At 38.3% G+C, this 72,089-nt stretch overlaps 1 protein-coding gene across 2 annotated transcripts; it reads right to left on the bottom strand.

Moving 5' to 3' along the window:
* Window positions 1-31,728: 31,728 nt before the first annotated feature.
* LOC107790996 (nuclear pore complex protein NUP88) lies at window positions 31,729-49,529 on the bottom strand. 2 transcript variants are annotated; one of them, XM_075240580.1, is made up of 10 exons: window positions 49,091-49,529; window positions 47,260-47,411; window positions 45,609-45,731; window positions 42,068-42,212; window positions 40,626-40,687; window positions 39,964-40,180; window positions 37,851-38,033; window positions 37,122-37,547; window positions 33,802-34,051; window positions 31,729-32,354 (listed from the first exon to the last, which is right to left on the bottom strand). In XM_075240580.1, exons 1-10 carry the CDS (start codon window positions 49,403-49,405, stop codon window positions 32,086-32,088), a joined length of 2,142 nt encoding a protein of 713 aa, XP_075096681.1. In that variant the 5' UTR covers window positions 49,406-49,529; the 3' UTR covers window positions 31,729-32,085. The 2 variants fall into 2 exon arrangements, with proteins under 2 accessions (XP_075096681.1, XP_075096680.1); XM_075240579.1 differs by having other exon boundaries at window positions 37,122-38,033.
* Window positions 49,530-72,089: the final 22,560 nt, after the last annotated feature.

Genomic DNA, 72,089 nt, shown 5'->3' with positions numbered 1-72,089 from the left:
CATATTGCTCAGATGCCCCGGGGCATGACATAGAGAAGTGTTGGAATCTGAAGAATGCGATTAAGAAGCTTATTGATGCAGGCGACATTATCGTGCAAAATCCAGATGCAGCAGACACCAGCCAAAGTTCATCGCCTCTGCATAATGAGACGCATATGGTGGGTATGATTTATTTTGAAAAGGAATGTGAGAATTCTTCTGGGAGCCTCGGAGGCTCACATGCTACTAAGCTTTCAGCGCTGTCAGAAGTTGATCTTAAGAATGAGTCGGCGGAAGGAACCCAAAAGCAATTTGTTAAGAACAATGTGATGAAGATGTGTGAAGTTCCTAGTATTGTTGATGCAGAAGTCAGTGGCTAAGATGTTGAGTTTGAGGATTGGAAAGATGCTCTTTTCTTGGTGAGCCGGGGAGGAGCTTTAGTGGCTTAGTTTGTTGTCATTTCTGTTGTTCGGGTTATTTCAGGGTTGTAATCTGGATATTGTCTTGTGACTCAAACCATTCTATCCTTTTATTTTGTTTAGTTCCTTTAGTCGTAATATCTCATTTAGTGCTGTCTAGGTTTGTTCCAGGGTTGTATCTCAGTTTGTTTTACTTGTTTTGTTATTCAAACCGTTTCACCGTCTGTCTAATGCAATGTCCTGTCTTTTGTTATTTCTAGTCATTTTCTTTGTTTAGTTCTTTTCTATCCTTTCATGTTGTCTTTTGTCTAATGCTGGTTCTAGTGACATGACATGCATGCAAAATTCTAGGCCTGGTCTTAAAGTCAGTTTAGTTATGAAGTAATGGAACAATTTTGAAGATGATATGGACATTTGAGGGAAATAAGTAAAGGCATTTTGAGATCACTTCCAGCCCGAATTGTGTGAAACTGGGGCAGGTAGAACGTAAAGAAAACCCTACTAAAATGCATCATGCCGCATCGGGTTGAAGCTAAAGGCAAGTTTGCCCAAATTGACAGGAGTCGTTCGTGGTAATGAGGGTGAGAGTGTTGTCCAATGGTGCTTTATATTTAACAGATGTAGAAGGCGAATGTGTAGATATGGTTATCAAGTCTGGTACAATTAAAAGATGTTACGATTGTTTTCCTTGGTTTGTTTAATTGTGTTGTTTGTACTTGGCATGTTTTGAAGATTGGAATGACGAAGGCATTTTGTTTTGCTATCTAAACATCTTATCCTTAGTTACCCCTTTGAGCCTCATTTATTTTCTTTCATACCCCTCTTTCAGAATCAGTAGCAAAGATCAGAAACACAAGCGTGAAAGATAAGTAAAGGAAAAGGAGAAAAGAATAGAATGAAAAGGGAGAGAAGAAAAATGAAAATTGAACACACAAAAAAGAAGAGAAAAGAAGAAAAAGAAAAAAAAAGAGGAAAAAGAAAGAAAGAAAAAAACAACAAAACAACAAAAAAAAGAAAAAGGAAGAAAGAAAAGAAAAGAAAAGAGAAAGTGAAAAGAAAAATCACAACAACAGAGCAATTCCTATGTCATGAACTATGTTCGACCTGATTCCTTTTAAGGATACGTAGGCAGCCTCACGATTCGGTCCCATCAAAATAAAAATCCAAAAGTCCCTAAGCAAAGAAACTGGGGCAGAAGTTGTGTTTGCTGTAAGAAATCTGATTCCAAAAGTTGTAATTTTAAACTCATGTCAAACTGTTTTGAGCCTTTGATACCCTTTCTTTCTAACCCCATCCAAAATCCCACATTACAGTCCAAATAAAGACCTTCCGATCAGTCTTAGAGAGATTCCAAGTCGAGCAAATAGAGGTGATTCATATCAGGGTAACACTCTGGTCCAAGCAGGAAAAGTAATGAAAATGAGAGAGTCTTATCGGTGAAAACCCTCACAGGCACCGTAAGGCTATGAGAGTTGAGAGAAATAAAAATGAGAGAGTCTTATTGGTGAAAACCTTCACGGGCACCTTGAGGCGACGAAATTTGATAGAAAGAATCAAATGAGAGAGGCTTGATGGTGAAAACCCTTTGGGCACTACAAGTCGAATAAGGATTGTAAATCAGATTGGATAATTGGAGCATTGAAGCCCAATTTCACGGCTTAGAGGGTACAACAATAGTTGAACATCAGACTTGCTTGACAGAATAGGCCACAAGTGCATGTCATGATCGTTAAAGTTGGTATCCAATCTGATAGGTTTCTCATTTGTAGTTTTCTTGTTAGGAATCATCTCTTTCCCTTGTCCTATACTCTGTTTCTTTTGTCGTGTTTACTTCCTTTTTCTGAGTCTGTTTGGTCCAAACAAGTGAGAAATGACTTCAAATTTGCCACCAGCTTTCCAAGTGCACAAAATGAGATCTGGCTAGCACATCAAAGCATCATAAGTCAGTAAAGAACAACAAGCGCACTGAACTGGTAACAATCAACTTGCTTTGGGATCCTTGTGAAATACAAAGCTTTGGTACATATCAATCCATAGACAATGCAACAAATAGAGGGTGTTAGGTGAACGGATCAAATGTATCTTCTGTGTTAAGATTGACAAAAGTGGTTAACTAGTGGCAAGTGAGGTCTTCCAAGCAGAAATCAAAGTTATCATGGCAAGCGAGGGAGTAGTAGACCTTAAGGCCAGGGCCAGTGGTTTAAGTCAAGGAAGAACAGCATATACACTGAGTTGGTAACAATCAACATGCGTTGGGATCCATGTGAAATACAAGGGAAAAAAAGGTGGTAAACCAGTGACAAACAAGATCTTCCATGCAGAAATCAAAGCTATCATGGCAAGCAATGGAGCAATAGACCTCAAGACCAAGGCCAGTGATTTAAATCGGGAAAGAACAATGTGTGCATTGAAGTTGGTAATAATCAATATACCGTGTGGATCATGTGAAACACAAAGGTTTGGTAGATGCCGGTTCATGAGCAATGCAACAGATAGAAGGTATTGGGTTTGAACGGATCAGAGGTATTTTCTGTGATAAGGGTGACAGAGAAAGTGGTCAGTCAATAAACAAGCAAGGTCTTTCAAGTTAAAACCAAAGTTATCATGGGAAGTGAAGGAGCAATCGCCTTCAAAGTCAATGCCACAAAGCAACCACCATATTTATAAACTCACAAGTTTTCTTTGTTTGAAACATGGACAAATATTGTGTCCAAATCAAAGCTTGGAAGATTGATTTTTTTTTCAAATGTCATGCCCAAATTTTGTCAGCACAAAGGCGGTTTGAGAAGGGGAAAGGAAAATTTGTTCGATCTATAGGAACCCTCCATGAGGAAAATCATGGTTCAGAGGCAAGGAATTTTGTTCGTCATGCAGAGATCCTCCAGAAAGAAAGCATGGCTCAGGTAAGTTCAATCTCGACTCTTCAGGACCCTCCTGGATAATGGAATTTAGTTTTAAGTGTTCAGGACCCTCCTGGACAATGGGATTTAGTTCTAAGACCTTCATAGAAAATAAGATTTAGCGTAAGTTTTACCTTTAGGAAATATGATTTAGCTTTGAAGTTGTCACTCTTAAGGTGAGATTTAATTTGAAATTTTCAGGACCCTCATGGAAAATGGGACTTAGTTTAAAATTCAAAACAATCATGAGTAGTAACATCTAGCATAAATGTACCCCAAAAGAATATAAGTTGGTTTCAAATTTTTTTTTTCTGTTGATAGAATTCAGCTAGGAGTTGTCAGGACCCTCCTAGAAAATCGGACCTAGTTTAAAAAAATAAAATAATCATAAATAGAAAAATTTAGCATAAATGTACCCCAAAAGAATATAAGTTGGTTTCAAAGATTGCATGTTTAAGATAGGATTCAAGGAGTTTTCAGGACCCTCCTGAATAATGGGACTTAGCTTTAAGATTTCCATTAGATAACAAGATTTAGCATAAGTTTTGTTGTAGGGTAATATAGTTTAGCCGTAAAATTGTCACTCTTAAGATAAGACTTGATTTTTGATTGTCAGGACCCTCCTAGATAATGGGACGTAGTTTAAAACTGGCTTGGATAACAAGATTTAGCATAAGACATACCCTCAGTAGATATAATTCAGCTTTAAAATTGTCGTTTAATTAAGAGTTGTCAGGACCCTCCTGGATAATGGGGAATAGTTTAAGACCGACCCTTTTAGATAACAAGATTTAGCGGAAGTAACACCTTTAGAAGATATAACTTAGATTTAAAATTGTCGTTTAGTTAAGAGTTGTCAGGACCCTCCTGGATAATGGGGAGTAGTTTAAGACCCTCTTAGATAACAATATTTAGCGGAAGTCATACCTTTACAAGATATAGCTTAGATTTAAAATTGTCGTTTAGTTAAGAGTTGTCCGGACCCCCTGGATAATGGGACATAAGTTTCAAATTCTTAGTAATATTTGGTAATATGATTCAGTTTAACACTCACATATGCGCCCAGCTACCAAATTGGGGCAGAAAATTTTCTTTGTTTTGTCTATTTTTGTTGAAATCAGGGACCCACTTGGAGAACAGGGAGAAGCAAGTCAATTTTCAGCAATCAGGCGCCCACCTGGAGAGCAAGGGAATACAATTCAAGTTTCAGCAGTCAGGAGCCCGCCTGGAGAGTATGGGAATACATTTCAAGTTTAGCAATCAGGAGCCCGCCTGGAAAGCATGGGAACACATTCAAGTTTAGCAATCAGGAGCCCGCCTGGAAAGCATGGGAACACATTCAAGTTTAGCAATCAGGAGCCCGCCCGGAGAACAAAGGAGTATAATGTAAGTTTTAGCTTTCAAATTCTTGGTTTGTCTATTTTGAAGTCAGGAGCCCGCCTGGAGAGCAGGGAATACTTTCAAGCGCAGCAGTCAGGAGCCCACCTGGAGAACAAGGGAATACCATTCAAATTTCAAGTAATCAGGAACCCGCCGAAAAACGAAGGGAAGAAGCAATTCAAGTTCAAGCAATCAGGCGTCCACCTGGAAAACAAGGAAAGGCAGTGGAAGATTCAGCAATCAGGCATCCACCTGGAGAACAAGGGAATACAATTCAAGTTCAGCAGCCAGGCACCCAAATGGAGAACGAAGGGAACAAGCAATTCAGGTTCGAGTAATCAGGAGCCCGCCTGTAGAATAGAGGATAGGCAGCGATAGTCAAAGAAAGACGTTTAAAGGTTCAGCAATCAGGTACCCTCCTGAAGGGGAGGGAAAGCATCTTAAGAGTACAATTCGAGTTAGCAGCAAAGGAACAACTGAGGGAAATACAAATCAACAAGGCAACAACAGTCACAAGACCAAGTTTGAAAATAAATCATTGTAAAGCATAGATTATAGCTTAGTCTAGCTTCTTCATTTTTGTCATGGTGTAATAAGGAGGTCAGTAAGCAGTATCAGCAGCAGCAGCAGTAACAGTGAAACCACAGCTCATGGTAGTCCCAGCTACCGAAACTTCCCGAACTACATTGACCTGATTCCTTTATAGCCAAGGATATGTAGGAAACCTTTAAAGCAGAGCTTCGGTCAAATCTTTTAAAAAATGCTTCCCACGGAGTGTTCAAACATGCAAAAATCGCTCGTATCCGCTCACTTTATCTTTGCACGAAAACTCTTCGTGTTTTCAGACAAAGAGGGGCAGCTGTGAGCACGTGATTTTTGCCCTATATGAGAATTACTCCCAAGATTCAAAATAAAATAGTTTTGTGTTATTTGCAATTTTTGTGAATTTTGTGTTATTTTTCTTGTATTGTTTGCATTTGTCTGAGCATGTTTTATCCGTTAAATTAATAAAAATACAAAAATATTTTGCATTTGCATTTAGGATTTAATTTTACAATTAGAAGTAATCAAGTTTGTTTTACAAAAATGAAAAAATCACAAAAAAATAATTTACTTTGCATTTTTAGCATTTAATGTCAAATTGTGTGATTTTATTTTTAATTGATATTTAATTTTGTGTGATAATTATTATTAAGGGTTAATTAGTATTTTTAAGTTTATTTTGGTTTTACAATTTAATTTAGAATTTTTGGTAATTAGGAATTAAAAAAAAGGAAATAAAAGAAAAAAAATGAAAGAAAGAGAGGAGGAATCGGAACCAGGCCAAATTTCTTTAGGCCCAAACCAGAACACACCGAATCTAGCCCAATCCCGTCCCTGTACCCGATCCATCCCAAACCTGCCCCAGCACTTAAACAAAACGACCCTATTTCGCTTGGGCTTGATCACAGCCGTTGGATTTTTTGTAATCCAATGGCTCACATTAATCCCTTCAATCTAATATACCAAAATACCACAAACCCATTACCCCCTCTCATTTCCAAACCCCCCCCCCACGTTCAGTCGTCTCTTTTAGAGAGACCAAACAACCAAAAACCCTAATAGCTGCCACCATACTCCACCGCCTGAAACCGGGCGGCCAGTGCTCCATTCACCACCAAATTCACACCCCAGCCTCCCCAAGACCTCCTAAACCTAACCCCTCTAACCATTCCCCTCGAATACTGATTAGGGCCTTCGAATCTTCAATCAAATATCGACCAAAAAACCCTAACTAATCCAATCGATTCCAGGCTAACACCCAATGTCCACCTGACTTCCCTCATCCCTAAACCACCCCTAGTTTCCCTCGAATCAAACCGGAGTTTATCGAATCTCAATTCGAATGAACGAACGCTGAGTTTTCAAATCAAGAGCCTGTATTGAAGATTTGAGGCCGAAATAGGTTTTATTCGTGTGTTCTCGTTTGAGAACTCGTGACTAAGACCTATTCCGACCAAAATCAAAAGATGCCGGATTTTGTTCAAGTCGAGCTGCTCGTTCATCTTAGGTATTTCCCATTTACATTTGGAGTTTGTCATTTAGCTTTCATTTTACTCATTTTCTCTTTTTTCTCTATTCTCTGTTTCATCTCATTTTTTAGGCTTCATTCGATATTTGTCTTTTCGGATTAATTTCATGTCACGTCAATTTGTTTTGGTTTGGTAATTGGTGTTGACTCGTTAATTTTAGTCAATTGTTGAAGCTAGTCAGTTTGTCGATTTGTTAGAACATTTCCGATTTTGCAATTGATAAACTAAGTTTGTTCGTTTGCTAAAATTAAGGATTAGTTCATCACAATGTTTGAATCGCTTAGTCGGTCATCACATTGTTTTGAATTGCGTGGTCAGTTGAAATGCTTTGAAAATACATGAACTGTTGTTTTGGTTGTCACCTGAACCTATTGTGTCATTCCCTGTAAGGGTGTTCTGAATCATTAAAATCCTTGGCCTTTATTTTGTTGCTATTTGACTCAACCTGGTTCAAGCTTAAGCTGTTGTTGAGTTTGATGAATTGAATCCTAATGTTTAGGGTCTGAAATGGATCTGACATTGGTTTGAATTTAGTGTTGGTATAATAATTTTAATTAGATAGTAGTGAGTTATAAGGTTGCATTCAGAACTTAGGAGAATTGGTTATAGCTGCAGTCACAGGGTCTTCAGGGGTATTTTGGGGGTTTAAAAGTTTGGCAAATAGTCTTGCTAAGTAGGTTGTCAGTAAAGTACTTAATTAACCATTAATCTAATGTGTTAGTGGGGAACAAAATATAATGGTATGGGGAGGCTTAAAAGGAATTGATTAAAATATGTTGTCCATACCTGCTTGAACTTTAAATAAAGAAAAGACAAGGGTTAATGAGAAACAAAAGATACTCTAGTGGAGTTCTAAAGAATATCACGGGCAGAATTAGTTTCTTAATTCTGCATGAGTGCTCTTACGAGCTGGCAAGGTCAGTGTTTGGGTATAAATGGAGGGACTTAGAACAGAGTTAGGGGCTGATTTTGGGAGGAGGGAGATCAGTCTTTGATCAGTTTTTTTAGAGAGTTAAAAGAGTTCAAAAGGTTCTCAATTTTGAGACCTTAGGAGTTTGAGAGAGGTTCTGCTTTTGGTTCCTCTCTAATCAGTCTTAGAGAGCAGTTTTGAGGGTCCAAAAGATCAGTTTTATTTGAGGGCTTTTAGGATCAGTTTTTAGAGGTTAAATTTAAAAGAATCGTTGAGGATAGTTGAGGCCAGTTTTTGAGAGTTGTATACAATCAGTTTCTTTTAGGGAGTGCTGAAGAGTTTAAGAATAGAAAACCAAAAGAAAGATATTGTTTCATTCCATCCGTAGGTGTAATTCGAATTCTGGACAGTGATTCTCATTCCTTTTGATTGCTTAAGTGGTTCAGTGGTTTACTGGTTCAGTTTTGGGTTTAATACAAGCTTGGTTGAGTCTGTTTGTCTTGATATTTATTGTTGCTATTGGTTTACAACCTTTCTGGGTTTTTCTGGAGTATTGATTGAGTCGTTGCTGCTGGTGTATGGTGTGTTGCTGTTGTATTGACTGCTACTAGCCTGTTGCTGACCTCCTTCTCTTCTCATTGTATTGCCATTTCCAGGTAATCCTTGAATCCATAGAAGATGAGATACAGAAATATGTAAAGTTGTAATTACATGAAGCTTGATGAATGAATAATCTTTGGCCTTCAGTCTTCAATAACAACTTGTTTGGAATCCAGTAGCATAATGTGAAAGTAGTTAGTTTAGTCTGTTTCATCCTAGTACAAGTAGTGTATTCTGGGAACCATGTTGCTCTTTCTTTCTTATCTGAATATTTGTGGTATGTAAAGTTAATTGAATACTTGAGATACTGTGTATATGGACTATTAACCTATGCCTATTCTCTTCAATAGAATCGACTTTAGTGTGGTTCAATTTTAGTATAGTCCAAGTATGGCACCCTATTCTATAAAGTATTAAAACTAGAATATGATAGAGCCTAAAAGGTTGGGCTCCTAGGGAAGATTAAAAGAACGTTGGGCTCTAGAACTGATCCACGACTTTGAGCCCAAACGCTGGTAGTTGAAATGTCGGGTTGCTGCAATCATGCACAAGTAAATTCATTATTTGGACTTGGTTGGAAGAATTCAATTCATAGTTCAACGTATTATAATTCAATACATAATTAACTAGGACTCTTTCTTTTATTTTAGAGACAAATAAAGTAGAGAATCATAGTTACTCTTAGGTTTGTCCTTTAACTAATGAACGAGATGAGCCTCGCCAAATAAAGCACCTAGATTGCGGGGCCCTCGATAATTGTATATATTAAAATACTTAGATTTCGGGACGGGCCGTTTAGCGAATTTCACGGCCTTCCCCAAAATAATAATGCGTTAGTCTCTTTAGGCGCGTATTTTAATAACATTACCTCTATAAACTCGGGTGCGTATTTATGTGACCCAAATCCAAATCCCAACGATGTTAAAGTATGTCCAAAAACCACGGGTGCATTTATGTGACGTGGTTCAAGACTTGTTTTAATGACGTTGCAATTTTCTTTAAAAATGAATAAAAGCGGTTAAGGTTAAAATTTGCACATTGGTTCATAATTGTTAAAATCAGATAATTTAAGCCAAATATAACAGTTGAACGACCGTGCTAGAACCACGGAACTCGAAAATGCCTAACACCTTCTCCTAGGTTAACAGAATTCCTTACTCAGATTTCTGGTTCGCGGACTGTAATACAGAGTCAATCTTTTCCTCGATTCGGAATTCAACCGGTGACTTGGGACACCATAAATCTCCCAAGTGGCGACTCTAAATGTTTAATAATAAATCCCGTTTTGATTGTCCTTTAATTGGAAAAACTTCCTTATATCACCTTCGGGTGTGAAAAAGGAGGTGTGACAGTACTTTCACTGAAGCTATATCCTTTGATCTAAACTTTCGAACCTGACGACCAAAAATAGCTACTGGCTCCACATCATAAGTCAAATCATCATCCAACTGAACCGTGCTGAAATCTAAGACAGACGGATCCCCAATATACTTCCGGAGCATAAAAATATGAAATACCGGATGCACACTCGACAAGCTAGGCAGCAAAGCAAGCTCATAAGCCACCTCCCCAATCCTCCGAAGCACCTCAAAAGGACCAATGAACCGAGGACTCTATTTCCCTTTCTTCCCAAATCTCATAACACCCTTCATGGGTGAAACCTTTAACAGAACCTTCTCGCCAACCATGTAGGACACATCTCGAACCTTCCTATCAGCATAACTCTTTTGCCTCGACTGCGCTGTACGAAGCCTCTCCTGAATCACTTTCACCTTCTCCAAAGCATCCTGTACCAAATCAGTCCTTAATAGCCTAGCCTTACCGAGCTCGAACCAACCATATTTCAGCTATTGTGTTATTTTAGCTACTGTTGCAGATTTTAGAATGAAATTAAAAGTTGATGGAACTGATTTTAACTCCATATTTCAGCAGAAAATATTTCATACTAGCTTAGCAATGGAATCCGTCCAATGCTAATTCTTATTATATGAAGGGGAGCCTAGGAGCAACGGTAAAGTTGTTTTTGTGTGACCTATAGGTCGCGGATTCGAGCCGTAAAATTAGCCACTCGTACTTGCATCATAGTAGACTGCCTACATCATGCACCCTTGGGGTACGTGCGGCCCTTCCCCGAACCCAGCGTGAACAAGAGATACTTCATGCACCGGCAGAGGCGGAACCAAGATTTGAAGTTTATGGGTTCAGGATTTTAGCATCTTTTAAGGTATTGGATTCTAAATTAATAATTTATACATATATATATATATATATATATATATTTCTTAAGACAAATAATTTGCACCAAAGTCACTGAGTTCGTCCGAACCCGCAGCTCGTACTCTCCCTCCACCCCTGTGCGCCAAACTAATTTTTTTTAATTTTTCACCCAATGTCCGGTACCTGCATTGGAGCCCGACTATATTCGGATTCACGCCACATAAGGCCCCACTCGGGGGAAGCGCTCCCTATCAAGGATTTTTCCATACCCAAGGCTCGAACTCAAGAATTCTGATTAAGGGAAGAGCAGTGTCATCCATTACACCACAACCTTTGATGGTGCACCAGACTAATTCTTGTTATATAGCCATTTGATATTTTGGTTGAGAGATAATGCCATATATAAAATAGGGGTTTTAACAAATATATTGTTCAAGATAAAGATTAATAATAATCCCTTTATTAATTTGTCCATATAAGCTGCCATATCAGCAGGTCCCACCAGAATATTCTAGTAGCGACATCCCCAAACAAATCGTCATAGCTAATAGCCCCATTTTCGACCAACGAAAAGCATCAGTAGTACAATTTTCGGTAAAATTTTAGGGATGAAGAAAATAAAGAAAATAAAAAAAATAAAAATAGAAGAACTGAGGTTTGAAAATTTAGAGTTTGGGTTTGAAATCTTTTTGATTTGAGGTTGCCTTCCTTGAAATCAGATCTGGGTTTTGAGAAAGTAGGGAAAGAAATGGCTTTCCTTTGAGAATTTTGGTCGCCGGAGAAGAACATGAAAACGTGAAGAAATAGAAAAAGAGGGGGAAAATGTGAAAGAAAGAGTAAAAAATATTTTTCTGTGACTTTTACTGTGTGGGACCTGTTGATATGGCCGCTAACATGGACAAATTAATAGAGGGATTGGGTGCCATGGTGCAGGGCCGTTAGGGTTAAGGCAATTCTAGAAAATTTGTTATCGACAGGGGCTGGATCTGAACGAAAAGTATAACGGGGGACAAACTTAAACTATATACCATAGTAGATGGGTAATTTTGGACCATTTCCTTAGAGAAAATGACAATTTTTTCTCAACGCCATGAACCAGAGCCCCAACCCATGGCTTGTGTCCTTCTCATATGCTCGTGCACTCCAGAACACCATGCTTAAGACATGGCACAAAAGGCAATCCTTGGCTCAGCAGCTGCAGGTGAAAGCGAGGAAGCTAAGAAAGGAATGTTTGAATGCTGAAGAGGACTTAGTGTACTAATTGCTCTTTCTTCTTTTTTGATCTCAAATTAGTGTACTTGATTAATAAGCTGCAAGGGGTGATTCGTCGAAACACAATCCTAGAAATGCTACAAGTAAGGCTTGCTCAGTTGGTAAAAGCACCTCCACCTACTATCATTAGGTCCTCGGTTTGAGTCACCATGGAGGGGAAGTGTGGAAACACTATATATCCTCCTAATTTGGGAGGGGTTAAAAAAAAAAAGAAAAAAAAATCCTAGAAATGATCAGGTTTATATCTATCTATATCTATCTATATTATTATAAAAGTATGAATAAAATGTTGGATTACAAAAATAACCTTTTAATATTAAGCATAATAACTCATAATAAGGACATAATCGGAATTCTAGACATTAGCTTTGTAATCCTATTAGTTTTAGGACATAATACTACACAATAGGAATCCTGCATGATTGCCTTTACGAATCCTATTAGTATAATTATTTTTAGGAATATATATTTGCCTTGTAATCCTATTACTTTTAGGATATACTTCCTAAAAGATTCCTATTACTAATTCAATTTGAAAGTATATTATATTGTCCAAAATCATTTAAAAATATGAGAGTCTATATTATTATAAAAGCACGAATATAATATTGACATACCAAAATAGCTCTAAAATATTAAACAGAAGAACTCATAGGGAAAGGACATAGTTGTATTAACTTATTTTTTTGAACTACAATAACTTCTATGTTAATTTTTTTAATATTTAAGATTTTAAAATTAATACAATCTTGTATATTAAATTCTTATTAAAATATGTAGAAAGGTTTAATAAAATCTATTTCATAAAAATCCTCCATATCGGTAATATATTACCACTCTATAATATTCAATACCAAAAAAAATGAAAGTAATGCTAAACGAACTGCATAAAGCGTTGATATTGAGAAAAAAATTCCACAATAATATATTATTATATTATATTTAAATTGCTTCCTCAAATAATATTTTTTATTATTAATTTTTCGTGTAATATAGAAAAATATACCCAATTATTAAAGAACAACTAAGAAATTTTTTAAGAATATAAATGTGTGAGAAAAGAAAGAAAAAGATTGGTAAGAGCCAATACCACTAATGATTTTGCAAATATAAAGGTCTAAAAGTGGAATGTCATTGATCTTTTTACTCTTTAAAAAATAATTATGGTGGAAAAAATTATAATCACGGTTAAATATTCAAACATGAGATGAACTAATATTAAGTATCTAAATCAACAGAAAATAAATTATATTTTATGTAAAAATCAAATAATCAAATCTTTCAATTAATTATTTGCAAGAGAATCCAATTAAATTATTTTTTAAATTCATCATATGAGTAAAATTATTTTTCAAGTTAAAACAAATCTTAGGGTACATAAATTTATTCTATAAAAAGAGTGTTAGATTTTTTTTTAAAAAAAAATAGATCACAAAGTAAAAAAGATTAATATAATATTAAAAAGGCCATACAAGTGTTTGAGGAGGCACAGTCAAAGCTAAATCCTGAACAAGAATAAGTTTTCAAGACTATATTATAAATAATCGACTCTGGTCTAGCGGGATTATCCTTTGTGGATGCCTCCGACGGAATCGAAACAATATTCTTATGTCATGAATTACTTGCAAATGTCATATCAAGAGGCATGATATTGTTAACAATAAGAACAAGTGGTGTACTGGCAACAATTTTAGTATGAGGACGTACAACTCAATTCAAATTTGATTGCCTCTTCAAATAACTGAAATAACCATCACAAATATATCAAATCAGAGCAACAGTGCTAAATTTATAAGGAAAGTAAAAGTGATAATATGAGATTAAGCGCTTTTGGCTAAGCATCAAATGATCGAAACAATCGCCTAGAGTTTTAGTGATATATTGCATATCGATGAACCGTTTGGTGAAAAAGTGATAGTTTGGGTGTCATGAGCCTAACCCCGAACCCGATCGTGGTGGCGCCTCTCGTGAAGACAACACCAGCCAGTTAAATCCAATTCATCTTTTAAAGTAGTTAATTAACACAAATATAGTCTAAACATGGTTTAAATAATACTAAATAGCAGAAATATAGATAACAATGCAGGAATCCAGCCCGACACAACCCTAACCGAGGTGTCACAAGTCATGAGCATTTACGAGTCATAATACAAGTCTGCTAGACCCAATAATTAGTACAAATGTTCTAAAGGAATAGAAATGACAAGATAATAGAGACACGAGGCTACGGACGTCAACAACTACTTCGTAATCCTTGAAAGCCGCCTGGAACTGGAGGAATCAGCACTTATGAGCGGAACCAGTAATGCCTGAATCTGCACACATGGTGCAGGGAGTAATGTGAGTACTCCGACCCAGTGAGTAATAAATATAAATAATGACTGAAAGTAAGAAATCACGTAAAACACAAGGCATTCCATACTGAAGCAGTAAAATCACTTAAAACAGTAAAACAATGAAAAGTCAAGTGAAGATCCCTTTTTCAACAAGTAAAACAAGTAATTATCAGGTAAGTAATCAAATAGAAGTTTGCCCCTCGGGCACAGTATCAACAAATCCGCCCCTCGGGCAACATAGTAACAGTCCCTCGGGCTCAATATCACATCACAATGGGTACCCGCGCTCACTGGGGGTGTACAGACTCCGAGAGGGGCCCCTTACGGCCCCAAGCGCAATATCAAGCCATCTCGTGGCATCAAATCTAGGCTCTCGGCCTCATATCAATCTAGCCACCTCATGACATATATATGTATCTCAGGCCCTCGGCTTCATATCAGTACCATGTATCCTCACAACTAGGACCTCGGCCTTACTCAGTTTGAAGATCATCACAAGCCCCTCGGGCAATAGTAAAACAGTATTTCTCAGCCCAAAATATCATTTAAAATATTATATAAGTCTCAAAACTGAGTAAAAATGGCTGAGTAGTAAAACAGTGAAAAATAACGAGACTGAGTTCAAGTAATAATTCAAAACAGTGAGGAAATGGTAATAAAAATCCCCGAAGGATTCAAATAGTTGGCACGAAGCCCAAATATGGCAATTAGCCTAAAGCATGACGATAGCAAATAAGTTTCAATCAAATATGCGATAAAATCATCAATCGGGATGGACCAAGTCACAGTCCCCAATAGTATACGACCACATGCTCATCATCAAACGTGTGTCTCACATCAAAATAGCACTACGATGTGCAGTCTGGGGTTTCAAACCCTCAGAGCATCATTTACAATCATTACTCACCTCAAACCGGCTAAAACTCTAGCTCGCGACGCCTTTGCCCCTCGAATTGGCCTCCACGCGCGTCGAATCGATCCAAAATCAGAACGAATACATCACAATATGCTAAGGGAACAAAGCCCAAGCGAAAACAATCGCAAAAATACCAAAAATCCCGAAATTAGCAAAACCTGAGCCCCAGGCCCACTTCTCGAAACTCAAAACTTTTTACAACAACGGGTTCCTTATCTCCCCACGAGTTTATACATATCAAAAGTTCTCAAATCCGACCTCAAATGGTCCTCCAAATCACCAATTAGATTTTCAAAATCCAAGCCCTATTTCTTCTATTTTTAGCAATAATTCAATGATTTTCTAGGTGGATTTCACAATATAAATGAGTTTTAGATCCGAAATTCTTAATTCCAATCGTTTCCCCTCTTAGAGCGCTCTTGAAGATTCTAGCAATTTCTTGGTAGTTCAACTATAGTAGTGGTTGTGCCTTCCACCAAATGCATATTTGTTTCCCTTTCTCGTTCCGCAATGAGTTTTGGAGCAGCTGGCCAAATCTTTTTGAAGCTATTTAGATGAATGAACAACAGACCACTTAATTCCTTGACCTTTAATAAGGAATCAAACAAATAAGATCCTTGGGGAAACCATCCGAATTCCCATCTTCACTTTACTATAATGGAGAGAGCATCTTTGTGTCCTTTTGCTGCTATACATAGCCATCATGACTTGTTTCACAATAGTGGGGGACCCACTAACTTTTATAAATATACTTCTCTTGTGCACTTCTCAAAATGCAGCCCAAAATCTCACTTTAAGACTTTTAAGCTCTCACTTTAAGACTTTTAAATTCTCACTTTAAGATTTTTAAACGTGGTTGTCCATTTACCACTATATTAATCAATATTCTGGACACTTTTCAGTCACCTATGCAAGGTCTAGTTTTAAAGTCTTTATTGCATCTACTATAGACAATATAATGAAAGTCCTCAGTGCGCTTCCCATAATTAGCCATGAACTAATTTACAAGACCTCAATTAACAGCTCCCTAAACTATAAAATATATAGATAGCTTCTTATCTCTTCAATTTATCGTCTAAAACCTTTTTTTCTTGAAGCGCCAAATATCAACTTCGCCAATTCAAGCATAAATCTTCTCTAAAACTCTAAAACCTATTCTGTTCGCGCTCCTAAGTCACAAATCACCTCCCGAAGCTAACCGAACCATCGGAACTCACATCCAAGCCCTCTAACACATAAGTCAACGTCCGGTTGACTTTTCCAACTTAAGCCTTCCTAAAAGAGACTAAGTGTCTTATTTCTTCCCAAATCCTCTTCGAACTCAAACTAATCAAACCGATCACATAAAACACAGATAACGAAGCATAACAAAGCTGGAATGGGGAAAATGAAGCGGTAACTCATGAGACGACTGCCCGGGTCGTCACATCCTCCCCAACTTAAACAAATGTTCGTCCTCGAATGAGTCAAGAAACATACCTGAAGCCTCAAACAGGTGAGGATATCTGCTTCACATCTCCCGCTTGGTCTCCCATCTAGCCACCTCCATGGGCCGACCTCTCCATTGCACTTTCACTGAAGCTATATCTTTTGATCTCAACTTTCGAACTTGACGAACCAAAATAGCTACTGGCTCCACATCATAGGTCAAATCATCATCCAACTGAACCGTGCTGAAATCCAAGACATGAGACGGATCCCCAATATACTTCCGGAGCATAGAAACATGAAATACCGAATGCACACTCGACAATCTAGGCAGTAAAGCAAGCTCATAAGCCACCTCTCCAATCCTCCGAAGTACCTCAAAAGGCCCAATGTACTGAGGACTCAATTTCCCTTTCTTCCCAAATCTCATAACACCCTTCATGGGTGAAACCTTCAACATAACCTTCTCGCCAACCATGTAGGACACATCTCGAACATTCCTATCAGCATAACTCTTTTGCCTCGACTGCACTGTACGAAGCCTCTCCTGAATCACCTTCACCTTCTCCAAAGCATCTTGTACCAAATCAGTCCCCAATAGCCTAGCCTCACCGGGCTCGAACCAACCAACTGGAGATTTACACCGCCTCCCATACAAAGTCTTATATGGAGCCATCTGAATACTCGACTGGTAGCTGTTGTTATAAGCAAACTCTGCAAGCGGTAGAAACTCATCCCATGATCCTCTAAAATCAATGACACAAGCACGCAACATGTCCTCCAATATCTGAATAGGACGCTCGGACTGCCCGTCAGTCCGAGGATGAAAAGTTGTGCTCAACTTCACTTGAGTACCCAACTCTCTCTGCACAGCTCTCCAAAATTGCGAAGTAAACTGAGTACCTCTATCTGCAATGATGGAAACCGGAATACCATGCAAATGAACAATCTCCCGGATATAAATCCTTGCCAACTGATGAGAAGCATAAGCGATAACTCTACCCTCCTGCATCAACACACAACCAATCCTAACTCTCGAAGCATTACAATACACGGTATACGGACCTGAAGCTGATGGCAAAACCAACACTGGAACTGTGGTCAAAGCTATCTTGAGCTTCTGAAAGCTCCATTCACACTCGTCCGACCATACAAATAGAGCACCCTTCTAAGTCAACTTGGTCAAGGGCGATGCAATAGATGAGAATCCTTGAACAAACCGGCGATAATATCCTACTAAACTAAGAAAGCTACGAATCTCTGTGGCTGAGGACAGTCTAGGCCAACTCTGAATTGCCTCTATCTTCTTTGGATCAACCTGAATACCCTCGCTGGACACCACGTGCCCCAAGAAAGCCATTGAACTGAGCCAAAACTCACACTTGGAAAATTTTGCATAAAGTTTCTCCTCTCTCAATCTCTGCAACATAACTCTCAAATGCTCTGCGTGCTCCTCCTGACTACATGAGTACACCAGAATATCATCAATGAAGACTATGACAGATGAATCGAGATAAGGCCGGAACACGCTATTCATCAAATGCATGAACGCTGTTGGGGCATTGGTCAGCCCAAAAGACATCACCGAGAACTCATAGTGACCATATCGGGTCCTAAAAGTTGTCTTAAGAATATCCGAATCCCTGATCTTTAACTGGTGATAGCCTGAACGGAGATCAATCTTGGAGAACATTCTCGCTCTTGAAGCTGATCAAATAAATCATCAATGCGAGGCAAGGGATACTTATTCTTAATTTTTACCTTGTTCAGTTGCCTATAATCAATGCACATTCTCATTGTGTCATCCTTCTTCTTCACAAACAGAACCGGCGCACCCCAAGGTGACATACTAGGCCAAATGAACCCCTTATCTAGGAGTTCCTGAAGCTGCTTCTTCAATTCCTTCAACTCCGCTGGTGCTATATGATACATTGGAATAGAAATGGGTTGAGTGCTCGGCACCAGGTCAATGCCAAAATCAATATCCCTGTCCGGTGGCATGCCCGACAGGTCTGCAGGAAACACGTTAGAAAAATCCCTCACAACTGGAACAGAGTCAATACTGGGAGTCTCAGCTCCGACATCCCTCACAAACGCTAGATATGACAGACAACCCTTCCCAACCATATGCTAGGCCTACAAGAAATAGATCACTTTACTAGGAACATAATCAGTCACACCACGCCACTCGATCCACGGTACACCGGCATAGCCAAAGTGACTGTCTTAGCATGATAGTCCAGAATAGCACGACACGAAGATAACCAGTCCATGCCCAAAATAATATCAAAATCCACCATGCTTAATAGCAATAAATCCACTCGGGTCTCCAGATCCCCAATAGTCACCACACATGACTGGTACACACGGTCCATAATAACAATATCGCCCATCGGGGTAGATACATGAACATGTAAAGCAAGAAACTCATGGTGGTACCCAAATAACGAGCAAAGTATGATGACACATAAGATATGGTGGAACTAGGATCAAATAATACAGAGGCATCTCTATGACAAACTAAAACAATACCTGTGATAACAGCATCTGAAACAATGGCATCGGGTCTGCCGGGGAGTGCATAGAAACGGGCCTGACCGCCCCCTGATTGACCTCCCCCTCTGGGGTGGCCCCTGGCTGACTGACCCCCACCCCTAGCTAGCTGAGCGGGTGGTGGTGAAGAAACTGGCGCTGAAGCCGAAGACTGACCCCTTTGCTGGGACGAACTAGCAACACAACGAGGACACTGCCTCCATATGTGCCCAAACTCGCCACACTCATAACAACTCCCAGGTGCTGGAGAAGGGGACTGAAGGGAACTCTTCACATCGGAGTGACTAGCAGATGCACCCGACATAGAAGAACCCTGAGCTGATGGAGCACAAGATGAACTCTGAGCTGGAAGGGCGCTGAGTGATGACTGGCCCTACTGAGATCCATGATAACCATGACCTGAAGATGTCCCACGATAACCTGGGCGAGCTGACTGAGCAGGCCTGAATGAACGGCCTCTACCATGCTGAAAATGGCCCCTTGAATGAGCACCACTATAACTGCCCGATCTTCAAGGCCTCTTGACCTTCCTCTCCTCTCGCTCCTGACGGTGAACGTACTTAATCTCACAAGCGATATCAACCACCTTCTCGAACGTAGCACCCATCACTCTCTCTCTCTCCGGTCGTAAGAATACGAAGATGATAATTAAGGCCGTCAACAAATCTTCTGATCCTTTCTTGATCTGTCGGAACCATCTAGATGGCATGACGAACCAACTCAGAAAACCTTAACTCATACTGTGACACAGTCATATCCCCCTGTCACAACCATCAAACTGTCTACGCAGCTCCTCTCTGCAGGACTGCGGCACATACTTCTCTAGGAAAAGAACGGAGAACTGCTGCCAAGTGAGGGGCGTTGCACCAACAGGCCTACGCCTCCCACCAAGTGAAGGCAGCCCCAGAAAACTGAAAGGTAGTAAATGTCACACCACTGGTCTCAAGAATCCCTGCTGTACGAAGCATCCGCTGGCACTTATCCAAGAACCTTGGGCATCTTCACCCTCTGCACCACTAAATGTCGGAGGCTGGAGTCTACCAAACCTCTCAAGGCGACGCTGCTCATCATCCGGCATAACTGGTATCACAAACTCCTGAGCTGGTGCAACCGGCTGGGCTGGAGGTGCCTCCGGCATCTGAAGTCCCTGCATTACCTGCTCAGGTGTGCGAGCAATAGGAGTCTGGGAGCCTCCCTAGCCTGTGAAGTAGTTGCGGCTGTAGTGGCTGAAACCGCCTGAGCCAAGCCAGTGCAAACTGATAAGATCTGTGCCAAAGGCCTCCTAAATACCCGGAATCACGATGGGCACAGCTGGTTCCTGAACTGGTGCTGCTGGAGCATCCATAGCTGGAGCCTGATCCTGAGCTGGGGCAGCTGGTGGATCAATAGGTGCTGCCCTCGCTGCCCTGCCTCTACCACGACCACGACCGCATCCTCATCCCCTGGTGGCCGCAGCTGGTGGTACTGGTGGCCGTCCACCTCATCCGGTAGCTCAAGTCCTCACCATCTGTAAGAGAATAGAATATCAGTAGTTTAGTACTCGGATCAACATGTTTGCATGACAAGAGTTTCAAGAATATGAAGTTTTTCCTAAAGGTTCTGCAGCCTCTCGAGGATAAATATAGACGTCTCTGTGTCGATCCGCGAGACTCTACTAAACCTGCTCATGACTCGTGAGACCTATGTAACCTAGGCTCTGATACCATTTTGTCACGACCCTAACCCCGAACCTGGTCATGGTGGCGCCTCTCGTGAAGACAAGACCAGCCAGTTAAATCCAATTCATCTTTTAAAGCAGTTAATTAACACAAATATAGTCTAAACATGGTTTAAAAAATACTAAATAACAGAAATATAGATAACAATGCGGGAATCCATCCCAACACAGCCCTAACCGGGTGTCACAAGTCATGAGCATTTACGAGTCATAATACAAGTCTACTAGACCCAATAACTAGTACAAATGTTCTAAAGGAATAGAAATGACAAGATAATAGAGACACGGGGCTGCGGACGTCAACAACTACTTCGTAATCCCTGAAAGCCTCCTGGAACTGGAGGAATCAACACTCAGGAGCGGAACCAATAATGCCTGAATCTGCACACATGGTACAGGGAGTAATGTGAGTAATCTGACCCAGTGAGTAATAAGCATAAATAATGACTAAAAGTAAGAAATCACGTAAAACACAAGACATTCCATACTGAAGCAGTAAAATCACTTAAAACAGTAAAACAATGAAAAGTCAAGTGAAGATCCTTTTTTCAACAAGTAAAACAAGTAATTATCAGGTAAGTAATCAAATAGAAGTTTGCCTTCGGGTACAATATCAACACATCCCCCCCGCCCCCCGGACAACATCTCAGAACAGTAACAGCCCCTCGGGCTCAATATTAGAACAGTACCAGCCCCTCAGGCTTAATATCACATCACAATGGCTACCCACGCTCACTGGGGTGTACAAACTCCGAGAAGGGCCCCTTACGGCCCAAGCGCAATATCAAGCCATCTCGTGGCATCAAATCTAGGCCCTCGGCCTCATATCAATCAAGCCACCTCATGGCGTATATATGTATCTCAGGCCCTCGGCCTCATATCAATACCAGTGTATCCTCACAACTACGCCCTCGGCCTTACTCAGTTCGAAAATCATCACAAGCCCCTCGGGCAATAGTAAAATAGTATTTCTCAGCACAAAATATCATTTAAAATATTATTTAAGTCTCAAAACTGAGTAAAAATGGCTGAGTAGTAAAACAGTGGAAAATAACGGGACTGAGTTCAAGTAATAATTCAAAATAGTAAGGAAATGGTAATAAAAATTCCCGAAGGGTTCAAATAGTTGGCACGAAGCCCAAATATAGCAATTAGCCCAAAGTATGATGATAGCAAATAAGTTTCAGTCAAATACGCGGTAAAAATCATCAATCGGGATGGACCAAGTACAATCCCCAATAGTAAACGACCTCGCGCTCATCATCAAGTGCGTGTCTAAACTCAATATAGCACTACGATGTGCAATCTAGGGTTTCAAACCCTCAGGACATCATTTACAATCATTACTCACCTCAAACCGGCTAAAACTCTAGCTCGCGACGCCTTTGCCCCTCGAATTGGCCTCCACGTGCATTGAATCTATCCAAAATTAGAACGAATACGTCACAATATGCTAAGGGAACATAGCCCAAGCGAAAACAATCAAAAAATACCAAAAATCCCGAAATTAGCAAAACTCGAGCCCCGGGCCCACTTCTCGAAACTCAGAAATTTTTACATCAACGGGTTCCTTATCTCCCCACAAGTTCATACATATCAAAAGTTCTCAAATCCGACCCCAAATGGTCCTCCAAATCACCAATTAGAATTTCACAATTCCAAGCCCTATTTCTTCCATTTTTAGCAATAATTCAATGATTTTCTAGGTGGATTTCACAATATAAACGAGTTTTAGGTCCGAAATTCTTACCTCCAATCGTTTTCCCTCTTATAGCACTCTTGAAGATTCTAGCAATTTCTTGGTAGTTCAACTATAGTAGTGGTTGTGCCTTCCACCAAATGCATATTTGTTTTCCTTTCTCGTTCCGCAATGAGTTTTGGAGCAGCTGGCCAAATCTTTTTGAAGCTATTTAGATGAATGAACAGCAGACCACTTAATTCCTTGACCTTTAATGAGGAATCAAACAAATAAGATCCTTGGGGAAACCATCTGAATTCCCATCTTCACTTTACTATAATGGAAAGAGCATCTTTATGTCCTTTTGTTGCTATACATAGCCATCATGACTTGTTTCACAATAGTGGGGTACCCACTAACTTTTATAAATATACTACTCTTGTGCACTTCTCAAAATGCAGCCCAAAATCTCACTTTAAGACTTTTAAGCTCTCACTTTAAGACTTTTAAGCTCTCCCTTTAAGACTTTTAAATTTTCACTTTAAGACTTTTAAACGTGGTTGTCCATTTACCACTATATTAATCAATATTCTGGACACTTTTCAGTCACCTATGCAAGGTCTAGTTTTAAAGTCTTTATTGCAGCTACTATAGACAATATAATGAAAGTCCTCAGTTCGCTTCCCATAATTAGCAATGAACTAATTTACAAGACCTTAATTAACAGCTCCCTAAACTGTGGCGTATAGATAATTTTTATCTCTTCAATTTGTCATCTAAAACTTTTTTTTTTCCTGAAGCGCCAAAAATCAAATTTGCCAATTCAAGCCTAAATCTTCTCTAAAACTCCAAAACTTATTCAGTTCGCGCTCCTAAGTCACAAATCACCTCCCGAAGCTAACCGAACCATCGAAACTCACATCCGAGCCTTCTAACACATAAGTCAACGTCCGGTTGACTTTCCAACTTAAGCCTTTCTAAAAGAGACTAAGTGTCTCATTTCTTACCAAATCCTCTCCGAACTCAAACTAATCAACCCGATCACATAAAACACGGATAACGAAGCATAAAGAAGCTGGAATAGGGGAAACATAGTGATAACTCATGAGATGACTGGCCAGGTCGTCACATCCTCCCCAACTTAAACAAATGTTCGTCCTCGAAAGAGTCAAGAAACATACCTGAAGCCTCAAACAGGTGAGGATATCTGCTCCACATCTCCCGCTCGGTCTCCCAGGTAGCCTCCTCCACGGGCTGACCTTTCCATTGCACTTTCACTGAAGTTATATCCTTTGATCTCAACTTTCGAACATGACGACCCAAAATAGCTTCTGGCTCCACATCATAGGTCAAATCATCATCCAACTGAACCGTGCTGAAATCCAAGACATAAGACGGATCCCCAATATACTTTCGAAGCATAAAAACATGAAATACCGGATGCACACTCGACAAGCTAGGCAGCAAAGCAAGCTCATAAGCCACCTCCTCAATCCTCCGAAGCACCTCAAAAGGCCCAATGAACCGAGGACTCAATTTCCCTTTCTTCCCAAATCTCATAACACCCTTCATGGGTGAAACCTTCAACAAAACCTTCTCGCCAACCATGTAGGACACATCTCGAACCTTCCTATCAGCAAAACTCTTTTGCCTCGACTGCGCTGTACGAAGCCTCTCTTGAATCACCTTCACCTTCTCCAAAGCATCCTGTACCAAATCAGTCCCCAATAGCCTAGCCTCACCGGGCTCGAACCAACCAACTAGAGATCTACACCGCCTCCCATACAAAGCCTCATATGGAGCCATCTGAATACTCAACTGGTAGTTGTTGTTATAAGCAAACTCTGCAAGCGGTAGAAACTCATCCCATGATCCTCTAAAATCAATGACACAAGCTTGCAACATGTCCTCCAATATCTGAATAGTGCGCTCGGACTGCCCGTCCGTCTGAGGATGAAAAGTTGTGCTCAACTCCACCTGAGTACCCAACTCTATTTGCACAGCTCTCCAAAACTGCGAAGTAAACTGAGTACCTCTATCTGCAATGATGGAAACTGGAACACCATGCAAACGAACAATCTCCCGGATATAAATCCCTGCCAACCGCTCTGAAGAGTAGTTAAATATTTTAATACCAAATGGCCTTCTACCGTACTTGTTTGTTTTCAAATTCATTATTTATTATGTATGTTAGTGTCACCATATATATAATAGACTAAGTTAAAATTAATCTTTCATTGCATATAGGTTGATTTTGAAGAAAAATATGTCTGTCATGCTACTAAAAACTTAGATCCGTTGAATAGTTTATGTAATAGTACACATATGGTATATAGAAGTTTTGACAATAACGTCATACATGCAGAACTTATGATACTGGTCAATATGCTTCTAAGTATAAATTTATCTCCGAATTCAATTTTCGTCTTCCGAAACTAAAGAATATCCTTTTAAATTTGTGCGAAAATAAGTTTCAGTTTGTTTATATTTTGTAGTTGTAATAAATAAAGCACAAGGACAAACATCCTAAATATTGAACTATATTTACCACAATATATTTTCTTACACGAATAACTATATGTTGTGCTTTCAAGAGAGAGATCAATATCAACAACAAGAGTTCTGGTTATGGCAGAGTAATCAAAGCATGAAGGAAATATATACAAAACAAACACCGTTTATAAAGAAGTATTTGGTAAGATATCATCGCATTAAATACATTTAAACTACAATACATAATTATCTACTTAATATGACTAAAAATGATCATTTATGTAAGTTCTGATGATATCCTTTCATTTTGAATTCACATATTATGGTAATGTAATAATATTTTTCGCCATTTAGATGATTGTTATAGTATGATATATAAAATTTCTCTCATTAATTAAATTTATTATTCCTTCATATAAATAAATATTTAAACTATCATGTGTCATTATTAACGTGCAACGCACGTTTATAGATACTAGTTTATATTAAAAGCACGAAGGCCCTTAGCGAAATATCGTTCGCCTTTTATACCCCTTTTGAAATATATTTTATATTGGATAAAATAGTAATTTTATTTTCCTAATATGTAGGAAAATTCATCAATTATTTTTCTAATATTAGAAATAGCTATTTTAATTATTTGCCTAATATTTAGGACTTTACTTTGAAAAATCATAATACTCATTTAATTATATATCTAATATTCAGGACTTTGACTTGAAAAATCATATTATTTCGTTCAATTCCTTTTCAAGGGTACTTCACTATCAACTCTATTTATAGGACTATATTTAGGACCACGAATATTATTTTTTGTTATAAAATTTTTGCTTTAGGAGTTCCTATTTTTCTTTTCTTCTTCAGTTTTAGTTCCTTTTCTAGGTTATGAGTACTTTTTTGGTTATAAAATTTTACGTTTAATAGTCCTTATTTTTCTTTTTTTTAGAACTTATTTTCTTTGTTTACGGGAACTATACACAATTTTATTAAACATAAATACTTTCCTTTATTAATTATATAGGAAAATACTTCTATTAAAAAGTTAGTATTTCACGGTCTTCATCATCATAGGTTAGCTTTCGCTATTGGATCTCAAGCTTTGTGAATTTTCAGTTTTTGTTTCTTTAGAAAATCTTTTTGTATTTATTCATGCTTGAATTTTTGGCGTTCTAATCGTGATGATTATTATGTAGGTTATGTTTAACTCTCGGTATATGATGAATAAGTATTTCTACTATATTAGCATGTATGACTCTTCTTCCAGTAGTTTTATTTGTAAGATTTGTATGTTAAGCTGAATAAAAGAAGTCTTTACATTCTTATACAAATTTTGTTGTAATTTGTTGATTCATTGATGGAAGGTCTGATTGGGTGGTGAGTCGAGTTTACTTCTGATTTAACGTTAGTTGTTTTTACTAATTATATTTATTTTACGTGCTTGACATATTGTACAGATTCATTGGTTACAAATAACTATCTTTTTTTTGTGTGTGTATGGTTAATATGACTCTTTTTTTTATTTCAAAAAAGGACTTCAAGTACCATTAGTACAAAAAAGGGTGATCATTAATAATTAAAATTGCTTCTTCCCTATATTTTTGGAGTCTTATTTTAGACAATAATTGTCCGCTATATTTTATCATACTTATTTCGTTAATTATTTTGTTTGTCATATATTAGGTAAGCTTTCTACCAAAGGCTATGCACAATATTTAGAATTACATGCAATAAAAATATTTAGACAATATTTATGACATTAACATTAAAAAAAAAAAGGAGTTGTTGCTTTGTCTACCATACACTAGAAAAGCTTTTGAAAGCCACCGCATGACTTACATAAGTCATTTGGTTTAATAAAACTATGAAAAGATTATGATTTGAACCCACTGAATCACTAAATAACATCTTGAATTATTTCTTTATTAGTTTATAATTCAAATATATTTGTTAATAATATTTATTAATTTTCTAAAAATATATGTGTGTGTATATTATATATATATATATATATATATATATATATATATATATATATATATATATATATACTAAAAAAACAAAAACCCTTAGCAAATTGTCATTTGTGTTTTTACCCTTAGACTTCCATTAGACAAAATCATAATTTTGCTAGATATCTATATCTATCTATATACTATATTAAAAGCATGAACACTTTTAGTAAAATATTGTTCATCTTTTCACCCTTTAAAACATATTTCACATCGAATAAAATTATAACTTCAATTATTTTTCTAATATTTAGAACTTTAAAATCTACTAAATTTTGGTTATTAAATCTTTTCTTATTGAATTAGATCCTAATATTTAGGAGTTTAAATCCAACGGAGATTTTACCTCAAATAGGAAAGGATCCTTGTTCTTTTGAACTAATACTATTTCATATTATTCTAGAACTCTAAAGAAATAATACACAAGGTTCTTTATAATAAAAATAATTTTATATAATACAAATAGAATATATAAACAGAAATATAATACGCAGAAGTTTTTCATGGACAGGAGAAGGCAATGTGTCAAAAAAGGCTCTATTGGCATGGGATAAAGTCTGTCTCCCCAAATCAGCAGAGGGATTTAATATCATGAACATAACTATCCGGAACAAAGCTGCCATATGTAAACAGTACTGGAACCTTTGCAAAGAAAAGAAGAAGTTCTGGATACAATAGATGCATACCTACTACATCAAAGATAGGAACATATGGGAAGTCCAACTGAAGCAAACATCATGGATGGTGAGCAAGATCATGAAAGCAAAGAAGACATTTATGGATGCAGGATTCAGCTATGATGATATCACAAGGATGAACAAATGTTTGGTTAAACACATATATCACAGACTGCGAGAAAGATTTGACAAAGTAAGCTGGAGAAGAGTTGTTTGTCATAATACAGGATGCCCCAGCTGGATTTTTGTATTAACTATGACAACACATGGCAAACTGTACACAAGAGACAGACTACAGAGATGGGGAATACAAGTTGATCAAGAATGTGTCTTATGCAAATGAGCTAGTGAAACCATTCATCATCTCTTTTTCGAATGTCCATGTGCAAATGCATTGTAGAGTAAACTGTTAGTATGACAAGGGATCAAAAGACCAGTGTATGGATGAGAGGAGGAACTAAGATGGGCTGAGAAGTGGACTAAGAGAAAAAATGCAGCAACCGAATTATATAAAATGGCATTAGTAGCAATTGTGTATTATGTGTGGCAAGAAAGAAATGTTCGAATTTTCCTAGCCAAGGCAAGAGGATGGGAGATAATATGCAAGCTGATAATACAGGAGATTCACTGTCGAAGTAATAAGTATACAGAGAAAATCCTACATAGTTTAGACAGGTATCCAATGTAATAGATAGGAAATGTGTAAATAATAGAAAGGTGATAAGGGGGTGAAGCATAGGAAAGTAGGAAAATATGTAAGGGTTTTTGATCTACTTGTAAATATTTCCCTGGTAAATGAAAGTTTTAATTACCAAAAAAAAAAATATACCAAAAAAATAAAATATAATACGCAAATGGTTTCATTTATATATACACAAGAACTTCATTTTCGTAGCTATATATATAAATCTGGTAATTAAGCATAAAACTTATATGCTTTATAATATTACGGCACATATTATATTTATGACACATGTCTTTATTTTTTATTATTACTAAATTATAGTTAATTAATACATAATTTTACTTGAGTTTATCATTTATTTATAATAAATTAGTATAGTTTAGTCTTTGTATATTGAATGGTTTTTTTTTTTCCAATATATTGACCATGATTGAGGACTTTTATGTGGCCGTTTCCCCCTATTGAGTTGGTTATATAGAATCAATATTCTTTATTTTCAGAACTCATATTTTACTTTTATAACTCAAAGTAATTTTAAATAAAATATTTATATAATTTTTAAAAAGCTTTTACTCATTTAGACAAGATACACGCGCAACGAGCGTACCATTGATTAGTATTATTATAAAAGCTCGAATAATTTAGTCTAAATATTGAACGACTAAAATATCCCCGAAATATTAATCGACTTTTATGACCTTAAATATTTGTATAAATTAAGGATATAATTGTAAATTAATTAAGGGTGGATTTCTTTTCAATTTAAATTATACATACGCCAAACCTAGAAAGTCGATTTTGGGTCAAATTCGTTTTCGGACTCTATCGTTTTGGACCCTACTCCTCACCGGCCACCGCCTACTTCTTCTAAAATGTCTATCTATCTATTTATCTATCTTCTATATCATATTATATTATAAGCATGAACACTTTTAGGTGAAGTTAGTTTACTAAAATGTCTTTCAAAAGCTGAATGGCCAAATTACCCTCTAACTAATATTAAAACCACCTCCCATTAAATGATATTTTGCAATTCATGAAAGTAACAATTTCAGTATTGAGTGTTGTCATACATATAAGAGAAATTGATGTCTCTTTATATGCTTTATTTCAAATAATTACAACTAATTATTCACAAAAGAATATTAACAGTAGTTGCCCTTTACGTTATTTGATTGTATGTTTAGTTCTTTTGTTTAAAGTGTCAACTTTAGAACTTTGGGGGTTAAAATATTTTCCAGCAGAAACGTACACTTTTTCTTTACTTTTGTAAATTTTGTAATTAGTTTCTATAATATTTATATGATTGTTTCAAAAAATTTATAGTCAATAATTCATATGGAGTATACGCATAATGCGCGTGTCCAAATACTAGTTATTATAAAAGCACGAATATAAGAACACTAAATATTGAACAACGAAAATATCCACAAAATATTATTTGACTTTTATGCCCTTTGAAAGCTAAATTAATTTTATAAGAAATTATCCCTAAAGGATGAAATCATAATATTAGTGATTGTGTAATACTAATTTCACTTGGACTATAACATTGAATAAAGAATCTGCATGTCATAATTCTGATTTATTAGAAGAAATCGCACGAGAAGAGATATCAACATAATTGGTTAAAATTATGTCCCACAAAGCACTTAAAGTGACACAAAATTAAATGAACATACATCAAGATATTGTTCACAAAGAAATAGTAGGCAAGATATGATAAAGTTGCACATCTCTATGTGGTTCAATCGGTGTTGAATCGATCATTTTAAATTCAAGTACTATATACTACAATAATATTGATTTTTACTACTTAAAAAATTGTTGAACTTATCCATGTAAATTACTTTACAATGGTTCTTTCTACTTGTATATAATTTTTTAATTTATTGCTCATATAATTGTTTGGTTGAGGATGCACGTATATAGAATTTTTTAATATATTTAATTTATATTATATTATGATATATGTGTCCTCTATAACAAAATTTTATTATAACAGCTAAAAAATTTCGGAACAAACGAGATTGTTATAGAGAAATTTGACTGTATTTATAAAATTTCATGTTTCTCAATAACCAATTCTCCGGTCCTTGATATTTCAAATTTTCTCTGTCCACCTCCTAAATTTGCTCAGGATTAATTTCTTATACGGCTGCTGAACATTATCTACTGTACTAGTAAAATTATTTAATTTTTTTTTTTATCATATCAAAGTAATTGTGCTTTACCCGACGTACGGAAACAGATATTTTTCGTCATACCAAAGTAAATGAATTTTTACCACTATAACAATAATATCACAAAATTTTACCTATTATAATAATAAAGTCACAAAATAATTTTATGATTTACTATTATAGTAGCTAGGTAAAGTGTAGTTACATTATTTTGACAAAAAATAATTCTAAATTTAGTATTACAGTGAATAAAGTGCAGGTGATAATATGTGAAATACACTGGTACAATTCTTGGTGAAGAGGAGGAATAGGTGATGATCCAAATAGATTATTAATTAGTTACACTTACACTGGACTAATTATGCTTTACTAATTATCTTATTCCATTAGGCTTAGTATTAATTACGTTTAGCTGTAGTATTAAGAAGGGGGAGACGTGAAAGGCATGACATGTATAAGCTATTCTGTTATTTTAGCTATTGTTGCAGATTTTTAGAGTGAGATTAAAAGTTGATGGAACTGATTTTAACTCCATATTTCAGCAGAAAAGATTTCATACTAGCTTAGCAATGGAATCCGTCCGATGCTAATTCATTATATATGAAGTGGAGCCTAGGAGCCAAGGGCGGAAGGAATTTCACCCGAACCCCCTTCGCTAGAAAATTATAATGTAAATATAAGTGGTCAAGGGGTTTTAAAACTTTTGTCAAGTTCCCGGTTCAATTCTCGTTGCCGTTGGACGTGAACTCTTTTAATTTTTAACTTTTTCTTTTTTGAACCCCTTTAGCAAAAATTATGCCTCCACCACTGTTAGGAGCAACGGTAAAATTGTCTCCATGTGACTTATAAGTCGCGGTTTCGAGCAGTAGAATCAGCTATTCGTACTTGCATCATGGTATGCTGCCTACATCATACCCCCTTAAAATACATACGATCCTCCCCTGGACCCAGCCTAAATAAGGGGATACTTCTTGTACCAGACTAATTCTTGTTATATAGCTATTGGATCCTTTGGTTGAGAGAGAATGCAATATATAAACTCTTTTAATTTTTTAACTTTTTCCTTTTTGAACCCCTTAGAAAAAATCTTGTTTATGCACTGCTAGGAGCAACAGTAAAGTTGTCTCCGTATAACCTATTAGTCGCGAGTTCGAGCTGTGAAATCAGTCACTCATACTTGCATCATTGTAGGTTGCTGCCTCCATCACGTCCCTGGGATACAAGCGGCCCTTTCCCGGACATAGCATGAGGTTTTAACAAGTATATTGTTCAAGATAAGGATAATAATTTATTAACAATCATAATTTGGAATATTCTTTGAATTATGCTTAAGTATCTTCTAGAGGATCAAAGTTAATAAAAAAAACATAGTAATAATATAAAAAGATTAAAAAAGGGGGGCCAACAATATATATAGACTTTATCGGATCAGAAGCAAAAATTAACAACAACCCAGTATAGTCCCACTAGTGGGGTCTGGGGAGGCTGTTTCTAAATAGACCCTCGACATCTTTTCCTCCGAGAACTTCCCACCTTGCTCTTGGGGTGACTCGAACTACAACCTCTTGGTTGGAAGTGGGGTTGCTTACCATCAGAGCAACCCCTCTCGTCAGGAGCAAAAATCGACATGTTATCCTAAATATATAGTTGAGGGGAATAACTCATGAAGTGCCTATTTCACGGCATTTCAATGCAGATTCAACTACTTTAACCTTCTTTGCATTTTCAATGTTCACCAGTGAGAGCTTTTCAATTGATGCTTTAAGCAGTGACATTTCATTTTCCCGAACATGGCTCTTTCTCCTCACTGATAATTGTCGCTGTTCATTTGATCGATTGGCCTGTGGAGAATGTGTGAATCTTTTCAACCTGGCATTTACTGCTTCAATAGAAGAGCACAGAGCATCCAACTCCACTCCCCTATATCTGTCTGCATTACACAAAACATAAGTCACTTCCATATACGAGAAGGTTAAAGCCAGAAAAAGGTTAATACATACTTTCCGCCCAACTTGCACCGATTTCCCATTTACACACCCTAGATAAAACTAATAAGTGGATAAATTTAACAAAAAATTACTGAAAATCCCCCAACCCACCCACCCCCATCCCAGTCTCCGTCCCACTACTCGACCACCATTACAGACCCCTCTCTGTATGTTCCATACCAAAACACTTGCTACCTCTCACAGACACTACAGCCACTATCTACAACAACAACAACAACGACCCAGTATAATCCCACAAGTGGGGTCTGGGGAGGGTAATATGTACGCAGACCTTACCCCTACCCCGATGGGTAGAGAGGCTGTTTCCAGGAGACCCTCGGCTCAAAAAAGCAACAGGAGCCGATATATTAGTACCATAAAAATGCATAATAAAATAACACTATCTAAATAAGCAAATTTAGTTGTGCTATCTATATTCCGCTGCAGTACCCATTAATCCAAGAAAAGAAAAAAGCCAGCAGGCAACCTCCCCAGGTGGGCTTCGGCAAAAGGAAAAGAAAACACCATCTCCTCTCTGTTACATCCTTAACTGCAGCAAAAACAACCCATTCAGCCATATAAAAAAAAAACTTTAAAGCCCCTTGCACGACCAACCATTTTCACCTTTAACCGCCAACCATCGACCAGACGACCAGTCTCCGCCAATCTCCATTTTCTCTAATCACACTCACCTCACAATTTCTCTACCACCAGTCTCACCTCAGCTTCACCCAAAAAGAAAGAAAAAACCCAAACAGCTACACCATAAATGTCAGCCAACACCTCTCTTCGACTCCAGCAAATGCATTAAGATGGTCTGAGGTGGGGCTGGTCAACGTCTTGGAGGTAGCATTGTGGTGGAGAAGAAAAGGGGTGTTGTCACCGGTGGTGGAGGTAGTGTAAGTGGTAGTGGTGGAGGTAGTGTAAGTGGTGGTGGTGGTGGAGTTGGTGTAGGTTGAGATGGGGGTGATGGAAAAAAATAAAAAATAAAATGAAAAATAAAAAGGATTTAGACCTTAGGATTGTTTGAATTGATCTGGACAGTTGATTTTATCTCAATTTTTCTTTTTTTCAATTTAAATAACTTCATGCCCTCAAAAAGATTGAAATATATGCGCCTGACACGTCTCCAAATTGTGGGGAACTCGCTGCGGAATTTTCAAGTTATGCTTTGAGATGGGAACCCCGTCTTTTAAGGTGTGTAACCAGAGTGTTAGGGATGCTTCTAGAGCATCAGAGAGTTGGTAAAGACAGTCTTTTGGCCGTATGCAGAAGACACAACATATTTACATGCATTATACTGTTTTTTACGCTAATGATAAGTCAGAGTTCACAATAAAGTAAACCAAATAAAACTACATGAAGCATTAGCATTAGAGGAGCAAATACCAAGTTCCGACTTGAACTGTCGTTCAGCTTTTGATAGAGATCTCTTGTGTGCTGCAGGCAGGTGTCGCAGGCTTTGCAAGCGCTCTTCTAGCTTACTGTGAAACTGAACTGCATGCTCAATACGATCCTCTATCTTTTCCTGTTTCCTTTCAACTTCCAAAATCTTCTGTTGTGCTTTGTGCAATCGAGAGTGCTGGTCATCGATGATCTTCTTTACATGAGGTGCATGATGCTGAAGTTCAAAGTACACCTGATAACAAAAGAAAAGTACCAGATTTTCAAACTAAGAGACCAGTCCAGTGTCAAAAGACTGAAAAGGAGGGAAGAAAACAAGATTATCTTCTGATTTTGACCCAAGTGAGAAATGAGGAGGAAGAGGGCGTCAAATCAAAGTATTAAATTCCTCCTCTTCAAAACACACACTTCTGAGATTTAAAATAAACATCTTCAGAGAATAGGGAGATTAACAATACCATCAAAACAAGCAGAAGAACTGCTACCAAATTAAATAAATAAAATAATGTCTTTTCACTCAATTTTTTTATTAAGTAAAATCACAAAATCCATTTACGGATGATGCCCGGAAAAAACAAATTACAGATGATGCAGTTTCCATCATTAGCTATGGAGGGAGCTAATAAATTCTATATGATCCGAGTATCATTTACTAGCTCAAATTATTAACATAGACAGAAGCGCTTTAGTTGATACACTACAGTCCTCTTTCTTTCATACCATATCCTCCTCTCCTATAGCACCCAGATTATGGAAAGAGGGATTGAATTCCACAATTTTCTGATTCTCTCCGACTCTTATGGGTTCTCTTCCCTTTCAAACGGCTGAAAATGTTTCTGGGAATGCCAATTTACTGTGGAATAGATTCAAGAAAAGGTTCCAAAGGTCCCAAGGAACTGGATAATCAAGGACTTACTGATTCTGCCACATTTTAACATACTTGTATCCAGGAGGTCACGGGTTCAAGCGGTGGAAACAGCCTCTCGCAGAAATGCAGGGTAAGGCTGCGTACAATAGACCCTTGTGGTCCGGCCCTTCCCCGGACCCCGCGCATAGCAAGAGCTTAGTGCACCGGGCTGCCATTTTTTTGCATGTAGCAACATCTCTTTTAGCTAGGGTGTCTTGCATGAGACATGCTTCATTTAAGGCTAGCTATCCAGCCCAAACAAGCCACTCAAGGAACACGTCCATCGCTTCTTTTTTGAAACTCAGAAACTGCATTCCCAGTTGCTTATTGAGCTTCAGTAAGCACTCTTTGACCCAGTTTGACACCTATTGCCCCCAGACTTCTCGATACATGCTGGTAAATCAACAGTAATAACACCATCACAGGAATGTCAAAGATCCGAACCGCAATTGGTTCAGATTTCTCAAAGCCATATCAGGACCTCCATAGGCTCTGCTAACATTTTTCCTTCTCGCTAGGACCTTCGGAGAGTCCTCATTGACGAATTTTCCTTGCACTTTTCAATTCCACATTGTGCTCCTCCTCAATTAGAGCAAAATTATTAGAGATTTGTGATAGCATAGGAGGTTCAAACAAGGCACTAATTCCACCTCTAGAACCATCGAGTCCACTATCTCTACCTATGTATGTATATGTTATCTCAAGTGATTGGGCATAAGCATATCAGGTTTAATTTGAGCTCTGCATTTTGTTTTGCAGGAGTCAGTATAGGCCTTACCATTCGGCTTGCTGCTTGCTATCCCAGCCTTTTTCTTATATTTACCCTTTTCCTTTTCTTTAATCTATTTTAATCTGGTTCATTACTCATCTTTCCAGTTTATCAGCTTTTCCTTTATTAAGAGTAAAAAAGGGGCAACTGTGCATCCCCGCTTTCGTTTGTATGAAATGTTAAGAGATAGCAGGTCGCATATCTTAGGCCAGCATCTTGTTAGTTCCAAAAACTATGATCATTTGCAACTTCCAACTTTTCAAAAGCTAGCCATAGGACCTCACCAGAGAACAGAGTTCAGCCATTGACTATATCTGACCATGCTATTTTTTATTTTATTTTTTATAATGGCTTTTTCTCACTCTTATTGTGAACTTAACCCAAATTGGAATTTAGAGGATCAAATTTCCCACCTCTATGTTAATGGGTGCAGAATCCTTTTCTCGATTTTCTTACTCTAATTCTCACCTATCTGAGAGGGCGTTTCTCTAGTATCCAAACATAGAAATCCTTCGAATGTAGGTTCAATTGTTTGGAAAAAATTTCCAATCCTTAAGTGATGCAGAACGACCACCAATCTGATCAGACTTGTTCTGATTTCTGATTCCTCTGTGTTCCAACTGCATGTGATAGTTGGAGGCCACTGTTTGAGATAAAGCCTCTTTCTTTCTATGAACCACTCTCTCCCATCATAATCCTCTCGACCAACCCCTTCAGAAGCTAGTTTTAAGACATTGCAGATCCACCTTACATTGTCTATCCATCACCTGCTGCTCATAAATTTTCGCCGCCTCTTAATGAGTTCGAATCTTGCCAGATTTTTCGTTGTTATCGTTTGGGAACTCTTTAATCCAACAGCAGATGAAATTTTCCTTTCCATTGTTACCTAAGTTATGTTCCAGTCTCATCATCCTATACTAAGTTTAAGTTACTAAGAAAAGCAATCCAAACTTAAATCTAAATTCACTTGCCAAAATTTGCTAAAAGAGGATGTGAAAGGGTGTGGGTTGAACCGTTGAAGGTTTTTTAGCATTTCAGGATGATTGGTTTCAACTTCTGATCATTTAAAGATGGTTCAGAACTGTCTGATATTGTCGATTACTTGATTTGGAAAGATATTTTGTTTTTTTGAAATAAAGTTGGTTGGAGACAGTGTATTGCCAGAAATCTAGAGAGAAGGATGAGTTTCTTTCTCCAGACTCATCCTGTACCTTCGAAAAAATAGCATGATGAACATTCCAAAACTATGAAATACATGATACATCTATCAGGGCAAATAGAAGTTCAACTACAAAAAGCTACTCCAATATCCGAAAAAGAAAATGCACAATTTTGAGAAATTTTAAGAAATCAGACATGTCAAAGATAGTTAATGGTGAAACGCATTTTTAAACTGACAGAAAAATTATTTCATAAAAACAAATTGCCACCAGAACTTTCACTAGCACAAAGAATAAGAGAGACAAACAGACACACACAGACACAGACACCCCACTGAAACCCCAAAAGAATGGAAAATTTGAAGGATCAGATAGATAATAAGGTAAAATCCAACTTAAAAAGAGAAGTCCAGCAGGAAAAAGTCACAACTGCTATCAAGATTGTAGCGTAACGACAGCACAAAGTTACCTTGTGGGCATATTCCACATAATTTTCATGAAAAAGCTTGAAATACTGATGAAGTGTTGATCGGCCTTCAATTGAATCAGCAGCAACGGAGCGTAAATGAGGCGATGAAGGGGGCAAAAGAACTACCCTGGGCCCAGTAAGGAGCTCTTTGCTTATGATAGTAGGAATATCTGTATCTTTTGGCCCCTCTGAGTCTATGAGTTTGTCAACCTTATCAATAATTGGGGGAACCAGTGTATTCCAAGTCTCCATCTCCAACACTATACACTCGCTAGAAGGGGTAAGACCCACGATCCATGAATCTCCGAAAGAATCTGACAGAGCCAAGAAACCACAAAGTGGGGAGGCTGAGGATGCTTCTCCTTGGAAAGTGCTAAGAACGGGATGCACAGAGGGACTTCTCATCATGTCTTCTTTGCCACTACTCTGATTAGTGAAAGGTAAAAAGTGCAACACTACTGAATCAATTCCTCCATCATGAAGGCAATATATTCTTTCTGAAATAAGGGGATCAACAAACATTGATATAACGGAACCACTTCTTCTGGGAAGAGCTAAATCCACAATAGCCAGCCTCAAAAGAGGAGGTGGATGTCCCAACCATAAGGTATGATCAGGTGGCAGGTCAAGCTTCAAAATAGAGGTGTCACTGGACAATGACTCGCAAATCATTGCAAGGCCAACTATACTATCAGTTGAATCCAGACAAACCCGAGGTGGGCTATCGACCTTCCAAACCGGCTGTACTTCATCAGCTAAAGCATCAATTTGCAACTGGCCACCACTCCAAGCAGTTACGACAATAGAATCTTTGCTAACTAAATCATAAAGAAAACTGACAGCACGCCCTTCACAAACTTGAGGATGAACTGAGTCTTCTTCAACGACGTGACTTACTTTACGTAAAGGCCCCTGCAAGTAAAGCCAGTGTTAAAAAGGTGCTATATAGTTGGAAAGAAAAATAAATGAGCTTTTCTTAAAAACGATTCCACCAAGAGATTAAGCCAGAGCAAATAAAGTGGCTTGCTTTGTAATCACTGGACATAACTTCTTTTCCTTCATAGTGAGATAAGGAATAGTAGTGCAGCCAAACTTAGATGTTACCACGTGAAATTAAAATTTCACACGGATTTTTCACATCAAGAAACAGGAAAAAAGGACAACACAGCTCATTAATGCAAGATTATAGTAGTATTTATTTCAGCATAAAAAGAATAAGAGAGAACAGAAATGAGGCCCTCCACACGAAGAAATAAAAGTTCAGTGGATTGCTTTTCCAAGGAGATACATGAAGAGAAGAATAGGAGCTATTTCCGTTCAAATACGGCCTTAATTTGTTTCACCGTGTTTTCCACTGCAATCTTTATACTAAGGTTTATAAGACTTGTCCTAGTCGGCATCCTTCACCGATACACAAGCAACTGAGACAGAAAAAGGGTGTCTCATCCAACAAGACATTACCCATAAAAATCAATATATTAAATAATAAGGACGGACGGAAAAGACTTTCTACTGTATCTTGCTTCTTGCTAGAGCAATCCAGCTAGAAAGAACTGATAAGATATGGAGGCCTAACTCAACCCCAAAAGCTAGCTCAAGAGGTGAGGATTGCCCAAGCCATATAAGGAGACCGAGTCCCCATCCCTTAGCCGATGTGGGAGACTCGACAACCCCGGCACGTTCAGGCCTGGCAACTGGAGCGTGGACAATATAATATGGGGGCCCAACATCGGTGAAACAAAGAATTGGGATGGGTCTGGCTCTGATACCATGATAAGAATGGACATTGGGCCTAACTCAACTCCAAAAGCTAGCTTATGAGGAGACCAAGTCCCCCATCCCTTAGCCGATGTGGGAGACTCAACAAGAACTACTAGTACTTCTTCCTCCGTGTATGCTCAAATGAAAGGTAGAAAACTATTTTGTTCTCCCATATCGATCAGTATCAACCAATCTTCTGTTTTTAACAATACTACCGCTTACAATATTTAATGGTGCCATGTTACTACAATCAGCAATCAGAGCCATTTTTTACCTCTTTCATATTAGTAGAACGATTAAAAATAACAACAACAACGACCCAGTGAAATCCCACAAGTGGGGTCTGGGGAGGATAGTGTGTACGCAGGCCTTATACCTATTCCGGAGGAGTAGAGAGGCTATTTCTAATAGACCCTCGGCTCTCGACGATGGTAAAGGGCAGTGAAGCTGTAACGTCAAAGGAAGTCAGAAAGATAACACCAACAATGTGATAACCAGACAGCAGAAAGAAAAGCAATAACAATAAGCAGTAACAAAGGCATAGCACTACAGACATAATGGAAGTAATAATGACACAACAAGAGCCACTAGCATCAAATTAAAAATAAAAACAAGGTAAACATAGATGCATTCTTCCTTCATATCTTCAATCACTGAAAATCTGAAAATCAAATTAATGTTGGTCTCTGAAGAAGTTCAAGGTATAAATGGTGCCCGATGAAGTCCAACTTATGACTGCTACATCTAAAATGCACGGTAAACATAATTAAGATATTAAAAAATAATGTTTACATAAGTAGCCTGTTCCTGCTGTAAGGAAGGACAGCATGCTACACAGCATATCAATGAGGGCAATCAAATCTGACAGTTCATATTCATGAATATTCACATATGGCATTGAATAACAAGAGAGAGAGAAAATAATTAAAGAAAAATGAATCAAGCCATAATGCAAAAGAGATTAAATTCCCTTAACTTCTACGATGGTTCTCATCCATCTAAGCAAGTCAAAGTGGATATTGGTGGATACGGACCAGCTGGATATACTCAAGAACATAAGAACTGTTAGTTAGTAAAGTACCTGCAATGAGATTGACGCATCAAATAAAGCATAAGGCTGAGCTCTAAGTACAGAAGCATTTTCTGCATGAACTTCTTTCCGGGCTAGTTCAGGAAATGTTGCTTCCAACCAAGAGATTGCCAAATTTGAGTTTTTCACAGCTTTTGAATTTGATGATTTCAGGCCAAACACATGCGCATCACTATATAACTCCAGTATAGATTCCCATTTGTACACACTGTTCAAATGGAAAGAATCTACTTTAGTGAGATCAAGTGAAATATTGCGACCTGCCTCTTGCATAGGCTAAAAATAGCAGACACAAGGAATAAGTAAAAACATTTTCAAATTAGAAGTCTTGAGGAAAAAATGAAACGAGAAATATGGGAGGGGAAATAATTCCTAGTAAGGGAAGACAATAGTCTATGAGATCTCTTATATAGACAGACAAGCCTATCAAAAAAAAAAAAAAACTTAAAAAGTACTACCTAGCAGCAGATCAATTTTACAATTGAGCAAGAATAAGAAAAGTCAGAAAATTATGGAAATATATTTTGTATAAAGACCTTTAAAATAATTTCATATTACTTCACAACCATCAATTCAAAATTAAATTTATCTGCCCATAAGTATCTCTGAACAAAAGCTTAAGATTAGCGGAACTGTGATCTCCGGTAAATTACCTTCCAAATGGAACAACAGGACATAGGATGTAAACTGAGCCATCACTAAACAAGATAAAAACCTGCAGAAAATAAAGCAAAAACTCAACTTTACCACACAAATTTAGTGACAGTAAAACCACTTGATCAATAACCACCGCTACCTGGAGATGTTAGATAATGGGCGTTAAATTTGCTTACCCTATATATATTAGTCAATCTATCTGGAAGTGTAAACCTTGTTCATTATATACAACAACATAACCCGTATTATCCCACACCGTGGGGTCTGGGGAGGGTAGTGTGTAAGCAGACCTTACCCCTACCTTGTGAGGATAGAGAGGTTGTTTCCAATAGACCATCGACTCAGGAAAGCATAAGCACCACATTAATAAAAATATAAACAAGAAGGGACAATACCAAAAAGCCATATAAAAGCATAATAGAAACAACAAGACCGTAAGGTGATCAACAATGAAAGAAAACAACGGTTAGTCATAAAAACTTACTACCAACAGAAAGCAAGACTGCGTGACAATACTACCGTTATGAACACTCTAGACTACCTACTCTACTACCCTAATCCTCAACCTGCATACCTTCCTATCAAGGGTCATGTCCTCGGTCAGCTGAAGTTGCGCCATGTCTTGCCTAATCACCTTTCCCCACCTCTTTTTTGGCCTACCTCTACCTCTCAGTAGGCCCTCCAATGTCAACCTCTTACACCTCCTCACCGGGGCGTCCGTGCTCCTCCTCTTCACATGACCAAACCACCTAAGCCGCGCTTCTTGCATCTTGTTCTCGATAGGGGTCACACCCACCTTGTCGCGAATAACCTCATTTATGATCCTATCTAACCTGGTGTGCCCGCACATCCATCTCAACATCCTCATCTCTGCTACCTTCATCTTCTGGACGAGCGATCTTGACTGGCCAACACTCAGCCCCATACAACATCGTTGGTCTGACCACCACTCGGTAGAACTTACCCTTAAGTTTCGGTGGCACCTTCTTGTCACATAAAATACCGGAAGCGAGTCTCCATTTCATCCATCCCGCCCCAATACGATGTGTGACATCTTCATCAATCTCTCAATCCCCCTAAATAATAGACCCAAGGTACTTAAAACTCCCTCTCCTCGGAATGACCTGCGAGTCCAGCCTCACCTCCCCTTCCCCTCTTTGAGTCTCGCCACTGAACTTACGCTCCAAGTATTCTGTCTTGGTCTTGCTCAACTTGAATTGTTCGTTATATAGTTATCCCTAAAATATCGATATAGCTTTGAATCATATTCTATTCTTATCATCCAACACATCCATATAGCTAAAAGATTATGAATCACTGATGAAGTTCAATCTATCAAGTCCCCAGAATTTGTCATCAGGGCATCACCACAGAATACCTGAGCATATAAGCACTAGGTCTACAGTATAACAGAGAAGTGTTAAAGAATAGAACTTACACTGAACCTGTCCCACAAATGATCACCCCCAAAAGAAAAATCGACGGGGCAGATTGATGTGGCATTGTGCAAGCTGCCAGGCTCCACAGGCTGCAAATAATACTCCTGTTCTGGCTGACCAAGGGCCGACGACAGATCATAAACCCTGTATATGGAGGAACATCAGTAAATATAGCTCTATGTAATTTGTTGATAAAAAGAAATAACACATAATTCTCCAATCAGCAAGTGATTTAACCTGCATCTGATATGTTAAGAAAGTCGTAGAGAATAAAAAAAAAAAAAAAAAAAAAAAAGATGACTCTGCCATTGGATAACAAAAAGATCATGCCACACACCAGTTCTACGTGCTCTGACAAGTAAAAGCCCCAAAAAGTGATCCTTTGCACATGCACACCCAGTGAGAAGTGAAGGGGAGAAGAAGTTACTGTCTAGGCAGTGTCGCTTTATGCAATAACATGGTTCCAATGAAACCAAGGTTTTGGCTCTAAATGTAAATGGAACCAAGTCTTCTAAGTTCCAATTTCTATCAACTCGTACTACTGCAAATGAAAGAGCATGATCAATTTGTCTTAATGAGCAACCATATGGGTGAAATTACTGACAGCTCACTTCCTAAAGTAAGGTGGTTGTCCTTGTTCATCTACAATCTTTGGGATTGTTGCTACTTCTTAACATTTTTCAGCTCACCATATCCAAAAGGATCAGCAGTTGAACGAATATGCTAATGATGTATTGCATCTGACTTAGACAATTTAGAGAGCTCTCAGATGGCCACAAGTACATTTAGACTCGTGTAGCAGACCAAAAAACAGCATGGTGTTCTCCATAACTCTTTGTTTTAGAAGGCCTACTTGTCCAAATTAGGGAACAATTTAGTTTAGAGATATATCATTGACAGAAAAGCAAACATGATGGCGTGCACCCAAAAGAAGAACAGAACAAACGAAAACCTCTTTCGGTTAGTTCAAATACTCAATAGATGTTTCACAATCAATGTTCAAGTAAGCCAATTTAATAACATGTTTTCTATGAAGAAGTCCTCGCCACAAGTCTTCTTTTTCTATGTGGAAGTGGCATATATATTGACAGCTCCCAACAACCATGTAGCACTAAAAGACCAAACAAAACCTTCCCAACAGCCATTCTTATTGCTTAGGCCTCAATCTCTTAAGGCCATAGGCATGCCACTTATCCTACAATCAGCACTTAAGGCTTTTGTCGGAAAACTCAAAACTCAGCTGGTGCTTTTTCTTCTAAGATTAATGAAGCTAGCTTGGCATACTTTTAGTCCCACTGTCCTTTGAAGATTGGAAGATAGTGAAGGCCGGCTTCCTTTTTAAAGATCACTCAACGATGTGGCAAATTCAAGATATGTTGGTGGTATTTCGTATCAATAATTAAACCAAGAGGGAGGTAGTGTAGGCAGGCAGATAGGTACAGTGTACCTTCCTCAACAGCTTTAGCCATCTTGCTACCCTAAATGTTATCAATAAATATAGGTTAAGAAATTTTGCAGTGATTTCTGAATATGGCCATCTTGCTTACAAAGAAAAAAGGGTCAACCAGCAGAGAAAGTATGACTAACATGCAACTTGGGGAGTACTTGTATGCCTGGCTAAGAAAGAGTTTAAGAGTAAACAAAGAAACTTCCTTTTAAATTGTTCTATTTTTTTGATAAGCAAACTTCATTTTAAATCAAAACTTAGGCAGTGTGAGGAGGTCAAAGATTATGTAGGCATTTTACAAGTAATATGTCTTTATTCAGAATTCAAATGTCAAAGACAAATTTGATTAATTTGATTATAGGAACTCATGAATAACAAAGCTTTAGCATCTACTTTATACAAATACAAATAAAGAATTGTTCATAGTTAAGAATCACGTCATTTAAGCCCCCCAAAAAAAGTCAACGGTAAAGTAGATTAATTTGATCATAGGAACTCGTGAATAACAAAGCTTATGGCATCTATTTTATACAGAGAGAACTTTTAATAATAGTTAAGGTTTCATATCAGTTAAACTCCCAAAACATGAAGTAATAGTCAAAACTAACATACCCAGAGCCCCTTCTCCTCTATCATAAAGAGATTCTTCTCTATCCTTCAATCTCTTTCAAACTTGTCTATTGTCAGCCTATCTAATGGTTCATAAATACAGTTAAAAAAATAAGCGAGGTCCTCCTGTATCTTAGTTTCAGTCCTGTTTGCACCCGAATATCCATTTAATTTGGTATCCATTAGAGAAACCGAACAACTAAACTGCTCCACAACTTCTTTGGTATACTCAGTACTTGAGCAGGAGCAGCTCACAGAACAAATGATTGGAAGCAACATGACTAGTAGTGTCTCTTCAGCAACATGAAGCAACACATCATTTGTAGCTTGGTAATTCGTTTTAAGTGCATAATAGTCTCTTTTAATATGGAAAACTCTCTTCCATTACTATTTATACTATCTTCCCCTATAATTAAATAATCTCTCATATTAGGATAGGATGTGTCTTGGAATGACTCATCCCTATACGCCTTTTCGCGTCCAGAGACAAGATGAGGGAATGAGCCATCTTGATGCCTCCTTCCTCGTCTCGAAACCAGCCATGGCTTTTGTCCTTGAGGCATCCATATGCATTTCAAATGACCAGTAACCACTAAACAAATTGAAAATCTTAAAAAAGACTAATTGATTAGATTATTTTAAGCGAAGTCTTTGTCCAGAAACACTAATTGACTATCCCAAGTCAGGGCAACCAGGACCATCTTAACCAAATTTCAGCAAATTTTTTAATAATGATGGTGTTTGGAACAACTTGTGTACACCTGGACTATTCCACCAGAGATCTACCTTCTAGCAGCACAGATACCTAGCAAATCTATCCACCAAGGCTTAGGCATATGGGAAGAAATCACCTAGTATTTTTTTGTCTATGCTCGGATTTGAACCTTGATCTCCAAGGTTTGCATCCGCTTCATTGACCACTGGGCCACATCATTAGGTGCCAAATTCCAATAATTTTACTGGAACCATATCAGAAAAATGAAGCATATATCAAAGAGAAACTTACTCTTGGGAACTTTGCGTTAAATAATTAAACTTCAAGATTCGGTCTAAATCATTTACTTCATAGGAAAAAAAAAGTGATTAAGCATATTTACAGATGCAAAACACCATAATTCACCTCATCAAAAGAAACAAGGAGCAGAATATATGCCACTTTTAGTAACTAAAACTGATCAAGCAGTAGGAAATCCAAGAGAAGTGCCTTCTGCTCATGCTAACAATCCTTAAGTAGTAGATAAAGTAACCATCAATTGTATAAGATATCCAATAGGTGTTAGGTAGGACTCTATATGCATTAAACCATGCTTTATGAGGATCACGGGGAAGCAACCACAGTTTTTACTGCAAAATGATTACTAATCCAGTTAAGATGTCTACACAAACAAAGATTTAAAAACGCTTTACAGGTTTTTAACATATACCAGTTGAGAACTTTATCATCAAATAGTCCTAATACAAATTGACAATGAAGAAACAAGTACCTGAAAACCGAATCAGAAGAGAGGATTCCAAGATGGGTGTCACTGTAAGGGTGCCAACAAACCTGCAACGTGCGTATTGAGTTGTTTTTGTCAAAGTAAATCTCTGAACCAACTGAAACTGTCCTGCAACCGACAAAAGGAAAGGAACACATTCAATGTGACCTCTAGTGCACCGCAACTAATTATCAGGCAACTTAATTACCATCAAATCTTGTTACTGAAGAAGGAATTCATCATGTCTGTTTTCATTTAATCTCCTAATACAGGTGAGAGGATAATCTGACTGGTCTGTTCAAGGATTACAGTAATAAATATTTTTCACTCTTAGAAAAAAACTCTTCTTCACTTGAATTTTCCTGATATTGCTATTTACACAATAGAATGTAAATTAGGAGGTCGAAACAAATAACCTGCCTTCTGACCCTATAAAAGTTTTTTATTTATATTAAATACAAACAAATGAAAATAAACCAGAAATTTTGAAGTTTTTATTTTATAATAAAGTAAATTATTTTGTTAAGTGCAGGATAACTCCTGTATACAAGTGATGTATCAAAAAGGGAAGAACCAACACAGAATATGGTTCTCCATAAATGACACTCAAACTTTTACACAATAAGAACCTCATGGGTGCACCAAAGACTAACTAAAACCAATAGGCTATTTCTAAAATGTGCAAAATCTTTTTATACCCCCTCAGATGTTCTCATTTCTCTCTTTCCACAAGATCCACATGATAGCTAGGGTGGCAACATTATATGCTCTGCGTCTTCTCTTCTTTCAAAAAGCCCACTTATGTAACATGTCCTTTATTAAACCAAGCATCACCTGCTGCACCTCAGACCAATCGGCTTATCCACAATGCATTAGACTGTGAATTCATATAAGGATGCTATCACTGCTCATTCACGGCATATGGGGATAAGTATACCATCATTTGATATATTCAAACACTGCGATTTCAAATTAAGAATAAGCCTATTTTTCACCAGAAAACCCCAACAACCAAATTTTGCAATCACTTGCCGTTTTTTAGCTCCTAACTCACTCACTTTCTTCTTAATTCACAAGAATCCCAGGAACCATTTTTTACAAAGATTCAGGAGCCATGTGTGAATTCATATCAATCTCTTTATTAGATTAGCAATGGCTAGAAAAAACAGATGGTATTACTGTTAGTTGCAGTCACATGAAATCTGAACCGCTTTGAATCAGACGAGACATCAGCATGTAACTACGGATTCTCAGGCCTCTTTATGAAAGATAAATTTCAAAAACATAAATAAACAAATAAAATAAAGAAAAAACAAAGGGGGAATATTACATATGCAAGATCAAAATCACTTTTTAAGAACCAATGCTACTTCCAAATGTTAAGCCATAAGGTTTCAAATGATTGGAAAAAAAACAAAGGAACAGTGGCTTTAAATAGCTATACCAGAAAGGTCATAACTTCTTTCATGCAACGAGCAATAATATTGCATCAGATTAAATACACACGACGCTTTCGAAGATAAAGGAGAATGTACTCTTCAGAAGAAAAATTGTTAACAAGCATCAACAGGACAATGACGTTGATAACACTATTGTTTTAACACTTTGGAGCCCAAAAAAAACATAACCTAGCAAAATCAAAAGGAGGAAGTTATACCGGCATATAACTGTATTTTCTTTCGTCGAAGTCCTCCCATAGAGATACATGACGTATAAACCATCCAAGCCAACTAGGAAAAGTGCTGATCCATTTCTATTAATGGAAATTCGCTGAACCTCAAAATCCAATTGCATATCAGCTTGCAGTACCTAAACAACAAACAGCATCACCAAGTGTGTAGCTTAAAGCAGTAGTAGCTTGCTATCAGGCAGTAGTACCAATGCACTTCAACAAAAAAAATAAAAAAGCAATCAGAGCGAACAGATATGTTTTATATATCATCAATGGACTAGTGACTTGGCCCTTGATAGGAAGGTGTGGAGGTCGAGCATTAGGGTTGTAGGTTAGGAGATAGTTGAGCATTTTTCTACTTCGTTCCGGGTGTGAGGTTAGTCTGATAGGGTTTGTCTTAGACTGCTAGTGGTTAATGTTGTGTTCACACTATTCTTCCATTTTTTATAGCACCGGGCCTTATTTACTAGTTATTGTTATTACGTTTCAACTATTTTCCAGTTCTTATAATGTTGTTACTATTTTTATGGTTTCTGTTGATGGTACTGATATATTGTCTCTTTTGTCTTGTTCGTGGTGCTGAGCCGAGGGTCTATCGGAAACAGTCTCCAGATGGGGTAGGGGTAAGGTCTACATATACATTACTCTCCCAGACCGTTGTTGTTGTTGTTGTTGTTGTTGTTGTAATGGACTAGTGACCTGATAACACGGATAGGAGTGTTAGTCTTCAATTCTTGTCCTATGCATGTCGTTCTTAACGTTGCTCAACAAGAAAAAGAAGCTTCGAAAGTAGGAAGAGGAAAGCATTCTCTGTAGAAGTCTAGTAGAACAGGTATTCTGGTGTGCAGTAGATAAATGACAGTTCAGCTAGCCAAGTGAACATAACTGTCAGATCAACTATTGTCTAGCAGAATGAATCTGATATCACAACTATCTCAAAGTCAAAGCCCCAAGAATGATCTGTTTAAATTAAATAAAGAAATAAAATACAAGCCAAGTTAAGTAGCATAATTTCCTCTTTCAGATAAAATGCCAAGAGCATCAAAGAATAATGTAAGAGAAGTTCAAATATGTCTCAACTAGGCAGTACCTGTAAGGCTGAACCTGAAGAAACAAGAGGTATAATAGTTTAAGATCATGCTGAAGTTTATTCTAACATATAATACAAATTGTTCAGCTTTATTATGTTACTTTTGAAGAAGGAAAATCAACATTTCAACAACAAAGTCTGAGGAACTCGAAGGAGCGATCCCTCTAGCTCCTTGAACTTTGGAGAAATAATCCAATGACTTAACTCAGGAAAAAGAAGCATAATGTGTTGATAAGTCCCACAGCCACAGGTTCTAAAGTTCACAAGGATCACAAACAGTCTCAAGGTTCTATTCCCCATGTTCGATAAGTCTAGCTTAAGTGTCATATCTTTATAATAATCTCATTTTTTTTCATATAGCAATCAATTCAGCCTCTATCACAAACTATTCAGGGTCTGTATATGAATCATCTATATCCATCTTGCTCCAATCGCGTTCTCTTGCGCGGCATCTCATCATGCTTAGTTACTTTGACACAATCCATACGTATAAAATTCTTTTTCTTTAGTTTTTCTCTTTTCTCTTTTTTGGGGGTTCGGGAAGAGTTGTATTTAAAACATTGGAGCTGCATTCCCTATGTTACTAGAACAATCTTAGGAGAATGTCATAATCCTCAATTCAGCCCTAATTTAAAGTTTCTCATGCTCACTTTTCCGAGAATACTAAAATGCAAACAATGAAGAAGGAATACGCATTTCGTGAATATATGTAGAATAAGTAGGGACCTTAGAGGGAGAAGCGGCAAGGACGAAAGTAGGGTCTGGTTCGCCCAACCGAACGGAGAGCCGATGTAGACAGCTTTTGTAAGAGTCCCAAAAGTAGAGACGAGAAGCTCCGTCCCACGCCAAAAGGTTTTTAGGTATTGTGAAGTTGGAGGAATGGGCGGCTCCATCCCTGTTGGGAGCAGAAAAGACAGGGTGGTTTTGTAAGGATAGCCATTCCAGTTTTTCTTTGGGTGTTGAAGCTGAAGTTGGCGTTGCTGATTGAAGACCACCGACGTCGGCGTCGCGAGGTTCCGACAAGTCGAAATTGTATCTCATGCTCAGATGCTCTTCTCCTCCGGCTAAGCCTTGTGGTTTTGGATTCTTCCGCTGCTAGCAAATGGAAATCATTGTCATTTCAAATTTTAGGCATAAATAAGTGAAAATTTCATTAACTTTTTCTGAAGTAAAAAAACTCCACGAAATTTCCCATTTTTTTAAACCAGACGTCATTAGTAAAAATTTTAAGGCCAAAAGAGGTCCGTAACAAAGAAAGCAATACCATCAAGTTGACTAATAACCTGTTTGGCCAAGCTTCTCAACATATTTCCATAACTCTAGAGTTTTCTCGTAACTCTAGGCGATGTTGCATTTCCAATAGCGCTTGGTGCTTTAAGTTTATAAAGCTACGAAAATGATGCGCTTGAGTTCCTTTTAGATCTTGATAAAAAGGGGAATCATGCCTCTCGACACATAGACTTTCTAAGACCTAAGGGGAAAAAAACACTTTTTTTTCCAAAAGTATTTTTTTTTCCTAATTTGAGGTGTTTGGCCAAACTTATTTGGAAAAAAAAAAGTGCTTTTGGGAAGAAGCAAAAGCAGTTTCAGAGAAGCAGAAAAAGTAGCTTCTTTCCAAAAGCAGAAGCAGAAGCAGTTTTGGCTTTTCTTCTTACCTAAAATACCCTTAACAAAATATAGTATATACCAAAATAACCCTTAAACCTAATATTTAGGATATTAATTTATAAATATTTCTTCTTATTTTTAGGAAAACTTTCTAATATATAGTGACTTTAGGGGTGAATGCTTTTATATTTGTTGAAGGAATTTTAATATATTTAACTTATATTAAAAGAATTAAGTACTTTTAAATTTTATTTTCATATTTTACTTAAATAAAATGAATTTTTTTAATTATTGCATGTAATAACAAAATTTTGATATTATTTATTTACTTATAATATTAATTATTAAGTAAATCTATTCATGTCCTTATTCGTAATTTGACACTTAAAAGCACTTTCTAAAAAGCTTGGCCAAACACAAATTATTTCTCAAAAGTGCTTTTCAGACTGATTAGCCAAACACAAACTGCTTCTCTCTAAAAGTACTTTTTTCAAAAGCACTTCTCAAAAATAAGCTGATTTCTCCAGCTTGGCCAAACAGGCTATAATTGACATAATACACTTCATATTGTATATATTCATTTGCGGAATAAAGTTGAACAATTACATTCTTGAGCTAAATTTAGGATGATCAATGCAAAGCAAAGGAGAAAAATGGCTAGTCTTCTGTTATTTTATTTCAGAAGGTCAACAAAATAAGAATCAACAGAACTATGTTCTACCAAGCACGATTGAAACTTAGCTAGCGTTTGGACATAAATTGAGTTGAAACTTGAAAAAATAATTTTTGAAATAGTTTTGAAAAATAATTTTTTGAAGTTGAAATTATGTTTGTACATGCATTTTATTTGAAAAAAAATTAAAGTTTTATGAGTAGGAACTTCATTTTCACCCAAAATCTACCATAAACTAGATTTTGGAAACTTGAAAAATAGTTTCAGAAATTTTTCAAAAACAGATCACTAATCTATGGACAAACAATATTTTCAAAAAAAATTGAAAAAAAACTTGCCAAAATGTATGGCCAAATCATTCATTGTCTTGCTCGCATAGTACACCGGATGAAATTTTGTTCACTCTTTGACCCAAAACCTCCCCAACCTCAACATCGCTCGCATCACACATGAGCTCAAAGGGTAAGCTCCAATTAGGCATGGTAATGATAGGAGTGGTGGTCAACTTATGCTTGAGAAGTTCAAAGGAGAAACGTATTGCACTTTTTAGAAATTTTGACTAAGCATCGGTGAGTTTAAACAAAGTATTATTGAATAATTGAGCCAATCTATCCTCTAGAATTGAGTTCTTATATCAACATACAACTATGAACATGAGGGAAAAGGAAGATGGCGCTTTTTCTAGCTGAGGAGACACTCAAGAGTTCATAAATACTTTTGAAAAGGAAATGAATAATGATAATAGATGTATCCTATACTTTGACTTGCAGGATCTTATGCACTCAACCAACACACAGTCATAAATGTATCCTATACTTCAGCTTGCAGAAAATATTATCATACAACAAAAAAAGGATTTGATACTTTCACAAAAAACAAGCATTCAACATGTGCGAGCAGGAGCGTATGCAAGAATTTTTGTAAGCGGTGTCGAAATTTATAGAAAAACTGGAATGTTACTTTGATTATCATACTTTTAGACAAGAAATAACCTTAGTTTATTGGTTTTGTTGAGTCTTAAGTTAAAAAAGATTTTGAATTCAATTCTACTTAATCACAATTTTTAACTACAAAGGCTCTCTCAAATATTTACAAAAGAAAAATGTGCTAGTTGAGATTTGAACCTTTGACCTCTTAGAACAAAATCAAGCACAAAACAAACACACCAAGGCACAATTTATGTCAAGTGGTGTCATTTTTTCTTACTTATCCGTTTCCGTACAGTATTAATATATATATTTAGTAAAATTTTCCGACAAAGTGGTGTCGCATGACACCGCTTGAGGAAGCGTGCATCCGCCCCTGATGACTCTTATATGCATTAGAAGAGATGTTCACTTTATTGAAAATAAAGCAGAATATTTTAAATGGTAGGTCAAACAGATAAATAAATTGATAAAGTCTATTAAAATGAATGACAATATAAACTTGCATTATCAAAACGAAAAAACTTTTTTTTTGTTGTGGGAGTGTGTGTGTGCAGAAAAACGAAAAAACATAAATTTAAAATTATATAAAACAAAAGTTAAAAAAAACTTTTTTTTTGTTGGGGGTGGAGGTGGGTGTGTGTTTGGGAGGGAGGGGGTTGGGGTGCAGAAAAATGAGAAAAAACAGAAATTTAAAATTACAAAAAATAAAGTAAAAAAAAAACTTTTTTTGTGAGGGGGTGTGGAGGGGGGTGGGGGATTGGGGTGCAGAAAAATGAAAAAAACAGAAATTTAAAATTACAAAAAAAATTATTTTTTTTTTGCGGGAGGGATGGGGATGGGGTAGGAGGGTGGGTAGTGACAAAAAAAATTGAAATTTGAAAAAGAAAAACCTTTTTGGAGAGAGGGGGTGAGGTGGCGTTGAGTGGGTGAATGTGGGGGTTATGGGGGTGGGGAAGATTGAGAAAGAGTTTTAGAAAACGTTTTCTCTTCTCTTAATAAAGAAAATATTTTTGATAAGGAAAATATTTTTCAAAACATTTAAGCCAACCAAACATGGGAAAATTAGAAAATATTTTCCGAAAAATGTTTTCCTTCATACCAAACACACCCTTCAACTTATTTTCTTACTAGTTAGGAGTTGCCCGTGCTATGCACGGGCCCGATAGTTAGGTTCTGGTAATTAAAATCCAATTGGAAACATTGGTCATAAAGTTTTATATGAAAGGTTCAAACTTTTCAATGAGCAAAATAAGATATAAGAACATTTTATATTTCTGCACTAATTCAGTTCAACAAAATGAATCTTCCCAACATAGTTTAGATCTTGAAGTACAAAGTCATGAACTATGGGAGGTTGCTAGACACCTCAAATGTATAAAAAATATTTGCATCTCCAGTAAGATCAAGAACACACTCTCTAACTTATATTCATTATTTCCTATTGGTACAAGCAATAGTAAGAAAGAATAAAGCATATTTGCACAAAGAATATTCTCATCTTTCAGAATTTGTAGAAATAAAGAATATTCTCAACGTAAAAAATTCTCTTCAGACTCCTCTTCAGCATATTTGCACAAAGAATAAAGCATATGTTAAATGAGTTTTTGCCACCTCAGAATGAATTTCATATTCAATATTGTAACAACATTCTGCTACCTCTACTAAATTATAGTACCTGCTTTTTCATGATTCCGCCATCAATCTACTGCAATCTCCCTCCTACATTTACAAATGAGACCAGTTATGTTCTTTGAAACTCGCATAACCTAGAGTTAACCTTCACCTAGATATACGAAGAAAATACAATACAATATTATGAGTTATATTATAACAACCATATTAAGTGTCAAGCAAAAATAGAAGCGAAAAGAACTTAAGAATTCTAAAGACAACACAAGAGCTGGATAATCATTGAAATTGGAAAGTTATACATATGAAGCAAATTACCAGATTTACATATTTTGTGTCCTTGGCTTTCCAACATGGACCACCAAAAATAGTTTGCTAAACCAAAGAATCCATTCATTTGAGGGCACCCTTGAAGCATGTCCAAGTACCAGGATGCTGACATGTGTGTACAATATTGAATTACATTTGATCATAGCTATATATCAGTTGATGTTACAGGATCAGAATCCGCTCCAGTAAATTTTCCTTAAGTAGCATTCACTGGTTGATTTAGATTGTGACAACTTATCAAAGAACATCTAAATACTGTAATTTATTCATCCAAAAATCCAGCATAACTTCGTCAAATTCTTCTTATTTTTCACTATCTCTCTCTTCTGAACAACTAAGTATTTCATATTGTATATTTCTTCTTCCTTTGAGGTCTCTGTTTCCCTCATATTGTTTGTGTTTCTTTGTTAGAGTTTTCACATCAACTTACATTCTAATATCCCTTTGTGCAAAAAAATGATTCCTTGAAGGTATCCAATGTTTGGAGTTCTGGAAATAATTAAATTACAGCCTTTAAATATTATTTCAATGAGTTGACACAATCTGAAGCAACTATTGAACATTAATTAAGGAAAAGTTACTGGAGGGAATCCCAACCCGATGTTACAACAATTTTAAGGTCACAAACCTTTCAAGGCAGACAACTTCATAAAACCTACTTGACGTTTACACCATTTTTTAGATAAACTCACAGAATTTCAATTGAATGAAATCTCTTATTATTTTTTATATTTAAGTAAGTTTAGTAAGTTCCTAAATATCAATCAAAGGGGGCATCAGAAAAGAAAATTTTATCCAAAATTCATGTATCTTTAATCAATAAGAATTTTCATACTATTCTAGAATTGGACAGAATGATGAAACTGGCCATCTGTAAATAAAGTTCAATTTCTTACTCACCTCAATTATCGTTTTATTAGTTTTTCTGTAAGAAGTGAGTTTTGACATATACCAAAGCAAGAACTTTAACAGTTAAATCTTTCAAGAAATAATTATTTATTCATGGATCACCTATCGCGGAAAAGATTCGTTTATCATTCTTTAATAATATTCATTAATTTTATTCACAGAACCTCATTTACCATTAGCAGAAGGCTCTCTTGATCAAATAAGTTTTGGCATCTAATATTTTAGAACATACCCTTATAGGATTTTATATAACTATTGAAAATAGGCTTGGAAATCTATTATTTTAATGAATCGACCAGTCATTTTAAGAATTAACATCTCGATCCCCTTATAATTGTTTTCCCCATGTTTGTTTCTGCTATTGTGAGTTGCCGAAAGGATTCGTTTTGAGTTTCAGAGTATTTAGGGACACTTAGCCCCCAAATGAGTGTTTAAGCTTTAGAACTTGGACCGTAGTCAGAGCAGTGTGAAGACGGCCTCGAAATGGAACCCATGTCCGGATCGTGTTTTGGTGATCTGTAGCTTATTTAAGCTTGAAATGCCGGAAGTTGAATTTTTTGAAGTTTCCGGATCGATAGTGAGATTTTGATATCGGGGTCGGAATCCTATTCCAAAAGTTGGAATAGCTCCGTAGTGTTGAATGTGACTTGTGTGCAAAATTTGGGGTCAATCAGACTTGGTTTGGTTGGTTTCGACATCGGTTGTAGGATTCTTGAAATTTCGAGTTCTTTAGGCTTGGATTGGAGGGTGATTCGTGGTTTTAGCATTGTTTGATGTGATTTGAAGGTTGGACTAAGTTAGTATGATGTTTTAGAATTGGTTGACATATTTGGTTGAGGTCCCGGGGACCTCGGGTGAGTTTTGGATGCTTAACGGAAGTTGAAATTGGACGTGGGCTATTCTGAAGTTTTGCTGTGGCCGGAGTTTTCGCACCTGCGGTGAGGAACCCACAGGTGCGGCACGCAGAAGCGATGGAGGAGTCGCAGGTGCGGTTCTAGCACTGTTGGCCAAGGACCGCATATGCGGTTATTGGACCGCTGAAGTGGATCTGCATCTGCGGAGGAAGCAGCGCAGGTGCGGTTATGGCCTGTTAATGAATATCGCAGGTGCGAGTTAATTGCCGCAGAAGCGGGACCGCAGGTGCGGACCCATGATCGCAGAAGCAGTAATCGCTGGGCAGATATAGAAAATTTGAGTGTTTGAGATTTCATAACACAAAAGTCAAATTTGAGCTCGGTGGAAGAAGATTTTTTGAGGGTTTTTGAAGTAGAATAATTGGGTAATGATTTCGATCTTTATTTTGATTTTAGAACTATAATATATTGTTGTTTTCCTCTTCTAATTAAGGAAATTGGGGGATAAAAGTTTGAAAATGGGAGAAAAGTTCCCCAACTTAAAATCTGAGTTTTGAGTGAGATTTGCGTCGGATTTTGATAATTTTTGGACGAGTGCTCTTGTGAGTGAATGGGTTTTCTAAATTGGTAACTTTTACCCGATTCCGAGACGTGGGCCCGGAGAAGATTTTTGGGCATTTCTCTATTTTCTTGCCTTAGCTTCGATTTCATTAGCTAAATTCCTTGTTTGTAGTTATATTTACATTATGAAATTGATTTGTCTAGATTTGGGCCACTCGGAGTTGGATACTCGTGGCAAGAGCGTGTTATCGGATTAATTTTGAGCTGGTTCGAGGTAAGTGGCTTGCCTAATCTTATGTGGGGGACTTCCCCTTAGGATTTGGTATTGTTGTTATATGAATGTCGTGTATGTGAGGTGACGAATGCGTATACATGCTAATTGTTGGAAATCCCCGTTTTCATTAAGTAAATATCCGTGCTTCCTTTTTGTTGAACACTACCTGTATTTTAAAGCCCACTGTTTAGTTTAGGAAAGCAAGCCTAATTGACTTAACTGTTCTATCTATTTAAATTGTCTACTTGAACTCTGTGCAACATGTCTAGAATAGAATTCTCTGCTCTTCTTGGTATGAACTTGGATAGAACTATAAATTCTTTCTTGAGGCTATTATGCATTTACTTTGGGACTACGGGACGATATCCCGGGAGATCCCCCTACATATTTACTTTGGGACTACGGATTCGGTATTCCAGGAGATCCCCCTGCATATTTATGATTGGAACTACGGGACGACACCCGGGAGATCCCCCTGTACTGCACATTTACTTTGGGACTACGGATTGGTATTCCAGGAGATTCCCCTGCACATTTATTTTGGGACTACGGATCGGTACTCCGGGAGATCCCCCTGCATATTTATGATTGGGACTACGGGAAGACACCCGAGAGATCCCCCTATACTGGATATTTACCTTGGGGCTACGAATTAGAATTTTGGGAGATCCTATTCATATTTATGATTCGGACTACGGGACGATATCCTGGGAGATCCTCTGCACATTTACGTTTGGGACTATGGGACGATATCCTGGGAGATCCCCTTCTGCTATTCTTTGTGTTCTGAGTTGTTTCTTTCTGTGACTTATTTCTTTTTGACTGTTAGTATCTTAATTATACTATCACATTTCATACTGCTTTATCTTGTTATATATATAACCAGTAGGGCCCGGACCTTCCTCGACACTACCCGACCGAGGTTAGGCTTGGCACTTACTGGGTACCGCTGTGGTGTACTCATGCCCTTTCCTGCACATGTTTTCCCCGCATGCAGATCTAGGTACTTTTTTGCAGCTATATTCTGGTGAGGCGAGGCAAATCTCAGAGATTTCGAGGTATATCTGTCGCGTACGCAGACCGAGGAGTCTCTCTCTATTCTCTCTTTTAGCTATAGACCTTCTGTACTTTATTTTGATTAGATATTCCGGAGTTAGAACATTATGTAGTATCTATAGCTTGTAATTTCATTAGATTTCGGGTTTTGGGAGGGTTATATTCAGTTTTGAGAGAGTATTATTGTATATGCCGAGCGACATTTAAAAATCTTCAATATATTTACCTGTTAGTAGCTAGTTTCGTATCCTTATTTCTTTTTTCCGCAAATTGTTAGGCTTACCTAGTTGTAGAGACTAGGTGTCGTCATGATAGTTCATGAAGGGAGAAATTAGGTCGTGACAAGTTGGTATCGAAGCTCTAGGTTCATAGGAGTCATGAATCACAAGCAGGTTTATTAGAGTCTCGCGGATCGGTATGGAGACGTCTGTACTTATCTACGAGAGGCTATGTAACTGTTAAGAAAATTTTACTTCATTTGATTTCCTTGTCGTGCGAGATTTTTGATATCAAAATTCTAAATTTCTGTCTTCTATTCTCTCACAAATGGTGAGGACACGTATTACTGGAGGTGATCAGGTACCCGCACCCCCTACTAGAGCCATCAGAGGTCCAGGCCGGGGTAGAGGCTGAGGACGTGCACGTGATGCAGCCAGAGCACCTGTGCGAGCTGCCACCGAGGATCCACCAGTAGATCCAGCCGGAGCCTAGACACCTGATACACCTACTGCTACTACTATTCCAGTTCTTCAGGAGACCCTTGCACAGTATGTGAGCATGTACACGCCTCTAGCTCAGGCAGGGTTGATTCCCCTTGCTGTAGCCACATCTCAGGCCGGGGGAGGAGCACAAACTCCCGCCGCCCGCACTCCAGAGCATCGGGTTTAGGTTGATCAGATTTTGGAGGTTATACCGGTACTGCCTATAGCCCCAGTTCAGCTTGAGGACATGGCAGCAACTTTAGAGGATAAGCAGTGGAGGCTTGATAGGTTCAAGAAGTGCTAGCCTCCTACATTCAGTGGTCTAGCATCAGATGATGCCCTAGGATTTCTGGAGGAGTGCTGCCGTATTCTCTGCACTATGGGTATATCAGGATCGAATGAGGTTTCTTTCACTACCTTCCAACTTCAAGGAGCAGCCTATTAGTAGTGGTAGACTTATGAGTTGGACAGTCCAGCTGAGGTAGTTTCCCTTTCATTGACTCAGTTCTCAGATATGTTTTTGAGGGAGTATGTCCCTCAGAGCCTTAGGGACGCATGGCACGCGGAGTTTGAGCATTTGCACCAGGGTACTATGATTATTTCAGAGTATGCTGTCTGTTTTACCGACTTGGCTAGACATGCACTGGCTTTGGTTTCTACAATGCGAGAGAGGGTTCGCCGGTTCATTGAGGAACTCATTCCTAGCATCAGGTCCAACATGGATTGGGAGTTGGAGATGGATCTTTCTTATCAGCAGGTGGTGAGCATTGCTAGGAAGGGTACACCCCCACAGCCTTCTCAGCCACAACGTGCTCTACCAGGTTCTCAAGCTATGATTACAACACCAGCTGCCACCTCACCCGCTCATCCAGCCTGAGGTGGAGGTCGGGGTGGTAGGGGTCGTCCTAAAGGGGTAGGTCAGGCAAGATACTATGCCCTTCCTGCTCGTGCCGAGGCTGTTACTTCAGATTCTGTCATCACAGGTATTGTACCGATTTGTCATAGAGATGCATCAGTTCTTTTCGAACCAGGATCCACTTATTCTTATGTGTCCTCTTATTTTGCCCTGCATTTGGGCATATCTCGGAATTTCTTGAGTTCCCCTGTTTATGTTTCTACTCTTGTGGGAGATTCTCTTGTTGTGGACCGCGTTTATCGGTCATGTTTGATTGCTCTTAGTGGTTTTGAGACTAGAGCCGACTTGTTATTACTCAGCATGGTAGATTTTGAAGTTATCTTGGGCATGGACTGGTTGTCGCCCCATTTTTCTATTCTTGATTGTCACACCAAAACCGTGATACTAGCTATGCCAGGTGTACCGCGAGTAGAGTGGAGGGGTGCTTTAGATCACACTCCTAGTAGAGTTATTTCATTCCTTAAGGCTCAACGAATGGTTGAGAAGGGGTGTGACGCATATCTAGCCTATGTTAGAGATGTCAGTATTGATACCCCTATAGTTGATTCAGTCCTAGTAGTATGGGATTTCCCTGATGTGTTTCCAGCTGATCTTCCGGGTATGCCACCCGATAGAGATATTGATTTTGGCATTGATCTGTTGCCGGGCACTTAGCCCATTTCTATTCCTCCTTATCCTATGGACCCTCTTGAGTTGAAGGAGTTGAAGGATCAGTTGCAGGAATTGCTTGATAAGGGCTTTATTCGGCCCAGTGTATCACCTTGGGGTGCTCCTATCTTATTTGTGAAGAAAAATGATGGTTCTATGCGCATGTGTATTGATTATCGTCAGTTGAACAAAGTTACAGTGAAGAACCGGTATCCTTTGCCTCGTATTGATGATCTGTTTGACCAGCTACAGGGTGCACGAGTGTTTTCTAAGATTAACTTATGATCAGAGTACCATTAGTTGAAGATTCAGGAGCCAGATATCCCGAAGACTGCCTTCAGGACTCGGTATGGTCATTATGAGTTCCTTGTTATGTTATTTGGGTTGACCAATGCCCCAACAACCTTTATGCATTTGATGCACATCGTGCTCCGGCCCTATCTTGATTCATTCGTCATTGTCTTTATTGATGATATTCTGGTATATTCCCGGAGCTGGGAAGATCATGAGCAGCACCTGAGGATACTACTTCAGACTTTGGCGGGCTATTATCGCCGCTTTGTTGAGGGATTTTCATCTATTGCAGCATCTATAACTAGGCTGACCCAGAAGGGTGCTCCGTTCCAGTAGATGGAAGAGTGTGAGGAGAGCTTCTAGAAGCTCAAGGCAGCTTTGACTACATCCTCAATTTTGATATTGCCTACCGCGGTCTTATACAGTCTATTGTGATGCCTCGGGGATTAGCCTCAGCGCGGTATTGATGCAGGACGGTAGGGTGATTGCCTACGCGTCCAGACAGCTGAAGGTGTATGAGAAAAATTATCTTGTCCATGATCTTGAGTTAGCTGATATTGTTCACGCCTTGAAGATCTGGCATCATTATTTGTACGGTGTTCCTTACGAGATCTACACTGATCACCAGAGTTTGCAACATATATTCAAGCAAAAGGATCTTAATTTGCGCCAAAGGAGGTGGTTAGAGCTGTCGAAGGACTATGATATCACTATCTTGTATCACCCGAGCAAGGCCAATGTGGTGGCCGATGCTTTGAGTCATTGGGCAGAGAGTTTGTGGAGTTTGGATTACCTACCAATAGCAGAGAGGCCCATGGCGATGGATGTTAAGGCCCTTGCCAGCTAGTTTGTGAGGTTGGATGTTTCGGAGCCCAGTCGGGTTCTAGCTTGTGTGATTTCTCAGTCTTCCTTATTTGATCATATCAGGGAGCGTCAGTATGATGATCCTCATTTGCTTCTCCTTAAGGACAAGGTTCTGAATGGTGATGCTAGAGATGTGATCATTGGTGATGATGGGGTATTGAGGATGCAAGGTCAGATATATGTGCCCGATGTTGATGGGCTTCGGGAGCTGATTCTAGATGAGGCCCATAGTTCGCGGTATTCCATCCATCTTGGTGCCGTGAAGATGTACCAGGATTTGAGACAACACTATTAGTAGAGGTGGATGAAGAAAGATTTAGTTGAGTTTGTAGCTCGGTGCCTCAATTGTCAGCAGGTAAAGTATGAGCACTAGAGATCGGGTGGCTTGCTTCAGCAGATAGAGATTCCGAAGTGGAAGTGGGAGTGTATCACCATGGACATCGTAGTTGGACTTCCACGGACTTTTAGGAAGTCCAATTCCATTTGGGTGATTGTGGATCGGCTGACCAAGTCCGCGCATTTCATTCCTGTATGTAGTACCTATTCTTCGGAGCAGTTGGCGCAGATTTATATCCGAGAGATTGTTCGTCTGCATGGTATTCCAGTTTCTGTCATTTCAAATAGAGGTACACAGTTCACATCACAGTTTCGGAGGGCCATACAACATGAGTTGGGTACTCGGGTGGAGTTGAGCACAACATTTTACCCCTATACGGACGGACAGTCCAAGCGCACTATTCAGATTTTTGAGGATATGCTCCGTGCGTGTGTGATGGAGTTTGGAGGTTCTTAGGATTAGTTTTTGCCACTGGCGGAGTTTGCCTACAACAACAGTAATCAGTCCAACATTCAGATGGCACCGTATGAGGATTTGTATGGTAGGTGATGTAGATCCCCAGTGGGTTAGTTTGAGCCGAGTGAGGCTAGATTATTGGGCACAGACTTGGTTCAGGACGCCTTGGAGAAGGTTAAAGTGATTCAGGATAGACTCTGCACAGCCCAGTCCATACAGAAGAGTTACGCGGACCGGAAGGTTCATGATGTTTCCTATATGGTTGGAGAGCGGGTCTTGCTTTGGGTTTCGCCTATGAAGGGCGTTATTAGATTCGGGAAGAAGGGGAAATTGAGTCCGAGATTTATTGGTCCTTTTGAGGTACTGAGACGTGTTGGAAAGGTTTCCTACAAGGTTGCCTTATCTCCCAGCTTGGCAGGAGTTCATCCGGTATTTCATGTTTTGATGCTTCGGAAGTATCACGGTGATCTGTCACACGTGTTGGATTTCAGTTCAGTCTAGTTGGACAAGGATCTATCTTATATTGAGGAGCCAATGACGATATTGGGCAGGCAGGTTCGAAGGCTTAGGTCAAAGAACATTGCATCAGTAAAGGTTCAGTGGCGAGGTCAGCCAGTCAAGGAGGCGACTTGGGAGACCGAGCAGGATATGCGCAGCCGTTACCCTCATCTTTTCATCATTTCAGGTATGTCTCTATGCTCGTTCGAGGACGAACGAATGTTTTAAGAGGGGGAAGATGTAATGACCCGGCCGACCGTTTTAAGAATTAACGCACTGATCCCCTAATAACTGTTTTCCCCGTGTTTGTTTCTGCTATTGTGTGTTGCCGAGAGGATTCTCTTTGAGTTTCGAAGTGTTTTGCGACACTTAGTCCCCAAATGAGAGTTTAAGCTTTAAAACTTGAACCATAGTCGTAGCAGTGTGAAGACAGCCTCGGAATGGAATTCTGTCGATTTTGTTAGCTCTGTTGGGTGATTTCAGGCTTAGGGGTGTGTCCGGTTTGCGTTTTGGTGGTCCGTAGCTTATTTAGGCTTGAAATGTCGGGAGTTGAATTTTTTGAAGTTTCCGAATCGATAGTGAGATTTTGATATTGGGGTCGGAATTTAATTCCGAAAGTTGGAATAGCTCCGTAGTGTTGAAATGTGACTTGTGTGCAAAATTTGGGGTCAATTGAACTTTGTTTGGTTGGTTTCGGCATCGGTTGTAGGATTCTTGAAATTTCGAGTTCTTTAGGCTTGGATTGGAGGGTGATTCGTGGTTTTAGCATTGTTTGATGTGATTTGATGGTTGGACTAAGTTAGTATGATATTGTAGGATTGGTTGTCATGTTTGGTTGAAGTCCCGGGGACCTCCGGTGAGTTTCGAATGCTTAACGGAAGTTGAAATTGGACTTAGGCTATTCTGAAGTTTTGCTGTGGTTGGTGTTTTGCACCTGCGGTGAGGAGCCCACAGAAGCAATGGAGGAGTCGCAGGTGCGGTTCTGGCACTGTTGGCCAGTGACCACAGATGTGGTTATTGGACCGCAGAAGCGGATCCGCATCTGCGGAGGAAGCAGCGCAGGTGCGGTTATGGCCTTTTAATAAGATATCGCAGGTGCAAGTTAATTGTTGCAAAAGCGGGACTGCAGGTGCGTACCCATGACCGCAAAACGGTAATCGCTGGGGAGATATAGAAAATTCGAGGGTTTGAGATTTCATAACAGAAAAATCAAATTTAAGCTCGGTGGAAGAGGATTTTTCGAGGGTTTTTGAAGAAGAATCATTGGGTAACGATTTTTATCTTGATTTTGATCTTAGAACTATAATCTATTATTATTTTCCTCTTCTAATTAAGGAAATTGGGGGATAAAAGTTTGAAAATGGGAGAAAAGTCCCCCAACTTAAAATCTGAGTTTTGAGGGAAATTTTGGCGTCGGATTTCGATAATTTTTGGACGAGTGCTCTCGTAAGTGAATGGGTATTCTAAATTGGTAAATTTTACCTGATTTCGAGACGTGGGCCCGGAGAGGATTTTTGGGCATTTCTCTATTTTCTTGCCTTAGCTTCGATTTCATTAGCAAAATTCCTTGTTTGTAGTTATATTTACATTATGAAATTGATTTGTCTAGATTTGGGCCACTCGGAGTTGGATACTCGTGGCAAGAGCGTGTTATCGGATTAATTTTGAGCTGGTTCGAGGTAAGTGGCTTGCCTAACCTTGTGTGGGGGACTTCCCCTTAGAATTTGGTATTATTGTTATATGAATGTCGTGTATGTGAGGTGACGAGTGCGTATACATGTTAATTGTTAGAAAACCCCATTTTCATTAAGTAAATATCTGTGCTTCCTTTTTGTTGAACTCTACCTGAATTTTAAAGCATACTGTTTAGCTTAGGAAGGCATGCCTAATTGACTTAACTATACTATCTGTTTAAATTGTCTACTTGAACTCTGTGCAGCATGTCTATAATACAATTCTCAGCTCTTCTTGGTATGAACTTGGATAGAACTGTAAATTCTTTCTTGAGGCTGTTGTGTATTTACTTTGGGACTACGGGATGATATCCCGGAAGATCCCCCCTGCATGTTTACTTTGGCACTATGGATTCGGTATTCCTAGGGATCCCCCTGCATTTTTATGATTGGGACTACGGGACGACACCTGGGAGATCCCCTTGTACTGCACATTTACTTTGGGACTACGGATTGGTATTCTGGGAGATTCCCCTGCACATTTACTTTGGGAATACGGATCGGTATTCAAAGAGATCCCCCTGCATATTTATGATTGGGACTACGGGACGACACCTGCGAGATCCCATGTACTGGATATTTACCTTGGGACTACGGATTGGTATTCCGGGAGATCCTCTTCACATTTATGATTCGAACTACGGGACGATATCCCGGGAGATCCTCTGCACATTTACATTTGGGACTACGGGACGATATCCTGGGAGATCCCCTGTTGCTATTCTTTGTGTTCTGAGTTGTTTTTTTCTGTGACTTATTTCTTTTTAACTGTTAGTATCTTAATTATAATGTCACACTTCATACTGCTTTATCTTGTTTATATATATATATATATATATAATCTGTAGGGCCCTGACCTTCCTCATCACTACCCGATCGAGGTTAGGCTTGACACTTACTGGGTACCGCTGTGGTGTACTCATGCCCTTTCCTGCACATGTTTTCCACACGTGCAGATCCAGGTATTTCTTCGCAACCATACTTCCGGTGAGGTGAGGCAAATCTCAGAGACTTCAAGGTATATCTGCTGCGTCCGCAAACCGAGGAGTCCCTCTCTATTCTCTCTTTTAGCTATAGACCTTCTATTCTTTCTTTTTATTAGACATTCCAAGGTACTCATGCGCTTGTGATTTCATGAGATTCCAGGTTTTGGGAGTGCTATGTTCAGTTTTGAGAGAGTATTATTGTATATGCCGAGCGACATTAAACTCTGAAATACATTTGCCTGTTAGTAGCTAGTTTCATATCCTTATTTTCTTTTTCCACAAATTGTTAGGCTTACCTAGTCGTAGAGACTAGGTGCCATCACGAGAGTTCACGGAGGGAGAACTTAGGTCGTGACAATTATTCACATCTAATTTCAATTCTTCTTTTCATGAGAACAAACTAAAAGGGGAAGAATTATATTTATAACCCAGCTACATCCATATACTAAACATATTGGGAATGCATATCCATCATTTTACCTAAGGCATAAAATAATTACAAATAGAAGGATGTACCATAACAGAGAGAAAAGGCGAAAGATTGTGGTATCGTAAACAGAAAGACATCGAAAAAGCCTCACAAAATCAACATAATAAATGCCCTTGAGAATATGACTACTCATTGAGTATGTACAGAACTTTAGTTGGTCCAAATACATTAAGCAGGATGTTATTCCACAAGCAATGAAAGTCGTTATCTATGTTCTAATCGTACAAATTTCGGTTACTTCAAAGCTAACTGGGTTCAAATGCAAATGCAATTCCTAATTAATAAAGCACAGATAGTAATAGTAAAGCTAAAGTTGGTAAGAATTTTGATACCATATGCATACAAAAAAAAGGAGAGAAAGGAAAAAAAATGAAAGAGTAGCCTTATTTTCAATATATGTGACAAAATTGGAAATGGGATCCTGAAGAGCAAAACAGCTTTAAAGAAAGGCGATAATGATGAAGAAATTTAGTGACCCAACTCTTACCAGCATAAACTTGACTCAAACAACTAAAGCATTATAATTTTATAATTAGATTGTGTAACGACCCGGACGGTATTTTTAAGAATTAACGCTCTGATCCCCTAATAACGGCTTTCTTATGTTTGTTTCTGCTATTGGGAGTTGCCGGGAGGATTCATTTTGAGTTTCAGAGTGTTTTGGGACACTTAGTCCCTAAATGAGAGCTTAAGCTTTAAAATTTGGACCGTAGTCGGAACACTGTGATGACGAACTCGGAATGGAATTCTATTGATTTCGTTAGCTCCGCTGAGTAATTTCAGGCTTAGGGCGTGTTCGGATTGTGTTTTGGAGGTCTGTAGTTTATTTAGGCTTGAAATGCCGAAAGTTGAATTTTTGAAGTTTCCGGATCGATAGCAAAATTTTTGATATCTGGGTTGGAATCTGATTTTGAAAGTTGGAATAGTTCTGCAGTGTTGAATGTGACTTGTGTGCAAAATTTGGGGTCAGACGGACTTAGTTTGGTTGGTTTCGGCATCAGTTGTAGGATTCTTAAAATTTCGAGTTTTGTAGGCTTGGATTGGAGAGTGATTCGTGGTTTTAGCATTGTTTGATGTGATTTTAAGGTTGGACAAAGTTTATATGATGTTTTAGGATTGGTCGGCATGTTTGGTTGAGGTCCCGGGGGGATTGGGTGAGTTTCAGAAGCTTTACGAATTGGAATTTGGACTTAGGCAAAATCTGAGGTTGCTGAATCTGTCATAACCACACCTGCGTGTGTGGGATCGCATATGCGGCACCGTAGAAGCGGTTTGGGAACCGTAGGTGCAGTCTAAGGCAATAGTGGAGCTTGTCGTAGATGAGACCCAAGGACCGCAGAAGCGGACCGCATCTGCGAGTAATTGGGCGTAGGTGCGGAACTTGGCCTTTTAATGAAAATCTGCAGGGGCAGAGTAGGAGTCGCAGAAGCTGGACCGCAGGTGTGGTAGGATCCTTGCAGATGCGGAAATTGCTGGGCATAAAATGAGAAAATCGTGGGTTTGAGTTCATAACTTGGAAAATCAATTTTGGAGCTCGGGGTAAGGTGATTTTAGGAAGATTTTGAAGAGGAAATCAGTGGGTAACGATTCCTAATCCTTTTCTAGTTGTATTCCATTAATCTAATCTTAATTTTGTCATTTAATTTTGGAAATTGGATGAAAAATTGAGGAAATGTTGAGAAAAGTTTTTAGCCCTATTTTTGGGATTTTGATCAAGATTTTGGCGTCGAATTTTGATAATTTTTGGACGAGTGTTCTTCTGAGTGAATTGGTGTTTTAAATTGGTAACTTTTACCCGATTCCAAAATGTGGGTCCGAGGAGGATTTTTGGGCGTTTTTCTATTTTCTTATGTTAGCTTCAATTCCTTTAGCTAAATTCATTATTTGTAGTTATATTTACATTATGAAATTTATCTGATTAGATTTGGGCCACTTGGAGTTGGATACTCGTGGCAAGAGCGTGGTTTCGGGTTGATATTGAGCTGGTTCGAGGTAAGTGGCTTGTCTAACCTTGTGTAGGGGACTTCCCTTTAGGATTTGGTATTGTTGTTATATGAATGCCCTGTACGTAAGGTGACGAATGCGTACACGTGCTAATTGTTGGAAAACCCCCGTTTTCAAAAAATAAATATATGTGTTTCCTTTTTGTTGAACACTACTTGTATCGAAATCCTACTGTTTAGCTTAGGGAAGCATGCTTAAGTGACTTAACTGTTCTATCTGCTTAAACTGTTTACTTGAATTTTGTGCAGCATGTTTAGGATATAAAGCTTTATTTTCTTGGTATGAACTTGGATAGAACTGTAAATTCTTTCTGGAGGCTGTTGTGTGTTTACTTTGGGACTACGAATCGGTATTTCGGGAGCTCCCCCTGCATATTTACTTTGGGACTACGGATCTGTATTCCAGGAGATCCCCTTGCATATTTACTTTGGGACTACGGATCGGTATTCCGGGAGATCCCCCTGCATATTTACTTTGGTACTACGGATCGGTATTCCGGGAGATCCCCCTGTATATTTACTTTGGGACTACGGATCGGTATTCCGGGAGATCCCCCAACACTGTACTGCATATTTACTTTGGGACTACGGGACGATATCCTGGGAGATCCCGTGTTGCTATTCTTTACGTTCTGAGTTATTTCTTCTGTGACTTTATTCTTTTTTGATTGTTAGTATCTTAATTATACTATTACACTTCATACTGCTTTATCTCGTTATATATATTTATAACCAGTAGGGACCTTACCTTCCTCGTCACTACTCAACCGAGGTTAGGCTTGGCACTTACTGGGTACTGTTGTAGTATACTCATGCCCTTTCCTGCACATGTTTTCCCTGTGTGCAGATCCAGGTACTTCTTCGCAGCCATGCTCCCGGTGAGGCGAAGCTATATCAGAGACTTTGAGGTACATCTGCTGCGTCCGCAGACCTAGAAGTCCCTCTCTATTCTCCCATTAGCCTTAGACTTCCTGTATTCACTTTTGATTAGACATTCTGGAGTTAGAACACTATGTAGTTTTCTATAGCTTGTGATTTCATGAGATTCTGGGTTTTGAGAGTTTGATTCAGTTCTGAGAGTATGTCACGACCCTAAACCCGGACCCGGTCGTGATGGCGTCTTTCATGAAGACAAGGCCAGCCAATTAAACCCAATTCACTTTTAAACAACTAAACAACATTAAAGCAATCTAAAACATGATTTAGCAATACTAAGTAGCGGATAATATCAATAAAGTGCGGAAGTACAACCCAACATAGCCCTAGCCGGGGTGTCACAAGTCACGAGCATCTAACAACACTAAGTCCTCAAATGTAACTATAGAGTTTAAATACTAAACTAAGGACATAAAGGAAAGAGATAGGGAGGAGCTCCGGTCTGCGAACGCCAACAGCTACCTAAAGACTCCTCGAGATCCGCCTGAAGCTGGAATGAATCAGCACTCGGGGGCGGGACCAGTTACGCCTGAATCTGGACACAGGGTGCAGGGAGTAAAGCGAGTACTCCAACTCAGTAAGTAACAAATGTAAATAACGACTGAAAGTAAGAAAACACGTAAGGCACAAGGCATTCAATAATGACGCAATAAAATCATTTAAAAGCCATAAACGAGTGAAAGTTAAGTAAAATCCTTTTTCAACAAGTAAACGGGTAATTGATGAGCAGTTAAGGTAAAGTAAACAAATAGAAGTTTGCCCCTCGGGCACAATAACAACAAATCCGCCCCTCGGGCAACATCTCAGAATAGTACTAGCCCCTCGGGCTCAATCTCACATCACAATAGGTACTCGCGCTCATTGGGGGTGTGAAGACTCCTGGAGGGGGCCCTTACGGCCCAAATGCAATATCAAGCCACCTCGTGGCATCATCACTAGGCCCTCGGCCTCATATCAATCAAGCCACCTTGTGGCATACATGTCTCAGGCCCTCGGCCTCATAATCAGTATCAAATGTTTCCTCACAACATAGGCCCTCGGCCTTACTCAGTAAAAATCCTCACAAGCCACTCGGGCAACAGTAAAAACAGTGTTTCTCAGCCCAAACATCATTTAAAATATCATTTAAGTAATAAAACTGAGTAAACATGACTGAGTATGAAAACAGTGGGAAAATAGCATGACTGAGTTCAAATATAAAGTCAAACAATGAGGAAATATCAGTAAAAAGCCCCGAAGGGTTCAAACAGTTGGCACGAAGCCGAAATATGGCATTCAACCCAAATAATGATGATAGCAAATAGTTTTCAATCAAATACGCGATAAAATCATCAATCGGGACGGACCAAGTCACAATCTCCAATAGTGCACGACCCCACGCTCGTCATCAAGCATGTGTCTCACCTCAATATAGCACTACGATGTGCAATCCGGGGTTTCAAACCCTCAGAACATCATTTACAATCAGTACTCACCTCGAACCGGCTAAATCTCTAGCTCGCGATACCTTTGCCCCTCGAATAGGCCTCCACGCGCTTCGAATCTATCCAAAATCATAATGAGGACGTCAAAATATGCTAAGGGAACAAAGCCCAAGCAAAAACAATCAATAAAGGACACAAACCCGAAATTACCAAAACCCGACCCCCGGGCCAACGTCTCAAAAATCAGAAATTTTCACATCAATAGATTCCTTATCTCCCTACGAGTTCATAAATATCAAAAGTTCTTAAATCCGACCCCAAATGGTCCTCCAAATCCCCAATCAAAAGTCCAAATTTCCAAGCCCTAGCTCTTCAATTTTTTTTAGCTTAACTTCCATGATTTTCTAGGTGGAATTCACATAATAATCAAGTTTTAAGTCCAAGAATCTTACCTCCCAACGATTCCCCTTGAATCCCTCTTCAATCTCCTTCAAAAATCTCCCAAAATGACCAACTATGGAGGAAATAAACCCAATCCTCGCGGACAAGACGAGTTTAAAAACATTCTGCCCAGGCCTTATTATTCTTCACGAACGCGGTCAAACCCTCGCCTTCGCGAAGCACAATCTTACTTTGACCAATTTTTCCTCTATACGAACACGACATGACCATCGCGAACGTGATGGTTCCTCAACCTTACCCTTCGCGAACGCACACCCTCTCTCGCGAACATGAAGAACAAACACGACCTCAGACCGGCTGACCAAAAAAGACCCTCTGCGAACGCGACTTACATATCGCGAACGCGATGCACGAGCATCCAGCTCCTTCACGAACGCGGAGGCTAAACTTCCACTGACCTCCACTGACTCTTCTCGAACGCGAGGGTCCACTCGCGAACGCGAAGAGTAAAAGCCTGCAACAGCTGAACCTGCAACTTCTGCAATTTTTCCAACTTCAAAATGATCCGATTGACCACCCGAAACTCACCCGAGGCCTCTAGGACCTCAAACAAAGGCACCAGCATGTCCTAAAACCTTATTCAAACTTGTTCCAATCACCAAAACACCTCAAACAACATCAAATCACCCAAAACACATCGGATTCAAGCCAAACTTTCTAAAATCTTCCGAATTACGCTTTTGATAAAAAAACCAACCAAACCACGTCCGAATGACCTGAAATTTTGCGCACACATCCCAAATGACACAACGGAACTACTGCAACTCTTGGAATTCCATTCCAACTCCTATATCAAAATCTTGCCTACCAACCAAAAATCGCCAAAATATCAACTTCGCCAATTCAAGCCTAAATCTACTCCAAACCTCCAAAACTCATTCTGATCACGCTCCTAAGTCAAAAATCACCTACCGAAGCTAACAAAACCATCAAAACTCACATCCGAGCCCTCTAACACATAAGTCAACATTCAGTTGACTTTTCCAACTTAAGCTTCCTCAAAAGAGACTAAGTGTCTCAAACCTTACCAAATTTATTCCGGATTCGATCCGACCAACCCGAGACCACATAACGCAGATAAAAAAAGCATAAAGAAGTAGAAATGGGGAAAACAGAGCGGTAACTCATGAGACGACTGGTCGGGTCGTCACAGAGTATGTATTGTATATGCCAAGCGGCATTTTTAAACTCTTTATTATGTTTTTACCCGTAACTTGCCAATTTCATATTTCATTTTCCTTTTTTCGCAATTCGTTAGGCTTGTCTAGTCGTAGAGATTAGGTGCCGTCACGATAGTTCACGGAGGGAGAACTTGGGTCGTGACAAGTTGTGTAGCAACCCCTTTGGGAGGGTACTACTTAGGAAACAAATCTAATTTCCTACTTACAAAATATTAAAAGAGATATTAATTAAAAAAATATTCAGAATAATTTTAGTAGCGGAAGTAGGCCCATGCGAAAAAGTTCAAAGTGCAATATTTTTTTTTTGAAAATACACCATAATTTTATTTTAAATGAAATACAATATCAAAATATTAACATATGGTGATATAACCCTTCTTGATTAATCAATAGATTAAAGCAAATTCCTAACAGATTTATACAATCATTCAAAATCACTGCAAGTTTGTATTGTACGTAAATTTCAAACTATCGGGTATAAAAAAGGAAACTAGTTTTCTCCTTTTCTACATATTTACAAGACAAAGTGTAAATTCAACATATTACAAGACTTGAGTTATTAAAACACCCTAATACAATAAAATAGGTTACAAATTCAAGTTACAAGATTTTGGTCTTTAAAATCCAACAAGCCTCCAAATAACATAAGTGTGACATATATATATATATATGTATGTATATATCCTGTTTATCATGTAAATAACATAAGTGTGACATATATATATCCTGTATATCATGTACATGTCCCAAAACTATGCAAACCAAGGTGCATATGCAAATGTGATCTCCATAAATTCTCCCAAAAAGACTACTTCACCCTGACCATCTTCAGATTTCATCTCGAACATTTCCTACGATAGAAAACAATTATCGCTAAGCATAAAGCTTAGTGGTGTAAAAACTTTAGGCTTGGAGTCATTAAATTCTCCAATTCCCCTTTTCAGTCATAGTTAGCTCAATTTAACATAATTTA

The sequence above is a fragment of the Nicotiana tabacum genome, chromosome 20, assembly GCF_000715075.1.
Source record: "Nicotiana tabacum cultivar K326 chromosome 20, ASM71507v2, whole genome shotgun sequence".
Classification (NCBI taxonomy): domain Eukaryota; kingdom Viridiplantae; phylum Streptophyta; class Magnoliopsida; order Solanales; family Solanaceae; genus Nicotiana; species Nicotiana tabacum.
Note: the sequence above shows the minus strand (reverse complement) of the source record. Positions and strands in the feature narration are given on the sequence as shown.

Coding starts and splice junctions, on each gene's coding strand:
- LOC107790996 (XM_075240579.1), bottom strand. CDS start 49,405: ATGAGATACAATTTCGACTTGTCGGAACCTCGCGACGCCGACGTCGGT. Junction 42,213..45,608: donor TCTTCTGATTCGGTTTTCAG/GTACTTGTTTCT, acceptor CTCCATATACAG/GGTTTATGATCTGTCGTCGG. Junction 40,181..40,625: donor CCTGTTGTTCCATTTGGAAG/GTAATTTACCGG, acceptor CCATTTGAACAG/TGTGTACAAATGGGAATCTA.